This window comes from Ceratotherium simum, chromosome 1 (genome assembly GCF_057802395.1).
Source record: "Ceratotherium simum simum isolate JZ-2026a chromosome 1, ASM5780239v1, whole genome shotgun sequence".
Classification (NCBI taxonomy): domain Eukaryota; kingdom Metazoa; phylum Chordata; class Mammalia; order Perissodactyla; family Rhinocerotidae; genus Ceratotherium; species Ceratotherium simum.
In genome coordinates, this window is record NC_141900.1 from 56708084 (window position 1) to 56780172 (window position 72089).

The 72089-nt window shown below is 39.8% G+C and overlaps 1 long non-coding RNA gene across 1 annotated transcript; it reads left to right on the plus strand.

Annotated features, from left to right (window-relative positions):
- Positions 1-6077: 6077 nt before the first annotated feature.
- On the plus strand, positions 6078-32609 carry LOC147918212 (uncharacterized). The gene is made up of 3 exons (XR_015553191.1): positions 6078-6214; positions 8941-9100; positions 32359-32609. It is a non-coding gene; the product is annotated as an uncharacterized LOC147918212 (long non-coding RNA).
- The last annotated feature ends 39480 nt before the right edge of the window (positions 32610-72089 follow it).

Genomic DNA, 72089 nt, shown 5'->3' on the forward strand with positions numbered 1-72089 from the left:
GTTTATTGCTAGGTATTTTATTCTTTTGTTGCAATTGTAAATGGGATGGTATTCTTAATTTCTCTTTCTGCTACTTCGTTGTTAGTGTACAGAAATGCAACTGATTTTTGTATGTTGATTTTGTATCCTGCAACTTTCCCATATTCGTTTATTACTTCTAAAAGTTTTCTGGTGGATTCTTTAGGGTTTTCTATATATAAAATCATGTCATCTGCAAATAGTGACAGTTTCACTTCTTCCTTTCCAATTTGGATCCCTTTTATTTCTTTCTCTTGCCTGATTGCTCTGGCTAGGACTTCCAATACTATGTTAAATAGGAGTGGTGACAGTGGGCATCCTTGTCTGGTTCCTGTTCTTAGAGGGATAGCTTTCAGTTTTTCACCATTGAGGATGATATTAGCTGTGGGTTTCTCATATATGGTCTTTATTATGTTGAGGTACTTTCCTTCTATACCCATTTTATTCAGAGTTTTTATCATAAATGGATGCTGGATCTTGTCAAATGCTTTCTCTGCATCTATTGAGATGATCATGTGATTTTTGTTCTTCATTTTATTAATGTGGTGTATTACATTGATTGATTTGCGAATGTTAAACCATCCCTGCATACCTGGAATAAATCCCACTTGATCATGGTGTATAATCTTTTAACGTATTGTTGTATGCGATTTGCTAGTATTTTGTTGAGGATTTTCGCATCGATGTTCATCAGTGATATTGGCCTGTAATTTTCTTTTTTTGTGTTGTCCTTGTCTGGTTTTGGTATCAGGGTAATGTCAGCTTCGTAGAATGAGTTAGGGAGCTTCCCCCTCCTCAATTTTTGGAAGAGTTTGAGAAGGATAGGTATTAAGTCTTCTTTGAATGTTTGGTAGAATTCACCAGGAAGCCGTCTGGTCCTGGACTTTTATTTTTGGGGAGGTTTTTGATTACTGTTTCGATCTCCTTACTGGTAATTGGTCTATTCAAATTCTCTACTTCTTCTTGATCCAGTTTTGGAAGGTTGTATGATTCTAAGAATTTATCCATTTCTTCCAGATTGTCGAATTGGTTGGCATATAGTTTTTCATAGTATTCTCTTATAATCTTTTGTATTTCTGAGGTGTCTGTTGTAACCACTCCTCTTTCATTTCTGATTTTACTTATTTGTGCCTTCTCTCTTTTTTCTTGGTGAGTCTAGCTAAAGGTTTGTCTATTTTGTTGATCTTTTCAAAGAACCAGCTCTTGGTTTTATTAATTTTTCTATTGTTTTTTGGTCTCTATTTCATTTATTTCTGCTCTGATTTTTATTATTTCCCTTCTTCTACTGATTTTGGGCTTTGTTTGTTCTTCTTTTTCCAGTTCCTTTAGGTGCATTGTTAGATTGTTTATTTGAGATTTTTCTTGTTTGTTGAGATAGGCCTGTATTGCTATAAACTTCCCTCTTAGAACCGCTTTTGCTGTATCCCATAAATTCTGGCATGTCGTATTTTCATTTTCATTTGTCTCCAGGTATTTTTGATTTCTTCTTTGATTTCTTCATTAACCCAGTCGTTGTTCAGTAGCATTTTGTTTAATCTCCATGTATTTGTGGCTTTTCTGATTTTCTTCCTATAGTTGATTTCTAGTTTCATACCGTTGTGGTCAGAAAAGATGCTTGGTATTATTTCAATCTTCTTAAATTTATGGAGACTTGTTTTGTGGCCTAATATGTGATCAATCCTGGAGAACGTTCCATGTGCATTTGAAAAGAACGTGTATTCTTCGGTTTTTGGATGGAATGCTCTGTATATATCTACTAGGTCCATCTGTTCTAGTGTGTCGTTTAAGGCCAATGTTTCCTTATTGATCTTCTGTTTGGATGATCTGTCCGTTGGTGTAAGTGGAGTGTTAAAGTCCCCTACTATTATTGTGTTACTGTCTATTTCTGTTTTTATGTCTGTTAATAATTGCTTTATATATTTAGGTGCACCTACATTGGGTGCGTAGATATTTACAAGTGTTATATCCTCTTGTTGGATTGTTCCCTTGATCATTATGTAATGCCCTTCTTTATCTCGTTTTACAGTTTTTGTTTTAAAGTCTATTTTGTCTGATATGAGTACTGCTACCCCAGCTTTCTTTTCATTGCCATTTGCGTGGAGTATCTTTTTCCATCCCTTCACTTTCAGTTTGTGAGTGTCTTTAGGTCTGAAGTGTGTCTCTTGTATGCAGCATATATATGGGTCTTGTTTTTTTATCCAGTCAGCCACCCTATGCCTTTTAATTGGAGCATTTAGTCCATTGACGTTTAAAGTAGCTATTGATAAGTATGTACTTACTGCCATTTTTTAACTTTTTTTTTTTTTCTCAGTGTTTTAGTAGTCCTTCTCTGTTCCTTACTTCTTCTATACAGAATTGATGGTCACTTTAGTTTGACCTCTGTCTGAAAGCTGTACTCTTTAACTACCCTCCTCCCTCCTTTTATGTTTTTGATATCATATCCAACCTCTTTTTGTGCATTTGTATCCATTACGTTCTAATCGTGGAAATAGATAATTTTTCCTATTTGTGGTCTTCTCTTTTCCCCTTAAATCAGTCCCTTTAACATTTCTTGTAACACTGGTTTCTTGGTGACAAACTCCTTTAATTTTTGCTTATCTGGGAAAATTTTGATCTCTCCTTCCATTTTGAACGATAACCTTGCTGGGTAGAGTATTCTTGGCTGTAAGTTTTTCCTTTTAGCACTTTAAATATATCATGCCATTCTCTTCTAGCCTGTAAGGTTTCTGCTGAGAAGTCAGCTGATAGCCTTATGGGGTTTCCTTTGTATGTAACTTGACATTCTCTTGCGGCTTTTAGGATTCTCTCTTTATCTTTAATTCTGGACATTTTGATTATGATGTGTCTTGGTGTGGGCCTCTTTGGGTTTATCTTGTTTGGGGCTCTCTGTGCCTCCTGTAGCTGGATGTCTGTTTCCTTCCTTAGGTTAGGGAAGTTTTCATCTATTATTTCTTGAAATAGATTCTCTGCCCCCTTGTCTCGCTCTTCTCCTTCCGGGACACCTATAACACGGATGTTAGTGCGCTTGATGTTGTCCCAGAGGTCCCTTAGACTGTCCTCACTCTTGTTAATTCTTTTCTCTTTTACCTGTTCACCTTGGGTAATTTCTTCTAGTCTTTCTTCCAGCTCACAGATCCGTTCTTCTGTATCCTCTACTCTGCTTTTGAGTCCCTCTAATGAGTTTTTCATTTCCAGTATTGTATTCTTCATTTCTGATTGGTTCTTTTTATATCTTCCATTTCTTTGTTGACATTCTCACTGAGTCCATCTATTCTTCTCCCCAGATCAGTGAGCATCCTTAACACTCTTAGTTTGAACTCTCTGTCAGGTAGGTTGCTCATTTCTGTTTCACTAAGTTCCTTTTCTGGGGTTTTGTCCTGTTCCCTTACTTGGAATGTATTCTTTTGCCTCTTCATTTTGCCTCTTTCCCTGTGCTTGTGTCTACGTATTAGGTAGGTCAGCTACGTCTCCTGCTCTTGGATAGGTGACCTTATGTAAGTGATGGCTTAGGAGGCTTCCAGTGTGCTTCCCTCAGTTCTCAATATTCCAGGGTGACCCCTATGTGGGCTACGTGTATCCTTCTGCTGTGGCCTGTTTGCTCTCCCTGTAGGCGCCCAGGAGGCTGAGTTATGCTCCTGGCCAGCTGTTGTAATGCTCAGCTGCTTGTAGTTGTTGTGGGCCCTTCAGTCTCTTTATCAGGTGTGGGGAGCCCCAGCACAGTTGGCTGCAAGTTCTAATACCACATTTGTGTTGCAGTATTTCTTTTAAGTGAGTAGGCCCCCACCGTGGCAGGTTGTTAGGCTCAGGGCCTTACAATTGCTGTAAGCCTCTAGCCTATTAGGTCTCTTGTCAGCTCTCTGAGGATTACAGCTGGGTGGGGCTGGCCTCAGGCACAGGAGCACCCAATTGTTTCAGGTTTTGGAAGGTGGAGCAAACCTCCTATGTGGGTCTTTGAGAAGCACAAGTCTTCTGCGGCTGAGAAGCCCTGCCGCCCACAGGTCCACACACACAGTCAACACAGTCCTGCCCCGTGTGAGCGCCCCGACCTCCCCAAGTGGACCCAGTCTCTCCAGGGCGGGAGCCCCACACACTCTGCCACCGCCCGACACTCTCCACCCGCTCCTTGTGCACACCCTGCCCCGCTCAAGTCAGCTCAGTTGCCAGGCTGCAGAGAATCCAGTCACCAATCTATGCAGGCCCACACGTTGCCTGAGGGCTTGTTGTTGGGTGGGGCTAGTCTCTAGGGTGGGCTGCCTGCCCTGGCTGAGCTGGATTAAATCGGTGCTCTAGCGGGTGGAGCAGACCCTGGGCTAGCAGGCCTCAGGGAGAACTCCAATGGCGTCTGTGTCAGCAGGCTCACACCAGGCCACAACAATGGCCGCCGCCAATGTCCCAGTCCCTGGAGAGGTCTCACCCCTCACCGAGATGCACTCAGGGCCTATTAGGTGAGTCTCTTGTCACCGAAGCACTGTGCACCTTTCTTTCTGGTGATTTTAGGATGCTTTCTGGAACGGGTGAGTTTGTGCGCGGGCCCTTTAAGAGCCAGTTTTAGTTTCTTTGTGAACCGGGTTTTCTGGGGGTGCTCCCCAATGCTTTAGTAGCAGGCAAAGTCAGATATTATGCTGCTGGTCTCAATTGTGCTGGGTCCACAAAATGCCCACAGCGGGGGCGCTCCCCGGCTCAGGGCCCCGCGCCTCCAGGGAGGCTGCGTACCTGTGAGCTGCTCCCGGCGGCCGTGAAGCTGGCGGCTTGTGAAGGTGGCGTTTTTCCTCTCCAGAAGGGAGTCTCTGCCTCTTCTACCCCAGTTAGGATTGTCCGTTGTTGCAGGAGTTCCTCTTATCCAGTTTTCAGTTCTGTCTCAGGGGTAATTTTTCCACGAGTAGTTGTAAATTGGCTGTGTCCACGGGAGGAGGTGAGTTCAGAGTCTGCCTACGCCGCCATCTTGACTCAGCTATCGATAAAAGGTTTTAAATTGTCTTATATTTGAAAGCAGTTTCTGTATGACTCTTTGCCTTTATTTTTAAAAAAATTGTTGCAATGTTATTCATCCTGACTAGACTCGTCCCAAATCCCCATTAAACATCTACAAAAACACGTGCTTGATCTAATTATTTAATTCATTGAAATCTGTGTTCCTATGAACTGCAAAGCCCTATGCCAGTTTTTAGAGATGCAGATATTTAATACCGTCCCTTCCTTCAAGTTGCTCCTGATCTAATCTGTGATTTGTCTCGAAATTAAGGTTGAGAATTGACCATATTCCATTATCCAGGAGGAATTTTTGCTATTTTCTTTGATGGTGGGACTGGGTTAAGAAACTTCAGCCATACTATCTCTGGCATGGCTGCTTCTATACTAAAGCAGATTACCATGGATCATTCAGAGGTGACCACTCCTGGTCATCCTCATGAAAGCTCTAGAAACTAGAAAGTCAGGTTTAGAGGTGACTGGAATGTGTCTCTGTACCATATAGCCTTTTAGCTGAACACTTAGTAATTATCTACTACTAATTAGGCACTCTACTAGGTATTGAGTCTCAACCTCTAGAGACAGCCTAGTAGAGGAGACATATTTAAACTAGTAAATAGAGTAGAAGTATGTACATGGAAAGAGGCAGTACAGATTAGTTCTGTTTGAATGAAAGGTTAGCTAGGAAAGTCTTAACAGAGGAGGGGAACACTGAGCAGAAGTTTGGAGAATAATCTAGAGTTTTCTAGATGGCTCATGTATGAAAGGGCAGTCCAGCCAGCACATAATGCATGTGTAAAAACACGGAGTCATAAAACAGGAAGGTATGATGTCTGTACTATAAGTAGCAGCTCTTCATTTCAGGCTACGGTTTCCAGATGTAATGTGGCTGGAGATGGAGGGTGATGGAAATGAAGCATCACATCCTTTAGACATGAAGCTCCAGAGGCACACGTTGAGAACTCTCAAGAGTGGGGATGTTAAAAGATATAACTCCTCCTTTCATCGCTTTTCTCATTAAAGAGGACTGGACCACAAATGGCTTCAGTTTCCCTAGGAACCGCATTTTTTTCTCTCATGACTAGGGAAATGATGGAGGTGGTCTGCTGTTCAGTTTGGTGAAGGCCCCTGGTTGACTGACCTATTTGGACTGGGCTCAGAGCTGTGCACATCAACTTGCTCGTGGTGTTATATTTGATGGATGATTCTTCTGGCTGCAGAGGAGATAGTAAGTAAATTATGGAGAGCACACCTGCATAGTCTGTTCTTCACTATGGGGCTTGGATGGGTCTTCCTGGTTAATAAATAAATAAAAAACTAAAAGAGCAGCCCATACAACATCAAAGAAGGGAGGCAATGTTTTAAAGACAGAAGAAAAACATGAAACATAAGTGAGATTTACTATAAGAATTAGAAGAAAATTTTACAAGATATTTGTTTGATGGTTTTTATTTACGAATATTATGAATTTTATTTTATGAATATTTATGAATATTATATTTATGAATATACTCTTGTATATTTGATGAACAAATTCATCAGTAGGGAAAATTGAATAAGTACTTTATAACAGCAGTTTTAAATGTTCTTAAAAAGCTGTCCATCTCTTTCTTTAATGAAAGCATATAAACTCTCACCACGTAAAGGTGATGAAGGAGTTTCTGGTTGAAGTGCAGGTAGGGTCGTAGAGCCCCATCTACTATACTTTCATCCTTGACCCAAACAGTGGATCCTAAAAGGGTTCTCTAGAACTTCCGCTGAAGTTTCTCTAGAACACTAAAAACCACTGAGGTAGAGGATAAAATTGAGAAGGTACTCCTGGAATACATAATTAAAAGTTGAAAATGATGAGAGATGGAAGATATGGGAGAATGACCACAAAGATCTAGCCCATGAATAATAGATATTCCTGGAGGAGACTGCATGATTAATTAAGGTAGAATTAATTTGTAATGCAAGTTGTAATAGAAGAAAATTCCTTATATAAAAAACAAACAAGTCTGCATCTAAAGATTCAGAAATTTCTTGCATTCCAGGCAAGATTAAGAGATCTATGATTGGATATATCTTGATGAAATTTATGAATTTCAAGGGTAAGCAAAATTATTGATCATTTATTATGTGCTATACACTAAACATTATCATTCTCTACAAGAATGGTATAAGACATAAGTATACCTTTATTCAGCAACGAGATGATGAAACTGGGGCTCTGAGAAGTTACATAACCTTATCCGCATCATACCGCTGTAACACTAAGTAGTACAGTTTAGATTTAAACCCAGGCATGCAAAAAGATAAAACAAGTTACCTAAGAAGGGAACAATTTCAGGTCGTTCTTAGACTTTTTGGCAATCCAGGACACCAGAATAATTGGAGGAATGCCTATGACAATGCTTTTTAACACTGTGTTCTCATCAGAATCATTTTTGGGGATTTTTAAAAATCACAGATGAGTAATCCTCATCCTAGACAGATCAAACCTGGAAGTAGAATCACTTAGTTTTGATGTCTGCTGTTATACAGAATTTGTCAGGAAAAAAAGATCGCAACACAAAAATTCTAAGCCTGCCCCAATTTTTAGGTGAAAGCAATAGAATGTCATTCCCATATCTTTAAGATTTTTAGAAAATGTACCATATAGGTATTCTTTCTGAAAAAATATATTTGTAATCATCCATCAGTTCAATGAGAGATGAACCCATATTAAATTGTGAGGAGTGCTAATAGAAAAAAAGATGTAGTGGGGAGAATTGGCAATTACTAAATATGCAGAAATAAGTGTGATAACTGGTGTGAAAATGGTTGCAAGGTTGAATGTAACAATTTTAAAGAATCATAAAAGACCATGTTAAAGAGAACAATGATGATGGGGTTTAAAACCCCAAATTAAGTTAATGAAGATCTGAAAATTGTAAAGAACACAAAGTAAAAGTTCTCAATTCCTTGCCTTCTATATAGTAGGGAACAAAAGTTGTTTGACTTTTGATCTTTAATAGCTAGATAAATACAGGTTTAGGAATGTTTTTGAAGAGTGTAAAAGAAATCACTAATAGAATTTAAGTCTCGCTATGTTTATGTCAGTAGAGAAAACCAAAATTGAAGTGAGTTGAGGAAATAATGGAATGAGAAGAAGTGAAGACAAGTACAGACAACTTTTTCAAGGATTTCTACTGTGAAAATTAGCAGAAGACCAGGGCAATAGTTGGAGGAGGGTGTAGGGTCAAGGGAGGACTTTTTTTTGTTGTTAAAGATGGAAGCAGTAGGCATATTTGTATGCCAACAGGCAACATGCAATAGGAAAGAAGAAACTGATGAAGTAAAAGAAAGAATACAGAGGCTGAGTAAAGTCCTTGAGGAGATGAGAAGTGATGAGATCCAGGATATAGGTACAGGGATCACCTTAGATGGGAGCGCAGACAGTTTATCCATTAGTACAGGAGGAGAGATAGAATATGTGACTATTAACAATTATTAACTATGTGCCGTCAGGTTTTTACTCAAATTTTGTGTGCCTTAATTTTAGCTCTGTAAAATGGAGAAAGTGATAACTACCTCACGGGGTAGGGTTTGTGAGCATTAAATGAGTTCATGCATTTAAATTATTCAGAGCAGTGCTTGGCAAATAGCAAATAGTCAATAAAAGTTAGATACTATTATTTCCTTTAAAAAAATAAATGCAGATGAAAAAGTTCTGGAGATGGATAGTGGTGATGGTTGCATAACAATGTGAATCTACTTAATACCACTGAACTGTACACTTAAAAATGGTTAAAATGGTAAATTTTATGTTATGTATATTTTACTACAATAAAAAATGAATGCAGGAAAGTTTATGGAGTTTCAAGTGGCAAGATGAGGTAGGTTTGGTCTGACTGCATCTGTTTTTTCTGTCTTGTTCTAATTTTCGGGGACACTATAACTCAACTGTACTGATTTCGACGTACTTATAAGGAATTGATGTCCTTAAGTTTTCCAAGAGGAGGCAGCTGCTTGCAAAGTGGGTTGAAGAATTTTTACTTCACAGAAGACTGAAGAAGTGACTAGAGTCAAGAAACCAGTGTTCAAAAGTCATGCGTCTCATTATTGGCAAATCTGTCATGTCTCATAGGAGGTAAGAAAAAGAGCTGCAAAGTTATAGTCCCTGGGAATCTGGCTCATGGATTATTTATTCTAGCTTTATTGAGATATAATTGACATATAACATTGTGTAAGTTCAAGGTGTACAACATAATGATTTGATATACATATATACTGTGAGATAAATACAACAATAAGGTTAGTTAACATATTCATTACTTCACAATTTTTTTGTGAGAACTTTTAAGATCTATTCTCTTAGCAACTTTCAAATATACAGTATGGTGTTGTTAGCTATAGTCACCATGCTGTACATTATATCCCCAGAACTTATTCAATTTATAACTGGAAGTTTGTACCCTTTGACCACCTTCACCCATTTCTCCCACTCACCCCGTCCCCTTACTTGTCCCCCGCCCCTGGCAACTACCAATCTGCTCTCTGTCTATATGAGTTTGATTTTTTTAGATTCCACATATAAGTGAGATCATATCGTATCTGTCTTTCTCTGTCTGACTTATTTCACTTAGCATAATACCCTCAAGGTTCATCCATGTTGTTGCAGATGGCGGAATTTCTTTCTTTTTGTGGCTGAATAATGTTCCATTCCACATATTCTTTATCTATTCATCTGTTGATGGACACCTAGGTTGTTTCCATGACTCGATTGTTGTAAACAGTGCTGCAATTAACATGGGGGTGCAAATATCTCTTCAAGATAGGGATTTCATTTCCTTCAGGTATATACCCAGATGTGGAATTGCAGGATCATATAGTAGTTCAATTTTTAATTTTTTAAGGAAACTCTATACTGTTTTCCATAGAGGCTGTACCAACTTGCATTCCCACCAACACTGTACAAGGGCTCCCTTTTCTCCACAACCTGGCCAGCACTTGTTTTCTCTTTTTTATAATAGACATCCTAACAGGTGTGAGGTGATATCTTGTGGTTTTGATTTGCATTTCTTTGATGATTAGTGATATTGAGCACCTTTTCATGTACCTGTTGGCCATTTGAATATCTTCTTTGGAAAAATTTCTATTCAAGTCCTTTGCCCATTTTTTAATTGGATTATTAGTATATTTGATATTGAGTTGTATGAGTTCTTTATATATTTTGGATATTAACCCCTTATCAGATATGTGGTTTGCAAATATTTTCTCCCATTTGGTAGGTTGCCTTTTCATTTTGTTGAAAATTTCTTTTGCTGTGCAGAAGCTTTTTAGTTTTATGTAGTTTCACTTATTTTTGCTTTTGTTGCTTGTGCTTTTGGTGTTATATCCAAAAAATCATTGCCCAGACCCATGTCAAAGAGCTTTTTCCTTTGCTTCCTTCTAGAAGTTTTATGATTTCAGGTGTCACATTGAAGTCTTTAATCCATTTTGAGTAATTTTGGTTGGTGGTGTGAGATAGGGGTCCAGTTTCATTCTTTTGCATGTGAATAAATGGTGTTTTTCCAACACCATTTTTTGAAGAGACCATCTTTTCCCCATTGAGTCTTCTTGCCTCTCTTGTCAAATATTAATTGATTGCATATGCATGGGTTTATTTCTGGGCTCTCAATTTAGTTCCATTATTCTATGTGTCTGTTTCTATGCCAGTACCATACTGTTTTACTTTCTATAGCTTTGTAATATAGTTTGAAATCAGGAAGTGTGATATCTCCAGCTTTGTGCTTCTTTCTCAAGATTGCTTTGCCTATTTGGGGTCTTTTATGGTTCCTTACAAATTTTAGGATTTTTTTTCTACTTCTGTAAAAAGTGCCGTTTGAATCTTGATAGAGATTTTATTGAATCTATAGATGCCTTTGGGTAGTATGGACATTTTAACAATATTAATTCTTCCAATCCATGAACATAGGATATCTTTCCATTTATTTGTTTCCTCTTTCAATCTCTTTCATCAGTGTCTTATAGTTTTCAGTGTATAAAACTTTCACCACCTTGGTTAAATTTATTGGTAAGTATTTTATTGTTTTTGATGCTATTGTAAATGGGATTTTAAAAAAATTTCTCTTTCAATTTTGTTGTTAGTGTATAGAAATTCAACTGATTTCTGTATGTTGATTTTGTATCCTGCAACTTTACTGAATTTGTTCATTAGTTCTAACAGTTTTTCAGTGGAGTCTTTAGGATTTTCTACATACAAGATCACATTATCTACAAAAAGAGATAATTTACTTTTTCCTTTCCAATTTGGCTGCCTTTTTTTTCATTTTATTCCCTTATTTCTCTGGCTAGGACTTCCAGTACTATGTTGAATAGGAGTGATGAGAGTGGGAACCCTTGTCTTGTTCCTGATCTTAGAGGAAAAGTTTTCAACCTTTCACCATTGAGTATGATATTAGCTGTGGAATTGTCATATATGGCCTTTATTATGCTGAGGTCTATTCCTTGCAGTTTGTTGAATGTTTTCATTATGAATGGATGTTGAAATTTTGAATGCTTTTTCTGCATCTTTTGAGATGATCATATGAATTTTATTTTTCATTCTATTAATGTGGTGTACCTATGTTGAACAATCCTTGTTTCCATGGGTGAATCCTACTTGAGAATTTTTGCATCTATATTCATCAGGGATACTGGTCTGTGGTTTTCTTGTAGTGTCCTTATCTGGCTTTGGTATCAAAATAATGCTGGCCTTGTAAAATGAGTTTGGGAGTGTTCTCTTCTCTTTAATTTTTTGGAAGAATTTGAGAAGGATTGGCATTAATTCTTCTTTAAATGTTTGGTGGAATTCACCAGTGAAACCATCTGGTCCTGAGCTTTTCTTTCTTGGGAGGTTTTTGATTACTGATTCAATATCCTTACTCATTATTGATCTGTTCAGATTTTCTATTTCTTCCTGATCAGTCTTGGTAGGTTGTATGTTTCTAGGAATTTATCTATTTCTTCCAGATTGTCCAGTTTGTTGGTATACTGTTGTTCATAGTAGTCTTTTATGATCCTTTGTATTTCTGTATTATCACTTGTAATATTCTTTCATTTATAATTTTATTTATTTGGTTCCTTTCTCTTTTTTCTTGGTTAGTCTAGCTAAAGGTTTGTCAATTTTATTTATGTTTTCAAAGAACCAACTCTTAGTTTTTAAAATCTTTTCTGTTTTTTTCCTATTCCCTATTTCATTTATTTCTGTTCTAATGTTTATTAATTCCTTCCTTCTGCTAACATGGGCTTAGTTTGTTCATCTTTTTCTAGTTCCCTGCTATATAAAGTTAGGTTGTTTATTTGATATCTTTCTTTTTTCTTCATGTATCCACTTATCACTATATAATTTCCTCTTAGAACTGCTTTTGCTGCATCCCATAAGTTTTGGTATGTTGTGTTTCTATTTTCATTTGTCTCAAGATATTTTTATTTTCTTTTTTGATTTCTTCCTTGATCCATTGGTTGTTCAGGGATGTGTTGTTTAGTTTCCACATATTTGTGAATTTTCCAGCTTTCCTTCTGTCATTGATTTCTATTTTCACACCATTGTGGTCAGAAATGATACTTGATATAATTTCTATCTTCTTGAATTTGTTGAGACTTGTTTTGTGGCCTAATATATGATCTATCCTAGAAAATGTTCCATGCACAATGGAGAACAATGTATATTCTGCTGCTGTTGAATGCAATATGCTGTATATGACTGTTAGGTCCATTTGGTTTATAGTGTTGTTCAAATCCACTGTTTCTTTATTGATTATCTGTCTGGATGATCTATCCATTGTTGACAGTGGGGTATTAAAGTCCCCAACTATTGTTGTATTTCTGTTTATTTTAGTTCTGTTAGTATTTGCTTTATATATTTAGGTGCTCTGATGTTGGTGCATAAATATTTACAATTGTTATATCTTCTTAATGGATTTACCACTTTATCATTATATAATGATCTTATTTGTTTCTTTTGACCATTTTTAGCTTAAAGTCTATTTTGTCTGATGTAAGTATAGCTACTCTTGCTTTCTCTTAGTTACCTTTTGCTTGAAATATCTTTTTCCATCCCTTATTCTCAGTCTATGTGTGTCCTTAAAGCTAAAATGAGTCTCTTGTAGACAGCATATTATTGGGTCTTGTTTTTTTTTTTAATTCATTCAACCATTCTGTGTCTTTTGATTGGAAAATTTAATCCATTTATGTTTAAATTAATTATTGATAGGTATGAACTTACTACTACCATTTTGTTAATTGTTTTCTGACTATTTTGTAGATTATTTTTTCCTTGCTTCATCTCTTGCTGTTTTCCTTTGTGACTTGATGACTTTTTATGGTGGTATGCTTTGACTCCTTTATCATAAACTTTTGTGTATCTACTACAGGTTTTTCCTTTTTGATCACCATGATGCTTATATAAAATAGGTTTATAGCATCCTATATTAAGCTGAGAACAACTTTACTTCTCAATAGCATACAGAAAGTTTATACTTCTACTTCTACCCCACTCACATATTAAGTTATTTACAATTTGCATATTTTTATATTGTGTATCCAATAACAAATTATTGCAGTTATGGTTATTTTTAGTACATTTTTATGTGTGTGTGTGAGGGAGGTTAGCCCTGAGCTAACATCTGTTGCCAATCCTCCTCTTTTTGCTGAGTAAGATTGGCCCTGAGCTAACATCTGTGCCCATCTTTCTCTGCTTTATATGGGACGCCAACACAGCATGGCTTGACAAGTGATGCATTGGTCCACACCAGGGATCCGAACCTGTGAACCCCGGGCCTCTGATGCAGAGCACATGAACTTAACAGCTATGCCACCAGGCTGGCCCCAGTACATTTGCTTTTTAACTTTAAACTAGAGTTGTCAATGCATTATGCACTACTATTTCAATATTAGAGAATCTGACTTTGACTATATATATTTGTCATTATCAATAAGTTTTACACATTCATATGTTTTTACTGTGTTAATTAGCTTCCTTCTATTTCTGTTTAAAAAATACTCTTTAGCATTTCTTCTAAGGCAGGTCTAGTGATGATGAATTCCCTCAGTTTTTGTTTGTTTGGGAAAGTCTTTATCTCTCCTTCATTTCTGAAGGACAGCTTTGCTGGGTATAGTATTCTTGGTTCACATTTTTTTCCTTTCAATATTTTGAATATATAATCCCACATTTTACTGGCCTGCAAAGTTTCTGTTGAGAAGTTTGCCTAGTTTAATGGGGCTCCTTCATATGTGACAAGTCACTTTTCTCTTGCTGCTTTCAGAATCCTCTCTTTGTCTTTGACTTTTGAAAATTTAATTATAATGTGTCTTGGTGTAGCCCTTTTTGGGTTCAAGCTATTTGGGAACTTTTGGGCCTCATGAATCTGAATGTCCATTTCTCTTCCCACATTTGGGAAATTTTCAGCCATTATTGGTTTAAATAGGCTTTCTGTCCCTTTTTCTTTCTTTTCTCCTTCTGGGGGTCATATAATGCATATATTGTTTCTTTTGATGGTACCCCATAAATCCCATAGGCTTTCTTCACTCTTTTTCATTCATTTTTCTTTTTGCTCCTCTGACTGGGTAATTTCAAATGACCCATCTTCTAGTTCACTGATTCTTTCTTCTGCTTAGTTGATTCTACTGTTAAAACTCTCTATTGAATTCTTCAGTGCAGTCATTGTATTCTTCAGCTCTAGGATTTGTTTATTTTTGTTTTTGATGGTTTCTGTTTCTTTGTTGAAGTCTTCATTTTGTTCATACTCTGTTTTTCTAATTTTGTTTAGTTGTATGTCTCTGTGTTCTTGTAGTTCATTGAATTTTTTAAAGAGAATTATTTTGAATTCTTTGTCAGGCAGTTCACAGATCTCCATTTCTTTAGGGTCAGTTATTAGAGCTTTATTAGTTGCCTTTGGTGATGTTGTGTTTACCTTATTCTTCATGATCCTTGATTTCTTGTGTCAGTATCTGCACATTTGAGTAAGTAGTTTCCTCTTCTGGACTTTACAGGTTTGCTTCAGCAGAGAAAGTCCATCACCAGTCAGCTCAGCTTGGAGTATTGGATAGGTTGGCTACTATCGAGGTCTCTCTTTGGGTGTGACCACTGCCCATACTTTGAAGACAGGGTGGTGTTGTTCATTGAGCTCTGTGGTTGGGTGGGCCTGCTGACTGGGATCCATGTTCAAGTGAGGCTACTGGACGGCCTCCCTGATTAGGTGAGGCTGCTGACTGTGCTCTGTAGTTAGGCAGGGCCATTAAGTGGTTTCTGCAATGACTTCTGGTTGGGTGAGGTCATAGGCTGTGTTCCCCAGTAGGGTGGTGCCACTGGTTGGACTCCATGATCAGGCAGGGCTATGAGTTGGGCTCTGTAATCACTCCTGGTCAAGTTGGGTCTCAGGCTGTGATCCCCAACCAGATGGTGCTGCTGGTTGGACTACATGTTCAGTTGGGGCTGCAGGCATGACTTTGTGGTTGAACAGAGCCTCAGGCTATGCTCTGTGATCGGGGGGGCTACAAGATATGCCCCAAAGTTGGCAGGGTTGCATGCTGGGCTTCACAAAACCATAGGCTACTGGCTGTGCCCTGCTGCTAGGCAAGACCACTGTCTTGGTTCTGTTGTTGGGAGGGGCCTCCAGCTGTATCTTGTAGTTGGGTGGGGCTAGAGACTATGTTCCAGGGTTGTTGTCTGGGCTCCCTTCTTGGCTATGCTCTGCAATTAGGAAGATTGGGCTTCCTGCCTGGGTGAGGCTGCAGACTGTGTTCAGCAATTTGACAGGGCTGTAGCCTGGGCTTTGTGGCTGGGTGGTACCATGGCTCGGCTCCAAGTCTGCCCAGGGTCATTATTCATGCTCCCTGGTTATGTGGGGCCAGAGGCTATACTTAACAGTTGGGCAGAGATGCTGGCTTGGCTCCCTGACCAAGTGGGGCTGTAGGATGGACTCCACAGCTACCCAGGTTCTCTGGCCAGGCATCCTGGTTGGGTGGGACTGTTCTCTGGCCAGGCATCCTAGTTGGATGGGACTGGAAGCTATACTCAGCAGGTGTACAGGGCTGTAAATTTGCTTCCCTGCCTAGGCAGGGCCATAGAACAAGCTCCTTGGCCAGTATAGCTTGTTGGCTGTTGACCCATATAGGGCAGAATTGCCAACCAAGCTCCCTGACCAATGAGGCCCCCAGCTCAGCTCTGCAGATGAGCAGGGCCATTGGCTGGGATCTCTGCTCAGGTGTTGCAGCAGGAATGTAGTCTGTCAAGATCTGAGCACTGACTGTTGTAAGGCCCACCCCCTTCTTCATCTGTATCTGATTTCCAGTTGTCAAGCCCTGAAGATTTTCCCAGTGATCCCCATGAGATGAGACTCAAGCTGGCCTCCCTGGAAGCATCCTGCAATGCTGAGGGAGCTAGAAGTCCACCTGGGGCTCTCTTTTTCCCACAGGAGAAACCATAGGCACAGGGGGCCCTTCTTGGTGCACAGCTGTGCCAGCCTGGGGGAGAGGTGATGTAGTCAGAATGTGGTCACTCTTCTTACCCTTCTAATGTGGTCCTTCTTGGTCTCTGTGGTCCCGGGGGGTACTTCAGCTTCACCCTTGGGTTCTGGGATTTTCACAATGGTGTCTTGTCTACGGATGGTGGCTACTTGGCCTTCTCGTGAGGAGGACTGTAGTTGGGAATGACCTATGACACCATCTTGATGATGTCACTCCCTGGCTCATGGAGTAGACTTGGGACAAACATCACTTTTTTCAGCTATATTTATTCACACATTTTTATAGCTAGCTGGATTCCTTTCCACTCAGCATCACAAAATGCATCTGTATCTATGGCCTCTAAAGTCCTTGGGGAAAAAAATAAGAAAATGGGAGGCTTACATTGGTTGGCAGACTCTTAACCATTTTTATTGGCTTCATGGTCAACCTCAAGCCCTAGGAATCAAGCAGTATGCTGGGCCAAGCCTGCCTCAGAGACAAAGCTTTTGCAAAGATCTAGTGACTTTCAGCAATAAGACACTTCCCAATCCCCTACCTACATATTTTATACCTCTCCAACATATCATCATAATCACTCATGTCCATGTGAGAGACATGAAGAGAGGGGAAGGTGACACACTCCATGATGTTGCCTCCTTTAATTTGCCTTCAGTCCAGAAGATCACAAATGTAAGGGATTATAAATGCTATAAAATAGCACAGATATCCTAGGTTATGACCCTGCTAAGAAGTGCTTGATTTCCAGCTTAGCAGATCTGACCATATCTGACATAAAGTGAGACTCTAATAGTTTATATGGATCTTTGGGAACCACATGTTCATCAGAAAGAAAGAGAGGTAGAAGAGGGAAGACCAGACTATGATTGGGAGGCAATATCATGTAGTGGTTGATAGAGATTTGGAGTCAAAGTGACCTTAGATTTGGAGTCAAAATGACCTGGATTTGAGTTCCAGCTTTTCCATTTTCTATTTATGTGCCTTTGAGCAAACTATTTAACCTCTCTGAAACTTGGTTTCTCTATCTATAAGATGGGGCCCATAATGCCTATTTTAGAGGGCGTTATAAGAATTAAGTAAATTAATGTATATAAAGTACTTAGTTCAGTGTCTTGAATATAAGCATATGATAAGAGTTCAATAATTAGCAATTTTTTTTCAGTTTCATGGTAAATATCAGTCTTTCAAAGTTAAATACATTTTCTCCCAAATTGGAGTTGAGCATACTATGTTTACTGCTTCTCAGCTCTTAGCCAGTCAGCACCAGATGTCTGCTCAGTCCTGAGGTAGAGTGCGTAGCTCAGGCAGAAATGGAATGCATTAACCTTGCCTCAGCAGCAGCCTGGGGAAAGCCCGGTCATGAGGCTCTTGCAGCTTTGGGAAACAGCAGTACAAAGAAGGCCATCCTCCATGCTAAGGGTGGGTCAAATTTGAATGTTTCCATTATAAAATGAATGATCTATTGCCAGGTTTGTTTGTTTGTTTGTTTTGTTTTGTTTTTTTGGTGAGGAAGATTCGCCCTGAGCTAACATCTGTTGCCAATCTTCTTCTTTTTTGCTTGAGGAAGATTGGCCCTGAGCTAACATCTGTGCCAATCTTCCTCTATTTTGTATATGGGTTGCCACCACAGCATGGCCACCAATGAGTGATGTAGGTCTGCGCCCAGGGACCGACCCTGGGCTGCCAAAGCGGAGTGCACCGAACTTAACCACTAGGCCACGGGGCTGGCCCCCTGCTAGTTGTATTTTTTGAGCACTTGGTCCAAGTTGAATGAGTCATCGTTCAGTTCGTAAGGAATTTAAGATCTAGCTGGGGAGATAAGACTAGTACACATGAAAAAGAAATTTGATAATATGTCAGAATGTGAAATGTGCCAAGAGAGTGATGGAGTGACAGATGACGAAGACTAAGATCCCTGTGTTTCAGTGTGGCCAAGCGTCTTGCCTGGCCTTGGATTCTGGGTTGGATTCAGATGGAAGAATAGAAGTAGGGGCATTCTAGGCAGTAGGAGGTAAGGAGTATAGGAAAGCATAAAGGAGTCTGAGTAGCCTGGTTTTGTTATAGTAATGGGGCAAGTGAAAAATAAGGATTTGCAGATAGATTGCAATCTGACTTTGAAGAACATTGAAGTACTAGGGTAAGGAGTTTGGAGTTTATCCCATGGCTAATGGGAAACCATTGAAGGTTTTCAAGACAAAGGACTGATTGAAGAAAGGATGTTTTTGAAAGATGTGTAAGATAGGTAAGAGCAAGTAAATAACTTAGCAGGTGACTGCAGTCATCTAATTGTGATGTGATACAAGGTGAAATATGCATACACACACACTCACATACACAGAGGGATGATGACTTTAGCAAGTGTGAATCTGGAAGAATTTATGGCATCATCATTTACAACCTGTGCCAGATTTGGGACACTCAGTGCCAAAGTTTAAATCTAATAATGGGAACAGCAATCCTCTAGAGATTATTCTTAGAAAAATGGAACCACAACTCTCTGACTACTTCTTTTAACAATTAGATGAGACTTTACAATGAGATAGATAGAAGTACTTAAGCAAGATTACGTGAGGAAATTATAGTCCCCATAGTTAGGTGCAACACAGGAACAAGGACAAATGAGGAGGGCCTATGGGATTAGGTTCACCAGTTCAGATATTAGTGACACATCAAGGTGATTCATAATTAGATGCTAAGTAAATAGTAGAGTGGCTTATCCAGCCAAATTACATTTAGAGAAATTATTCCTCAAGAAAGAATATCTAACTTTAAAGTCTGTAAAAGGATTTATGAGACAAAGAGTTTGCCATTTATAGAAATAAATCCCATCTTTTAAAAAAAGCCTTTTTGTATGATGATAAATATAATGTTCACTCTTCGTAGCATACTTGATCTTTATAATTCCAGGGACCGAGGTTGTTTTAGCCCCAGTGTCCTTGTTAAGGAAATACAGTCCAATAATCAATAGAAATTTTAAAAATAACTAAAATATTTTGTTTCTCTCATGGAAAAGCAAAGGTGTGTGTGATCACTTCCCAACTGCCCACTCCCTCCAATTCTCTGCTAACACACAGATTTATGTCTCTCTCCCTTTTGTTCCCATCTTCTCCTTATGTACAGTGACTCAACTGCGCATAAAATTCTCTTTTTGAGGATGGAGAGAAAGGCGCTGAGTGAGAAAGGGATGGTGGTGATGGTGGGGGGCTGTGAATATTAATGTTAAATTTTATCCTGATATCCTTAGAAGCTGGTCCATAATCTCAGCATTCAGGAATAGGATTTCTTTGGTATTCCTTTAGAGTCTGTAGTTTGGTCAACGTGGACTACTTTTAGATTTCCTCGTGTCATAGCCACTCTTGCTCTCGGGCTTTAGTTTTGTCTGTGTTAAGCCCTGACATTTGCAGCTTTGTCTGCCTGGGACCCTTTATCCCCCACCTCCCTTTAGCTGACTCTTTTCCTTTAGATTTAGGAATAATACCACTTCCTCCCAAATACCTTCCCTGGTCCCAAACACTGGTTAGACACCTTCCTATGTACACTCATATGTCCTCTGATTCAACTTCTCAAGCATTTGTGACACTGCATTATAATTGTCTGTTTACTTGTCTGTATTCAGAGACTCTTTCCCCGAACAGTTGTGTTTCTAAAACGTGGCAGAATCTCTGATGCATAGTGGATATTCAATAAATATTTCCTGAAGATATAAATGAGCTATATGCATATTGTTTTCCATGGTTGAAGTCATGGTGCACATACATTTTTAACTTAATATTATATTCTAAATATTTTCTCATGTCATGAAAATTTCTCTAACAAACACAATTTTAAATGGCTGCAATATTGTCTTATATGGATATACCATAATTTAAGTAAGGGGCTGGCAAACGTTTTCTATAAAGGGCCTGATAGTAAATATTTTTGGCTTTGTGGGCCATATGGTCTCTATTGATACTACTCAACTCTGCTCAACTCTTTCTTTTAGCTTGAAAGAAGCCATAGACAATATGTAAACAAATGGGCATGGGTGTATTCCAATAAAACTTTATTTACAAAAACAGACAGTGGATTGGATTTGGTCCATGGGCTGTCATGGTTTGCCAATTTCTGAGTTAAGTAATGGTTCTTTTATTTTTGAATTTTGATTGTTTCCCACTTTTACTATTATAAATGATGTTCCAGTAAATATATTGACTACATTTTTCCTTTGATTACATTTTTCTTCTTAAGGATAGATTTCCTCAAAATGTAATTAGTGCGCTAAATAAACAGTATCAGTACTTTTGAAGCTTTTAATAAATATTACCACATTGCTTCCCAATATACGTTCCCATCAGCACAACATGAAAGTCTGTTTTGTAGCATTCTTGCCGATAATACAATAATAGTTATTTTCATTTAAAAAATTAGGAAATATTTGAAACATATAGAAAAATACAGAAAATGATACCGAAAATACTTTTGTACCAAAATATCTATCTTTTGTTTTTTGTGAGGAAGATCAGCCCTGAGCCAGCATCTGCCAATCCTCCTCTTTTTGCTGAGAAAGACTGGCCCTGGGCTAACATCCATGCCCATCTTCCGCTACTTTATATGGGACGCCTCCACATTGCAGTGTGTTGGTGCACGCACAGGATCCGAACCGGCGAACCCCGGGCGGCCACAGCGGAGCGTGTGCACTTAATCACTTGTGCCACCGGGCCGACCCCCCAAAATGTCTATCTTTAAGGCTATGGACCTTGCTTAGTAAAGCTAGGAGAAAGAAATGTCCCTAGTTTCATCTGGGATCCAAGCCCAATAATCTCACCTACTATATTCATGCTCTGATACATATGCCCTAGAATTTACCCACTTCACCAAGTCTAACAACTAACGTCAGGCCTCCCAGATTGATCACACTTAAGACTTTTCCAGACAGAGATCTTTACAATATTTAGCATGTTTACTTTGAGCGTGGCCACATGTGATTTTTATTTTGTCAGTAATCTCTCTATCTTGATTGTGTTTTTCCTCCCTATTATATAGTTATTTTAATGTGTGTGTGTGTGTGAATGTGTGCATGTTTTTTTTTTTTTTTGAGTGCCTACTCTGTCAAAATAGCTGGTGAGGATGGGCACAGTGTAGATGGAATTGATATTAGTTGTTAACAATCCATTAGTGGGAGTCCACTCAAGTCACCCAAGGTCATCCCAGCCTTTTCAGCTCCCAAATTTCTGTGATCCAACCATGAAAACAGGGAGGTTAAAGGTCAATGCCAACAGGATCCAGAAAGAAAGGTATATTTTGTAATTTCAGTTTTATTTTCCTTGCACCAATAGCTATATAGACAGTGTTTGAAAATAATTTTTGAACATGTTGGGACTCCTTTTTGTTTCTTTTTTAGACTCTTAAAAATTAATTTATAGTATTCTTTCATTGTGGCTAGAAAAGACATTTTCTGGTTTTTTGGTATTTATAGAAAGCTCTTTGGTACTCAATATTTGATACATGTTTATAAATGTTTCATTTACTCTTAACCATATGGTTTATTCTTCGTAGGGTAAAGTTTAATGCATATCTATTGAGTAATTCTAATTATTTGAATCCCCTATGCATTTTTTTATCATTTATTTGATTTGTGGAAGATCAGAATAGTGGGTTAAACTTTCCCATTGCAATTGTATTTGTCTAGTTCCCCCTGCCTGCTCATATATTTACAGATTTTTTTTCTTTTTAAGTTTCAGTCTAACATTACCGTAAAAATGTTCTCTTTCAAAAAGTATTTTTTATATTTACTTCAGTTATGTAATCATATTTACAGAAATTTAGGTGTAACTGTGTTAAATCTGTTTCCATCTTTACAAGAAAAGTAATACTAGGTTAAAAAAAACTCCTTGAATTCTTAATTTTGATTCAGCTGAGCTACATCTTTGAGAAATATTTTCCTTGGCTCTATCTACTTCTCTTCATCTCCCCTTCTGTTACCCTAGTCCGTTGAGTTGGACCAGCAGTATCAGCATCACCTGAAACCTTGTTTAAAATGCAAATTCTTGGGCCCCATCTCAGATCTCCTGAATCAGAAACTCTGAGGGCTGACCCAGCAATCTGTGTTTTAATAGCCCTCCAAGTGACGCATGTTCACATTGGAGATCCAGTGCGGGCAAGCCACCATCTGCTCTTGCTTTAATTATCACAAGCACCTTCAACATGGTTCCTCACTTTTTCTCTTGTCCCCTGTCATGGACATGGTTGGCTGTCTACTAAGAAGTCATTTTACTCTCTCTCTCTCTCTTTTTTTAAAGACTCTCCAATTTTGTTTAGATGTCTGAGTACCCACGTATTCTATGACCCAACGGATGAGTATTGATGAGTCTATCCATGGCAATTTGGTTTTCCTTGCTAGTGACTTGTGTAGAGTGGGCACATGCAGCAACACTAGCCAATGAGACATGGCAGGGAGAAACATGGGGAGCTTCTGGGAAAGGTTCCCTAGCTCTTAAAGAGGAACACAAGTATTGTGATGGTTTTCTTGTCACTGGACTGGGAAAATAAGAGACTTGAAGCAAACTCAAATTACAGCCCTGACATCCCTGTGCTGCTGAATTAACCAACCTAGAAACACTGCCTCCAGACTTTGTGCTATGTGAGATGATAAATTCTGGCATTAGCCACTTGAGTTTGGAATGCTGTTACTTGTACCTGAAAGGATCTTAATTCATTCACATTCCTATAATCCATTAGCCATCCAACATCTGTATCTTTATATATATATATTTTTTAAAGATTTTTATTTATTTATTTTTCCCCCAAAGCCCCAGTAGATTGTTGTCTGTCATAGCTGCACATCCTTCCAGTTGCTGCATGTGGGATGCGGCCCCAGCACGGCCGGAGAAGCCGTGCGTCGGTGCACGCCCAGGATCTGAACCAGGGCCGCCAGCAGCGGAGTGCGCGCACCCAACCGCCAAGCCACGGGGCCGGCCCCATCTGTATCTTTATAAAATGCAAATCAGAGGAGTAAGATGGGAGAGTAAGAAGCACCAGGAATCTGTCTCCCCACCTAGACAACAATTGCACTGGCAGAATCTGTCTAATGTAACTATTTTGGAACTCTGGATTCTATTGAAAACTTGCAACTTCCAGGGGAAAGCCTTGACAGTAAATTGTGGTAAATTTCAGCTCTTAGATCAGTAGTGGCTTCCTATCCCTCATCCCGCAGCCCTGTGATAGGCAGCTGTGCACATGTTCCTGGAGAAGTTGCATGCATCTCGTGGGAGCCAGGATAGGCAGAAAGGACCCATCCTCCAAATATTGGGGATCTATGCTCTGATCACTGATTGCTTCTTCTGATCACATAAGGGCAGACAAAGAGGCAGCATCCATTGTTGTTGCACCTCCTCCCATTTTTGTAAGCCCCTCCTCTTTGGCTAAAGTGACTTTCAGAGGATTTAAAGGGCTGGTACCTTTCCCTCAACTTTATTTTTTTCTTTTTCCCCTTTTGGGAGTCAGACATTAAAGATTAGTACATTCAAAAGCAACTGCATATATGAGAGAACTTAGAAAGTCATCCTGTATTCCCCGAGAAAGGTGCAGGCTCAGAAATGACCTGAGAAGACCTTAACTTTATACCACAGGCTGATCCTTGGCATAGATGCAGCCTACAACAATAAAAACAAAACACAAAAAACCAGTAAATCCTGAGGGAGGGGGAGAATCTGATTTCTACAGTTACTACGTTATTAGATTCAAATATGCAGTTTTCAACAAAAACATCACAAGGCTTACAAAGTAACAGGAAAGTATGGCCCATTTAAAGGAAAAAATAAATCAATAGAAATTGTCTCTGAAAAAGACCTGATGGTGGATCTGCTAGACAAAGGCTTTAAAATAGCTGTCTTAAAGATGGTTAGCGATGGGGCCAGCCCAGTGGTGTAGTGGTTAAGTTCACGAGTTCTGCTTTGGCAGCCTGGGGTTCACAGGTTCAGATCCTGGGCGCAGACTGATGCACGGCTTATCAAGCCATGCTATGGTGCCGTCCCATATAAAGTAGAGGAAGATGGGCACGGATGTTAGCCCAAGGCCAATCTTCCTCAGAAAAAAAAGAGGAGGATTGGCAATGTATGTTAGCTCAAGGCTAATATTCCTCACACACAAAAAAAATAATAAAATGAAAAAGATGCTCAGAGAACTAAAGGAAGATATGGAGAAAGTAAAAAAACTGATATGTGAACAAAATGTAACTATCATAAAGATATAGAAAACCCAAAAGGAAACCAAAAAGAAATTCTGAGCTGAAAAGTATAATAACTGAAATGGAAAATTCACTAGAGGGATTCAAAGGCAGATTTGGACAGGCAGAAGAAAGAATCAGCTAGCTTGAAGGTAGGGTAATAGAAATCATAAAGTCTGAGGAACAGAAACAAAAAATATTGAAGAAAAGTGAACAGAACCTAACCACCTTGTGGGATACCATCAAGCAGACCAACATACGCATTGTGGGGGTCCTGGAAGGAAAGAGAAAGAGAAAGGGGCAAAGAGAATATTAGAAGAAATAATGGCTGAAAACTTCCCAAACTTGAGAAAAACATGAATATAAATATCCAAGAAGCTCAACAAATTCCAAGTAGGATGAACTCAAAGAGACCCACACCAAGACACATTATAATCAAAACTGTCAAAAGGCAAGGACAAACAGAGAACCTTGAAAGCAGCAAGAGAGAAGCGAGTCATTATGTACAAGGAATTTTCAATATGCTCATCAGGAACTTTGGAGGCCAAAATGCAGTGGGCTGATATAAAAAAACTGTGTTAAAAAAACTGAACAACTCAAATTTGTCATCCAAAAATACTATGTCAGGAAAAACTATCTTTTAAAAATGAGAGAAAAATTAAGACATTTCCAGATAAACAAAAGCTGAGAGGATTCGTTACTGCTAGACCTGTCCTACAAGAAATGCTAAAGGGAGTCCTACAGGTTGAAGTGAAAGGACACTGTACAGTAACTCAAAGCCATACGAAGAAATAAAGCTCTCAGTAAAAGTAAATACGTGGGCAATTATAAAAGGTAGTATTATTGTAACAGCAGTTTGTAACTCTACTTTTTGTTTTCTACATGATTTAAGAGCCTAGTACATTTTTTAAAAAACAACTATTAGTCTAAAAGCTAGTAGTATTGTAACTTTGATGTGTAACTCTAAATTTTGTTTTCTACATAATTTAAGAGACTAATGCATTAAAGAATTATTAGTTTATGTTTTTGGACACACAGTGTATAACAATGTAATTTTGTGACATCAGTAACTGAGAGGGGTAGGGATGGAGCTATAAAGGAGTAGAGTTTTTGTATGTTTTTGAAATTAAATTGGCATAAATTCAAATTAGAGTGTTATAACTTTAGGATGTTAAATGTAATCCCCATAGTAACCACAAAGAAAATAGCTATAGAACATACACAAGAGGAAATGAGAAAGAAATTTAAACATTTCACTACAAAAAATCAACTAAACACAAAAGAAGACAGTATTGAAGGAAATAAGGGACAAAAAAGGTATACATCATTTAAAAAATAAATAGTAAAATGACAGAAATATATATACAGTAGAATATTATTCAGCCTCAAAAAGGAAGGAAATTCTGACATATCTTATGACATGGGTGAAACTTGAGGACATTATGCTAAGTGAAATAAGCCTGTCACAAAAATACAAATACTATACAATTCCACTTGTGTGAGGTACTTACAGTACTCAAATCATAGAGACAGAAAGTAGAATGGTGGTTTCCAGGGGCAGGGAGGTAGAGGGGAATGGAGAGTTATTATTTAATGGGTATAGAATTTCAGTTCTGCAAGATAAAAAGACTTCTGGAGATGGATAGTGGTGATGGTTGCACAACAATATGACTGTATTAAATACCACTTAACTGTACACTGAAAAATGGTTAAGATTGTAAATTTTATGATATGTATATTTACCACAATAAAAAAATTGGGGAAAAATGCAAAGTGGAGAAGCTTGCCCATTTCTTAAAATCCTTCAACAGCTTTCCCCTATACTTAGAGTATAAGCTAAACGGGATACCACGGCCCCTGGAGCCCTTCATGATCTGGCAGCTCCTTCAGCTACCTCATCTCATACCATCTGACCCTCACTCTCTGGCCTTCTTCTCTGTTTTCTAACATATCAGGCTCATTTCCAAGGCTCAGGGCCTTGGTGCTTGCTGTTTCTACTGCCTGGAATGCTCTGTATTTGGGTTTTCACTTGTTTTGATCCTTCTTGTCGTTTGAATCAAATGTGAGCACCTCCTCATGGAGGCCTTTCTTCATAGAAGTTACCTGAAATTATCTTATGCATTCATTTGCTTTCCTGCTTATATCTGGATCCCTACAATAGAGTGTAAAGTCTACAAAAGCAAGTGCCTCATCCTCTTATTCACACTGATTTCCTGGCACTAGAACATTGTTGGTATTTAACATTTGTTGAATGCATAAATATTTTCATATAATTGCATTTATAAGAATGTCTTTCCTTTGGCTTCAAATCTGAACAACCATGTGACTAGGTCTGTTTTTTCCATTAAAAACTGGGGCTCTGAAGCTCTGTGAGGCTCTAAACATGGATTTGAGCATTGCGGTAAGGGGCGTCTGAACTTTTTGAGATAGTTATGACAGAGTATTGCATAAGTATGTGTTTATTTTCTTGTTAGAGTGTCTATAGCTTTCATTATTTACTTGATGGGACCTATGTCTAAATAGTTAGAAATCACTGTTATTTTTCTGTCATTTTCTAACATTTGGAATTGCAGAACAGAAGGTTTATTTCCTTTGTAGGTAACCAGATTATCAGACTTGGTGTTTTCCAAAAAAGAGGCTAAGAGTGGCTTGCTTTCATTGTCTCAGTGCTGGTACGATCTTCCTCCCAGTACTTAGAGTCTGCAATATGGATATGTGCCAAGGCCCTACCTGACCCTGCTCCTACATAGAGTGCATCATGGGTAGAGAACCTATCTCCTAGAATACAAGAGGTCTCCACTCCCCCTTTCCTCTCCTCTGTTACCTTCTGAGTAATGTAGTCTCAGTCTCTAAATGGATATAGACAGAAAGGTGCCACTGAGGGTGTAAACGCAAGACCCAAACTCTACTTGCCTCCAAGAGCATTCTGTAGAGCCTGGGGATGGCTGTTTTCTGACACTCTGCATCTCCAAGCCAGGGGCAGTCAGGAGGGGAAGGAGGGCAAAATCTCTTCTCAGGCTACCTTTGCAGAAAAGAGTTAGCACAGCAGAACTAAACCGCTATCCTTGAAAAGGCCTGCTTGCAACGTTCGTCCTTGGCTGGCATCTGGAAACTTAGATTTCTGGAGGGTTTACACCATGAACTGATAAGAGTAGCTCACTGTACCTAAATGCTTTGTATACTAACAATACGGTTTATGCTGAACATCTGTTTTCCTTCTGTAAGTCTGCAATTTGAGAATGTGCCAGGCAGGGGGTTGCCTATGGGAACATCCTCCAATAACAATCCTGAGTGCTCAGTCTCTAATAAGCTTTCCTGGTTGGCAACACTTCACACATGTTGTGACACCTTGTTGCTGAGGGACTTAAGCACATCCTCTGTGACTCCACTGGGAGAGGTCCTTTGGAAGCTTGTGCCTAATTTCCCCCTGACTTCACATTGTGTGCCTTTTCCCTTTGTTGATTGTGCTTGATATCCTTTTGCTGTAATAAATCACAGCTGTGAGTATGACTATGGGCTGAGTCTTGAGAATTCTCCTAGTGAATCATCAAACCTGGGAGTGGTCTTGGGGCCTCCTGACACACTGCCACTTCCAGATGAGCAGGGTTCTTGGTTTCAGAGGACAGTGTCTGTAAACCACTGATTAATTTTCTCAAACAAGCTCTATAGGCCTTGAGGTTGGTGGGCATTCTCCAAGGTGCTGGCAAAAGGTTGCTAACTTGTTTTCAGTCTCTGTGATTAAGTGATTTATTTTTATTTTTTTCTGATGTCTCCATATGTATTTTGGCAGAAAGGAAAGGTTGTATTAGGGGTTCATAGTATTAACACTATTAAAATCATAATTTTGGGTACCTCATATTTTGAAATTTTGATAGATGAGAGAATCTAGTTCATGTTTGCTATTTTATTTTTATGTCTTGTAGTGGGTTGAATAGTGGCCCACAAAAGATATGTCCAAGTCCTAACCCCCAGTATCTGTGAATGTGACATTATTTGGTAATAGGGTCTTTGCAGATGTAGTTAAGGATCTCAAGATGCAATCATCCTGGATTTAGGGTGGGCCATAAATCCAACGACAGAATGTCTTTATAAGAGACAGAAAAGGAGAAGACATAGGGACACACAGAGGAGAAGGCCGTGTGAAGACAGAGGCAGATATTGGAGTAATGTATCTACAAGCCAAGGAATGGCAAGAATTGTCAGCAGCCACCAGAAACTAGGAGAGAAGTATGGAAAGCACTCTCTCTCAGATCCTCCAGAAGGAACCAAACCTGCCAAGACTTTAATTTTGGACTCCTGACCTCCAGAACTGTGAGCGAATAGTTTTCTATTGTTTTAAGCCACCTAGTTTGTGGTAATTTGTCATGGCAGCCCTAGGAAACTAATACAGTTCTTAATGTTTGGAATAATCCCTGTGAGAGGGAAGAGAAAGGGAGTCCCTGGCTTGAAGGAAAGGAGATTTTAGCAAAGTTTGGGAGGGTGTAAACCACTTTCTAAGACAGTAAGAATGAGCCCCATATGGTGACTAGACCCCTCAAGTTCTGGCCTCCACCTGGTTCTAAACCTCATAATCTTGAATGCTAGATGTTCTGGGTACCATAGACTTCTTCTTTATCATTTCCTTTTGTTTGGGTTCAGAGACCCTATAATTCTGGTATTCTTGGGATATCTGACTTTGAATTCAACCTATGTTCTCAGAACCTCAGAGAACTCCAGGGCAGGGCATAGCTGCTTGAGCAATAGGAAGAGCTTATTCTAACCCCTCATTAGCTGGCCCCACCTCGCATCCCAGCCAGGCTACTCAGGTATGCACTCTTCACATCCACACTCTTAAGGCAGAAGTTCATCTGTTGGAGCATGCTGGGTAGCCAGGGAGTAGGGGAAGACCCTCCTTGTTCCATGACTCATGGGCTCTTACTTCTCAATGGAGCTCTATAGCCTTGAGGGTCACTCAGTGCAGAAAACACTGGGTGCAATGGCAGGTGCCTGTCTCAGAGTCATCCTAGATTCCAGGCCCTTACATAGTCTCTGAAAGTTGCCATCTTAGAGAAGACATGAAACTGCAGGGTCAGGACAGCTTGCCATCTCCCAACTGGTTGAGAGATGCCTCACTTGGCATGGAGACTTCATGGTTCTACTCTGTTTCTTGATGTTGTGGACAGTTAAGAGTCAGCAAAGGCAAGGTGTCCATAAGCAATTGATCAGTGACTCCTTTATTCCTTATTAGAAATCGTCTGACCCTCAAACTCTGGAATTCCTTTATCCTTTCTTATATTTGCCCAGAGACATTCCTTGCCTTTTTTTGGTGTTTGTTCCACAAAGGCCTTTGGGTATCCTGGCCCCCGTGTCGTACTTACTTCCCTGACTGGGACTCTTTGACCCTGTGGCAGAGACTTTTAGTTCTCTCCCCAATATCCATTCTCTTCACATTCCTTACCAGAATCCCAGTTTTTTGGAAAGGCAGCAATGTACTTAGCTAAAACGTTTATATTTCCCAGTTTTCCTTGCCATCAGGTATGACCAACGAAATATAAGCAGAAGTTATTGGTTGGAATTTCTGAGGAAGCCCTGTAAAGAGGACTGACTTGACTGGGAAGTGTGCCATTTTAGCCTTGCCTGCCATCCTCTTTCTTCTCGCTTAGAACACGGAAGTGTACTGCAGCCATCTTGGACCATGAAATCGTCTTTGAGGACGCACTAAGGATGCCCTAAGTGCACTTAGCCATACACCAGGGATGATGGCATAGAGAGTTGAAGGAGGCTGGGTCCCTGATGACCCTGGGGCTTCATTTCCAGCCCTAGACTACCAATCCCTAAATTTCTTTTACTTTTTTAAACATTGTTATTTGAATTTTCTGATATATGTTCAATACAATACATAATCCTAATTGTATAGCCTTCTTATCTGTCCGGGATGGGATATTTTGATTATATTTGTTTTTTCCCCATTTATGTTGCCCGGCACAGGAAAGTCCATTTCATAATCACACAATAGGTAATTAACATTCCACTAATATTATGAAGTGTGTAATTGCATCTAAAGTATCCCACAATCCCAGTTAATAACTATGTACCAATAAAAGGACTCAAATTAAATAAGCAGCAAGGCACATTGCATATGTGATTCATAAGAAAATTGTATCCCATTACATTTAGTTTTTAAGTTTCTCTTTTGAAAATTGAATTTAATTAAGAAGATTTATGATGTTGGAATGCTACCTACGTCACTCATCTGGCTCCCTGTAGCTGCCTGTCAGTACTAAAAGCTCAAAAGTGTAGCCACATGGACCATTTCTAAAATAAGTCTTTGCCTTTTAGACAGAATTGTGGCTCATCTTTGAGGCTCTTCCTGGGATTATGCCTGCTGAATGTATTTTTGAGGCTCACAGGACAAAGGATCAATTACTACCTAGAAATTTTTCTCTATGAAGTATATAAATAAAAGATTGTCATTGCTAAATGTATCTGGTCTTTATGACTTCCAAATTGAGATGGAAAGAACTGGGGACCAGAACCTGAAAGATGGATTCATTGAATAAAAACTCTTTATGCTTCTTTTTTTAAACCTTAGTTTTAAAGGAACTCTTGTATTAGTTAACTGGAAAATAAAAACTGAAAGTGGAGATTTATTTCTTTTCAATTTTTTCCCCATCACCATTCTCTAACTGATTATTCTCTTTAGTGAGTCACAGCATCCAAAAGCCCCCATCCACAATGTACAATACTTTTTTGCAGAGTGATTTCCATCACATCAGTACAAATTCTTGTACTCTTCAACAGTTGCTTATCCACAAGAGGGATTGTGTTTTTGTTGTTGTTTGCTCTTAAGTGAAGCATTAAAAGATAAAGGAAAATCACCGAAAAAATACTACAGGAAAAAAAGATGACAGTCTGTTTAGTTTTCCTAAATTGGAAGATTTTTAAAATAAATTACCTTGTACTACAATTATAACTCAATAAAAATTAAACCACAAATATGCCCCTAAATATAAAGAAAACGTGGAGGGAAAATGTTTGCTATGAATCAGTTTCAAGGTAGCATCATTTTTAGATTTCCCTCTTGAGACAAGTTGGCAGCTGTTGGAAAGAGCATGTCTGTATGGCTGGTCCCCATATGAGCCCGTCAACGTACTAAGCAGACACTGATGATTCCAGCACTTCTCTTTTTTGTTTGACACAGAGATCCACACAGATGGTGAGTAGAAATTAGGTAGGAAGGAGAAATAGAAGGTCCATAATTTGAGATGCATTTTCCCCACAAAATAATGGACAATCACCCATGGTATGTTTCTTTGCTTCTCTTGAATGGGACAGGTTTCAAAGTGACACTATTATCTTGGTGAGGATGCGATGCCTCTGTGGTTCACATAATATGCTTCTTTTCTAGGGGGCCATTATGCTTGTGTGTCTCTGAGGCCCCACCACACTTCCACCATGCTCCATCTGTTCAGCCCGAGTGTCTGCAAACCCTCCAGCAATCGCTGTATTCTGGGCGTCCATCTTGTTGCTGGTGTGTCATCAGATTTAGAGATCTTAGCAATTCATCGTGGTTCCTCCAGCTGGGCAGATTGCATTAAGGGCTCAAGCCCCAGGCATGATCTGTCTGTCTCTGTAGTGCCCTGGTTATGGATGTTGTGTTCCTCTAAACAAGTTTCAACAAAGATGCATATGTTTCTTTTTGCTTTTTTCGTGCACAGCTGGCTGCTTTCAAAGGCCTTCTTCAGGAATCTGCATCCTCACACCATGCCTGGATTCTACAGCTGGGTGCCTGAGCCGAGCTTTGAAAACTGGGGAATAGCTGCTCCCGGTCCTGACCTTTGAGAATTACTGGTGGTAGCATAAAGGCCTTGGCACCCCATGAAGCAACTGAACTTTCCTTTGTGTTTTGAAGGTGACTCACCCGATGTAGCTGTTGGGTTAAATTTCAAGATGGCGTGTGAAGTTTAAAGTGCCCTCTCCTGTGGGATGAGCAGGCTGATCCCTGAATAGTTGTGCTTATGTAGTCAGGGAAAGGAAGGAAATTGTTTCTCTTCTGAGCCTAGGCTTGGGTCTCTTCAATCAGTCTCTGCCTCTAGGGAGGAGATCAAAGAAGCCCACAGGAATGGAATGTGTTAGAAATCACCAGCAAAATTGTTGGAGATGCAAAATAGACTCAGATGAAGCAATTTGGAAGGAAGTAACAAATGCCGAAAGATAAGCATTAAATGTAGAAGAATCAACTTCTAAGCACGGACGGTGGTAGCAGGGAAAAGTATAGAGGAATTGGAGCTTGAAAAGCAAGAGAAGATGTGGGGTAGTATTTATGGAGTGGAGAATAGCATGAGCCAATTTCAGAGGCAAGGGAAAGAATCATGCCATGAGTGTGACCTGGGGATTGTCAGCATGAGGCAGCATTGCATGGATTATGGTGGGACATAACAAGGGGATGTTCCACGGAGGTCAGATGACTTTGGGAAGAGAGTACTTCTCTAGGCAGCAGAGGAAATGTCATAAGAGAGAAGAGAGCAAAAGAACAGCACAAAGGGGAAAAGATGGTTATTGCAGTGAACAGAAATAACTCCCCTTCGTTCCCCAAGCCCAGCAGGTGTTTAGGCCTGTGATCTGAGGGTATCACAGTTAAGAGGCAGGGGCACTGAGCTGACGGGGTAGCATTCCAAGAAAGGCACGAAGCAGGGCGCTCAACAGCAGTCCTCAGGATCAGAGCTCGGGAGGTGCTTAATAGCACTGAGGAGGCCTCATTGGAGACAGTTCCCCTCCCGTCTCCCACACAGGCACACTTCAGGCCTCATAAGAAGTGAAATCACACATGCTGCCAGCTTCATAAGTCTGCTACTGAATTAATGTTGTATTAGGTTAATTCAACTTATCACTATAAATGTGTGTAGGAGTTCCCATCTAATATTTCATATATTCTCAGGAGTCTAGGTAGGGAGAATTGTTAAAAAAAATTAAATCTGAGGAAATTACATAACTATGGTCACTCAACTAATAAATGAGAGGTTAAGGCTGGAGCCCCATCTTTGTGACTCTAAATCCAGTGACCCAGGTGGCCTGGTAAACAGGATAGCTTTGAGGCAGGCGAGTGAGTCTGGAGGCTTTTTGTGTGTGTGTGTGTGTGTGTGAGGAAGATTGGCCCTGAGCTAACATTTGTGCCCATCTTCCTCTATTTTGTACGTGGGAAGCTGCCAAGCATGGCTTGGTGAGTGGTGTAGTCTGCACCCGGGATCCGAACCTGCAAACTCCAGGCCGCCGAAGGGGAATGTGCTGAACTTAACCACTGTGCCGCCAGGCCAGCCCCAGTCTGGAGGCTTTTTCAACAAGTGTGGTAGATATTAGTTCTGTTTGCCAAGTGTTTCCAGTTCTCCCCTTACCAGGCACATGACAGGATTCCACTTCCTGGCTCCATTATAGTTGGGGAGGCCATGTGAATGTTTCTGGCCAATGTGTTGTGAGCAGATGTGTCTCACCTCTAGGTGAAAGCGATTGCCTGCTAGCTTGAGATCCTCCTGAGCCTCTTTCCCTCTGTTCCAGGGACTGTAATGTTCTGGATGCTGGCTGCGCCATCAACTTTGGGTCCTGGAGTGAGGAGACATGGAACAGAACTCTCAACCAACCCATAATGGACATGTAACATGAGGAAGAAATAAATCTTTGCCATTATATGCCACTAGGATTTTGTATTGTTTATGCCCAGCAGAACATAGCCTCACCTGGCTGATAGGCCAAATGTAAGGTACTGGCAGTCCAAGCAAAAAATGGAGGCAGATCAAATGGGAAGCAGGAGAGTAAGTCTAAAGGAAACTGTGAAGGAGGAACCTCCAGGACTTCGTAATTGATAGAATATGGTTGCGAAGGGGAGGGAGGCTTTAAAGATATCGCCAATGTTTAAAGCTCAGATATGCAGAGTGGAGGTCACTTTGAAGATAATAGTTTAGTATTTTTTTTCCTTAGAAAAAATAAAATAGCTCCTGACCAGATTTTAAAAGCAATATGTACTGATTATAAAGATTCAAGTAATGAAGAAAATTATAAAGAAAAATTAGAAGTTAGTGTGATTCTAACACATATTGATAATGATTGTTTACATTTTTGTTCACACATACACAGACATGAACATACTTGCTTGTGTGTGTTTACAAACATATTTAGAAAAATCATTAACTATTGGACATGTTGGATATGAAATAGAGGTACATTTGAGGCATTCACTTGTTTAAAAAATATTTAGTACCTACCACCTAGCAGACAATAGATTAGGTGCTGGAGTACCAATGTTAATGAATAAATTACTGCTTTCCTCAGGAGGCTTATAGAGCGATAGAAAAACTTCTCATCTAGAAGGGGGCAATTGGAAATATGGAATTGGAGTTCAGTGTGGTGCAGATTTGGGAGTTATAGGCAAGAAACAGCAGTTATGGCCTGAGAATGACTGACTTTCCAAGAGAGAAAGAAAGAGATGAGGACTGAAATTAGGGAAGGTCCAAGTGGTGAGAGGGGAGAGAAGGGCCTGTGGGGAGGGAGAGAAGAAATAGTCAAAAGAAGTGCATATGATTACTTAAAGTTACGTTAATATATCAGACAGAAAATGATTTTTGGAATAGAGAAAGTGGTGTACATTTGGGAAATGGAAGGGAGAAGCCCTTGGAGGGAAATTAATGACGTCAGTGAGGGCAGGTGTAAAGTGGGAGATGGCTCCCTCAGGAATTAGTCCATCCGGGAGGTTGTATCTCCTGTCATCTGCCTGGACTTGATGCCAGGGTTCCATTTGGAACTTAAGGTGCTTAATCTCTCTGTCCTACTCATCTTTGTTGTGCTTAGTCACTGCCTAAAATGTAAGCCCCTCATTCCCTTCCGTCTCCTGTGCTCTTGTCCTCGCCTTCCCATCTCTTTGCCTCTTCAGTGAAAGTTTCTGCCTCTTTTGGGACCTTAACTGAAACCACCTCCCACCCGTAAAGATGCTTTCTTCTCCTATATCTCACAGGTCGTGGGACAGGAAGGATGGGATGACATCCTTCTTCCAATCCATCATTTTTCACCTTCCTATAAAGCAGGGAGTTCAGACCAGTGGCCACTGGGTCAAAGGTGCTTTGCTAACATTTTGGGCCATACAATATTTTATAAATTTTAGTTAAATTTCATATAAAAATGAGGATTTTTGGCTTTCACTGGAAAAACCAGGAGTTTTGATGATACAGGGCTTATGTTCCTGCAGGGCAATGGCTGACTCAAAGTGAGCTGAAGCGGCCCCCTTTAGCTCACCACAGCTTCCACTGCTCACCCAACACACTCGTATGCATTCCCCCTCGCCTGTCTAGCTGTTTATGTTACTTGTCCAGTCTTTGTGGCGTTGCTTGCCTGCTCCTTTGAAGTCCCTGCTCTCTTGTGACATCACTGTCATATCCTGAGCTGCCTGACTGGCTCATGCTCTTAAATTCACGAAAACTTTGAAATCTTGTGCATTATTAGTATTAAAACAGTACTTATTATGTCCTAGGCAGTGTCCTAAGGGCTTTACAAATAATAACTCATTTAAGCCTCATAATAACTCTATGGGGTAGGTACTAACATTACCCTGATTTTCTAGACAGGGAAACTGAGGCATAGATGTTAAATTAGTAGCCAAGTCATACAGCTAGTATGATAATTTTTAACTTCAACTTCTTCTAGGAACCTGAGGTACTTCAGTGTCTACAGAGATGCCCCATCTCACAGCTCAGCCTCACTTTCTCATCTCTAGTGAACTTCTCTGTTCCATCTCAGTCACTCATATCTGGACACATTGGACCTTGTTAAAATCAATAATAAGCATACCTCTGATATTTGAACTCTGAATCCCACTCTGTGACCACAGTCCCCTATCTTTCTAAGTCTTTAATCCAATCTTTAACCTCACAGAGCTTTCCATACTCTAAAATACTCCATTTTTACCTGGTCTATCTGTTCCTTTTGTGGTTGCATCTTTTTTCACTTACCAGGACTGGTTTCCATGGTGATCCCATGAACCACTTTATCACTAACAATCACAACTCTTATACACTCCCCTTTTCCCTTGTTCAGCAAAACTTTAATTAATTCTACAATTCCACCTTCTCTGCGTCCATAAACTGATGAAAAACATGAGGCTATAAATTTGAGGTTTCCAGTTTCAGTTGAGGTCAAGCACCTCATTCATTTGCTCATTCAACAAATATTTATCAAGTACCTACCATGCGTCAGGCACTGAGCTATGTGCTAGGATACATTAGTGAACAAACCAGACAAAAATTCCTGCCTGTGTGGAGCTAATATTCTAGAAGGGACAGATATACAATAAACAAACAAGTAAAATATATAGTATATAAGATAGTGAATGTGATGTGGAGAAAAATAGGATGGGGAAGGGGTACAGGGAGGGCTAGGGAATAGACAGACATTTAAAGAAGACTGAGAATTAGTTGTTTGAGTGAAGAATTGAAAAGGTAAGTATACCATATAAGTAATCTGGAGGAACAGAAATCCATGCAAGGGGAACATCAAGTGCAAAGATCCTGATGCAGAAGAATGCCTGAAATATTCAAAGAATAGCTATTTTGGCTGGAGTGGAATGAGGGAGGTGGCTAAGAGAAGTAGATGAGGTCAGAGAGTAGCGAGGCTCATTTTTGTGTAGGACCTCGTCAGCCATTGTAAGGAACTTTGGTTCTACTCTGAGATGCAAAGTCATTTGAAGGGTTTTGAGCAGAGGTATGATATGATCTGACTTATTTTTTAAAAAGATTGTTTGGGCTGCTGTGTTGAAACTAGTCTTAGGGGATAGGAGCAAAGGTTTGAAATGGGGAGACCAGTTAGGGCGTCATTGCAATAATCCAAGATGATGCTCTGGTCTAGGATGAGTGGGGTGAAGATAGTGAGAAATTTCCAGTTGTGGATATGTTTTCGAGGTAGAGCCAGGAGAATTTTTTTATGTGGATGTATGAAAGAAAGAGGAATCTAGGATGAAGCCAAGGATTTGGGCCTGAGCCCTAGGAAGGGTAGAGTTACATTAACCGAGATGGGAAAGACTGAGGAAAAACAGGGTTTGGTGGAGACTTCAGGAGTTGCGTTTTAGATCTGAAGAGTTTGATGATTTTAGACATTCAAGTGAACATCTTGAGAAAGTTTCAAGTCTGGAGTTGAGGAAGAGGTTCTCATGAGAAATATGAGTTTGGGGATTGTCAGCATGTAGATGTAATTTAAAATCACAAGACTAGATGTGATTCCTAAGGGAATGAAAGTAGATAAAGGAGAAAAGAGAAGACATCTAAGGACTGAGCTTATGGGCACTTGAACATTTAGAAATCAGGAATTTAAGAGGGAACTGGCAAAAGACACCCAGGAAGAGTGACCAGTGAAGTAGAAGGAAAACCAGGAGAATGTGGGGTCCTGGAAACGAAGTGAAGAAAGTATTTCACAGAGGGAGATCACTCGTGTCAAATACTGCTGACAGATTGAGTAAGATGATGACTGGGACTTAGTCATTAGATTTTGCAGCAAGAAGGAGACTGATCATAGCAGTTTTGGTGGAGGCAAACGCCTGATTGGAGTAGTCTCAAAAAAGAGACTGGGAAATGAAGTAGTGACACCTGCTACAACATGGATGAGCCTCGAAAACATTATGCTACGTGAAAGAAGCCAGACACAAAAGGCCACGTATTGTATGATTCTGTTTATATGAAATGTCCAGAATACACAAATCCATAGAGACAGAAGGTAGATTAGTGCTTGCCAAAGTCTGGGAGGAGGAGGAAATGAGGAGTGATTGCTAATGGGTATGGATTCTTTTTTTTGTTGTTGGATTGTGAAAATGTTTTGGAGTTAGATAATGTGATAGTTGTACAACCTTGTGAATATACTACCACTGAATTGTACACTTCAAAATGATGAATTTTATGGTATGTGATTGTATCACAATTAAAAAAGATAACGGAACAAGAGGAATTGGAGATAATGTGTATAGACAACTCCTTTTAAGAGTTAGGTTGAAAAGGGGAACAGAGAAGCAGAAGTATGGAGAATGAAGGGTATATGGAGTCAAGATTGAAAGAAATCAGATATGACACCTAAAGCACAAACAGCAAAATAAAAAATAAACAAGTGGACTATATCAAACTAAAAAGCTCCTGCACAGCAAAGGAAACCATCAATAAAGTGAAAAGGCTACCTATGGAATGGGAAAAAAATATTTGCAAACCATATATCTGATAAGGAGTTAATATCCAAAGTATATAAAGAACTCGTACAACTCAATAGCCAAAAAACAAATAACCCAACTGACAAGAGAGCAAAGGACCTAAAGAGACGTTTCTCCAAAGAAGATATTCGAAAGGCCAACAGGTACAGAAAAAGATGCTCAACATCACTAGTCATTAGGGAGATCAAATGAAAACCACAGTGAGGGGCCCGCCCCATGGCTTAGCGGTTAAGTGCATGCACTCAGCTGCTGGTGGCACGGGTTTGGATCCTGGGCGTTCACCGAGGCACCGTTTGTCAGGCCATGCTGTGGCGGCATCCCACATAAAGTGGAGGAAGATAGGTATGGATGTTAGCTCAGGGCCAGTCTTCCTCAGCAAAAAGAGGAGGATTGGCAGGGACGTTAGCTCAGGGCTGATCTTCCTCACACACACACAAAAAAAACGACAAAAAAACAAAACCACAGTGAGAAATCACCTCACACCTGTTAGAATGGCCATCATCAAAAAGGCAAGAGATAAGTGCTGATGTGGATGTGGAGAAAAGGGAGCCCTTGTTTACTGTTGGTGGGATTGCAAATTATTACAGCCACTATGGAAAACGGTATGGAGGAGCCTCAAAAAATTAAAAATAGAACTACCATATGATCCAGCAGTTCCATTTCTGGGAACATATCCAAAGGAAATGAAAACACTAACTCAAAAAGATATCTGAACCCTCCTCATCCATAGCAGCATTATTTAGAATAGCCACGACATGGAAACAATCTAAGTGCCCATTGATGAATGAATGAATAAAGAAGTTGTGGTATATATATACAATGGAATATTATTCAGCCATAAAAAATGAGAAAATCCTTCCATTTGCAATAACATGGATGGACCTCGAAGGCATTATGCTAAGTGAAATAGTAGACAGAGAGAGACGAATACCATATGCTCTCACCGATACGTGGAAACTAAAAAAAAAAAAAAAAAAAAACCGCATAGAAAGAGATCAGACTTGTGGTTACCAGAGGCAGAAGGTAGGAGGAGGGAAATTGGAGGAAGGTGGTCAAAAGGTATGAACTTCCAGTTATAAGATAAATAATTACTAAGGATGTATTGTACGACATGATGACTATAGCTAACACTGCTGTATGATATATAGGAAAGTTAAGAGAGTAAATCATATGAGTTCTCATCACAAGGAGAAAATTTTTTTCCTTTTTTCTTTCTTTTCTTTTTGTTGTATCTATATAAGAAGATGGAGGTTGGCTGAACCTGTTGTGGTAATCATTGCACAATATATGTAAATCAAACCATCATGCTGTTTGCCTTAAACTTATACAGTGATGTATGTCGGTTGTTTCTCAATAAAACTGGAAAAAAAAAAACAAGAAAAAAAGATTTAAAGAAATTATACTAAGCATCCTTTTGGAATGATGCAACAGAGAGGGGAAAATTGGTGATGCAGCAGAAAGGAGGTAGTTACTTTGATAATGTCCTTGAGTAAGCAAGAGCGGGTAGGGTCCAGGGAATAAGTGGAGGAATTGACCTTAGATAGTAGCAGGAGAAATTCATCTGGAAACAAAAGGGAAGGTGTAATAGGTGATGCAGATATTGGTATCTGAGTAGATATGGTGGTGAGGGGTCATGGAAGTTCTCTTTAGCTGGCTCTAATTAGTGAAATAGGAACAAAGTTATCAACTGAGAGTAAGGATGGGAAGAAATACTAGAGATTTGAGAAGAGAGGAGAAGGTATAAAATATTCATCTAGGAGATTGGGAGATTGAATGAACCCAATAAGTATCATAGGATTGTTGGGCAATACTGAAGATCTACTTAAGGTTTGTAGTCACAAATTATAGACTAGTCAGCATGATCATGTAGTTTTCTCCATCAAGGTTTAGTTTGCTTGGATGCAGGCATAAAGTGAGTGGAAATTTGGATTTAACCAGGGTAAGGAATTTTTCCAGATGTGTTCCAGAAAGTTGAAGGTGTATGTGAGGAAGTGATTGTAATGATGGACTAAGGAAGTTAAGCTGGGTGTCTTAGTCCATTTGGGCTGCTATAATAAAATACCAGAGACTGGGTGGATTATAAACAACAGACATTTATTTCTTATAGTTCTGGAGGCTCGAAGTCTGAGATCAGAGTGCCACCATGATTGGGTGAGGACCCTCTTCTGGATCCCGGGCTTCTCACCATATCCTCACATGGGGAAAGGGAGCTCTCTGGAGTCTCTTTTATAAAAGAACACTAATTCCATTCATGAGGGCACCACCCTCATGATTTAAGCACCTCCCAAAGGCCTCACCTCCTACTACCATTACATTGGGTGTTAAGATTTCAACATATGAATTTTGAGGAGGACACAAATGTTCAGATCATAGCACTGGGTAAGGAGGGAAGAAAAGAAATGAGGATACAGAGAGTAAGAACAATGCATGGTCCAATGGGATTGAAGCATTGTTGGAATTGGGTTACCTAGTGAGCAGTAAAAGTAGGGGGTGATAGTCAGAGAGGGGGATTGTTGAGGCTGAGATAATGAAGAGGTTTCTGTTATTGGTATTGACAAGGCCCAGGTAATGAGCATGGGAGCAGGTGACTAATGTTGGGGAGAACAGAGAAGGTTATTGAGGAGATGAGATAGCAAAGCACGAGGTGTTAGAACATCATCCATGTGGATAATGAAAATAAAATAAATTGCAGTAAGATTGTGTTGGAGGGAGTGCGAGTGAGCTTGGAACTAAAATCTTAAAAGACTGAGAAAGAATGATCTCGAAGTTGTAGCTGATAGCAGTAAGGAGGGGATGGTAGGTGATAGTCTGCTAACATGAGATCAACAGATCAAAAGCTGTTTTTTTGTTTTTGTATGTTTTAGGAAAGAGAGAGGAGAATGATCTTACAGGAGCAATAGTAGAAAAGAGGACTCTACCCTATCTCCATGCCCCGTGTGGAGGGCAGGGGAGTTAGGAAGCAGTCACCACCTGAGAGGGCTGCAAAGGAAGCAGGTCTTCAGGGGAGACCCAGTTTTAGTAAAGCAAGCAATGAATGAAACGATCGAAAAAGGAATTTTGATGATGAATGAACATGAGTGAAGTGTCAGTGAAGGCAGAGTGAAGGATGTTAGGAGTTGGGGAGGGCTAGGAGATGGGGTCAGAACAGGGGCTGTTGAGAGTTATATGGAGTTGGGGAGGGCTAGGAGATGGGGTCAGAACAGGGGCTGTTGAGAGTTATATGGAGCATGAGAGTTTAGAGCATGAGGGATGACTTGGGTGTCCTGGCTGGACTTTTGTGGTACCTGGTGCAATCATGCACAGAGGGGACAACTGCCAGTCAGGGGTGTGTGTTGGTGGGCCTGGTCTTACCTGGAGCTCTGTAATTTTTGACAATTCTCTGTTTCTACTCATGCTGCTTTCTCTTTCTAATCTACCTGTCATAACTTCTTCACTTGGCCAGCTTCTGTTCATTCTTCAGCTACAGAAAGTCTGTACCTCTTCAGTTCTCCTGTAACATCTTGTCAATAGCTCTATTAAAACTCTTACCACTTTAATTGCTATTATGTATGTATATATTTCTCCATAAACAGACTGTACGCTTCCTGGTGTTGGGGCTGGTTATATTTATCTTTGTGTCCTCTGTGCTTAGCACAGTGCCTAGGACATGGTATGTGAAAGATACCTGTTTGTTGAACTGCACTCTGCATCTTAGGGAAGAAGTCTGGTTTAGAGAGGAGGAAGGAAGAAGAGGGGAGAGAGAATGAGGTGGAGATGTGCTGAGGAAAAGATGAAAATCAATGAGGGACCGTGGGCCAGATGATGGATCACTTTAATATTCTCACTAAAGCAGGAGACAAGCCCATCCGTTTGGAATCTAATAGGGGGCACTGGGAGAAAGGAGCAAGTCCGAAGTAGCCACTGTGGAGAGTTGGCTTGGGGGTTAGAAAAAACGAATAACAGTTGGACCAGATCTGCATAGATGGAATTCTGTGGCCTGAAAGACAAGCAGAGAGATCTTTGCCTCGAGATGGGGATAGGAGTTGTAGACATAGCCAGAATCGTGAAACATAGTATGACCAGAGAATCCTAGAATCAAGTTAAACATTGTTAGCGCTGTTAAAAGATAGAGGTCCTTCTAATTCAATTGCATAGCTGAGGCAACTGAGGCTCTGAGGCGTGTGGCCCAGGGTCGCACAGCTAGCTGGTAGTAAACCAGGGACTAACGATGATGGTATGTTAGAATTTGGTTGTGAGCAACAGAAATGGACTCTGGCTTGCTTAAGGAAAAGGGAACAAACTGGATGTGGGGAACTCTTAGAATCAAAGGGAAAGCTGAAGAACCAGGCTCAGAAACGTGGGGACCAGGTTGCTCTGAAGATCCATGTTGTAGGAACAAATACAGTCCCTTCAGGGTCTTGCTGTGAGACAAATCATCCAACTATGTCCCCATCTTTATTTGCCTCCACTCAAGATTCAAATTCTTGGGAGATAAGAGCAGATTGACCAAGTTTTAAAGGACAACTTGATAGGTGGAATCACCAAGACTACACACAGGGTGGGAGAGGCAATTTTCTCCAAAATGCTGCTATGACCATAAGGTGGATGGATGTAGAGATGTGAAAATAGCGGATATCCTATCCACTACAGTGACAGCAACATAATACAGTATAGTAGCTAAGATCAGGGACCCTGGAGCCAGACTCCATGTTCTTCCCTAAAGATCTTGGGCAATGTACCTAAAAGCTCTCCATGCCTCAGTTTCTCCATCTATAAAATGGGTATAATAGAATCCTCATAGGGTTGTTGAGATGATTAAATGAGTTAATATATGTGAAGTTAATATAGATAGAGTCTACCAGTGAGTGCTGAGAGTTAGCTATTACAGCCATTTTTAACTGAATGCATGCTCTCCCCTCTCCACCATGCAGTTGCCATAGTGGGCAGATTGTGGAGGCTGCTTCTACTGCCATTGCCCTTTCCAGCTGCTTGTTCTCATGTTGTTTTTTATCAATCATCTACCTCCCTTCCTCCTCTCTGCCATCTGCAAGATGGCTGGTGCAGGTTAAAGCCCAACCTTTGGCTAATGATAATATCTACATTCTTCAACCTTGTAGCAAAGGACATCTCTTAGGCAGCTGCAGTTTAGAGGTGTGATGGAAAAACATAGATCTTAGAGTCTAAAGGTCTAGGTTCTAATCCTGGCCCTGGCACTTGTTTATTCATTAACTTGGGCAAATTGCTGAGCTTCAGTTTCCTCCTCTGTAAAATGGGGATAATGCTGTTCTCTTTACAAGCTTGTTGTAAGTTTAAATTTGATAATGCATAAGAGACGCACGTAAACTGTAAAACATTATACAAATGACAGATGCCCTGATCCTGGCTGTAATAGACACTCTTGGGCTGAAAACTATCCTTCCATAATGAGGTTGTTCTTACAGGAGAAGGCAGTTCTTAACAGGCATAGTAGACTGCAGATGGTTGGCGCATACCCATTGGTACATCCCAGGAGGATGGTATTTTTAATGGCCTCTGTAGAGGAGAAAAGGAGAACGGTCCTGGTGGTCAGAATGTGCTCACCACCAGCGTCATTAAGCCCAATTAATAGGCTGCAGTCTGGAATTGTCCATGGGCTAGAGAAATGAAACCAATTGATGGTGACAGTGCCCAGGTCCCTGATTGCTTTCCATGCACTGGGATATTACATAAGAATTACATTAGGATGTCATTGTGCCATTTCACAAGAATGTCATATAAGGTGTTTGAATCAGGACTATAAGCACTTTGGTTTATGATAAAATTCTGTATTTGGATGGAAGGTAGCTTTGATACATTTCCTTACATGTTAAATAAAGGGAATGGATGGGGATTGTAAGATCTTGGGGGCCGGCCTGGTGGCATAGTGGTTAAGTTAAGCGCATTCTGCTTTGGCAGCCCCAGGTGGTGGGTTCGGATCCTGGGCACTGAGGTACACTGCTCCTCAAGCCATGCTGTGGTGGCATCCCACATACAAAAAAATAGAGGAAGATTGGCACAGATGTTAGCTCAGGGCCAATCTTCCTCACCAAAAAAAAAAAAAAGAAAAAAAGAAAGAAAAAAGAAAAAGCAAAAAAAAGACCCTGGGCAAGCCGCTTCACTGCTAGAACTCTGTTTCCTTATCTGCAGAGTAGAGGGGAGGAGCCGAATGATCTGTAAACTACTTCTGATTTCTGAACCCCTTCCTTGTTCCTTTTGAAGCATTTATCATAACTTGTGATTATTTTATTTGCTTGCTTCCTTTATTTAAATTTTGGATTATTGTACTCACTTGAATGTAAGTTCTGTGGAGGTAGAGACCATGACTGTTTTGTCCACTGTTCTGTCTAGCTAATGCTTAGCACTAGTAGATGCTCAATGTACGGCTTTTTGGTCCAGTGAAGAGGAGCTATAATTTTTCTGGAGGTTGGTGGGTTTAGACAATATTTTATGTGCATGGCCTTGATATTTTCTGGGACACATGGTACTGCTTAGTAGTGATAATAACTTGATATTTAAAAAAAATACCCAGTCCTGAGTTCATAAAGACACACCATGATTCTGTGGTACATTTGTATAAGGTCTGTTTTAAAGATCAGGAAGTTGAACTGTACATGGCCTGGCCTGGGCCCACTTCATTGAGCACACCTGTGTCAGAGCACTTGCCCTCTGCACCTGCCCGCAACCACTGATACTCAAGGATGTTACTTATGTTCTGTTTTTGTATTTGCCGTTTGATATGTGTGTGAGCACTCCAGCTTGCGCTGTTGTTGGGCCTGTAAAAGGGAAAAGGAAACATAAATGCATTGACTTTGACCTTATCATCAATTTAGCCTAAACAGGGTTACAAAGAAGCTTTTAGTTTCTTAAAGATATTAAGATTGCTTAATGCACTAAAACAGCAGAGGCCCAGACCAATTATATCTCATTTTATGAGCCCTGGCAAGGATGTATATTTGATTCTTGTTGTTTGTCCTCACAGAGTCCTTCTTTTCTCATAAATTAAGACCAATCAGTCATAGGAACATGAAATTCCATTTATATTCTCAAATGACTAATGGCTTGGCTTTTGGTCTTTTAGTTCAAGTTCTGATGAAATAGAATAGTAGCTATGTATAATTAGCAAATGGACCCTGTCAGGTCTGGTCACGTGCATGTCCATAGGGGCTAAACTTGAACCCCAGCCACCAATTTATTTTTTAAAGGAGCTAATAATAAGCATGGCCATGACAAGGGAGAGACTGAAAGGCTGCCTCTGACTTCCTAAGATCCACCTCCAAACCAGCAGCGTAAGAGTCTGTGAATCAGAGCGACCGCTGTGGGACTTTGCTAGCCTATAGTTTGTAGGAGATGCTTTTTCCAGAGGAGGAAAAATATCTATTGATGCTCTGTCTGATGTCTTGAAATGTATATCCTTCTTTTCAATACCCTCTTATTCCAATGTCAACATTTGCATAATGAGTTCCTTAATCTAATTGCGTAGGTTGATTCCAAACCTGGAATATTCCAGATATACCTTTTGAGCACAGAGTGGAAAAACAGGAAATACGAGGCAAGATGGAAGGACAAGTGGGGTGGAGGGCCATGTAATGTTAACATTAGAAAATAATCTTCTAGGAGTAAACCCATACTTCTTTGTGGCTGAGTGTTCAAGGCAATAGAATTGTATTTTTTGGTTAAACACACAGTAATAACAGCTTTCTAAACTGTCACAGTCTAGGAACCTCCAATCCCAACTCTATTTCTTCTGCTCTCTCTCAGCAGGAAACTTCCTTTAGGATGGGAATAGAAAGCCCTGGCTCACAGGGCTGCAAACTGACTAAACAGAGCTGGCCCGTGACAAGTGGTAGGAAAAGAGATTTAAAACATTCTTTCCTGGACGTTATAACCCAGGACCTACAACTTTTTAAATTCTAGATATTCTCTTTCCACTTGTTTGTGAGAGATAGGTCAAGCTAATTCATCATATTTATTGAACGCTTTCTAGGCAAAAAACAGTTTGTGGGAGAGGGAGATGACACAAGGAGCCAGCTCTAGAAATGATCATATTGTTGAGCAAAACCAATATCTAAGCCTATTAGCAGTGGACAGCCAGCGAGGGTTTTCCAACAGCAGAGTACGTGATTAGATCTGCATTTCACAAAGGTCATCCTGAAATAGAGGTAGCTCAGAACCATGAAGAGTACGTTGGAGGCAAGAACTAATGGTGATTTGGATTTATGCAGCAGCAGAAGGGGTGGACGGTGAGGCAGCCTGATGAGACATGTTGGGGATAGACTCAAATCACAGATGTGGTGATCTGCTGACAGTGAAGGTAAAAGAGATGGGGAGTCACTTGAGCTTTCTAGCTATGGAGCCATACTCCAAGACGATGAGCACAGAGATACAGTAGAGCCAGTTTAGGAGGCGGGATTTTGATTTTTTTTTTTTGTGCACTAATGTTGATAGCATCTTTATTTGTAATAGCCCAAAACCGCAAACACCACAAATATCCATCAACAGGTGAATGGATAAACAGATGATGGTATATTCATACAATGGAATAGTATTCATCAGTAAAAACAAATGAACAATTTTTCTATTGAAGTATAATTGACATATAATATCCTATTAATTTCAGGTGTACATCATAGTGATTCGATATTTATATACATAACAAAATGATCACCACGATGAGTCTAATTATCTGCCACCATACAAGGGGGGATTTTGATTTTGATATGACTGTGGGACATCTAGGCAATGCCCAATAGGCGGATGGAAATAACCATCTAGAGCACAGAGAAAGTTGAGGATGAGAGAGAAAGATTTAGGAGTTACCAGGGTAAAAATGGATCAATGAAATAACCATATTCAAAACTGTTGTTACCGGAATGTCTTCCCAAAATGGTGGCAATGCTCATAAATTTTTTCTCTCCAGTCACCAGCTATAGAGATCCCGAAAAAGAGGAAACAGAGAAATAAGCCAAAACAATCAACAGAAGAAGCTGAGGGTATGATTATTTACCTGTGCATGATGGCAACAGAACTCGTGATTCAACCAGCATACTCCCTGGCCAGTGAGGACATTGTAAAGTGCACATTACATTGGAATCTATTCTGGATTAAGGCCACATCTGTGGAATAATTGTCTTGTGAAAATGCTGCTTTGGCCAGAGTGTCCATTCTTGGAGAAGGCTAAGCCATTGGGAGCTCAGCTGGTGAGAGCTGCTTCCCTCCTTCTGCTTTTGGGCTGTATTTTTCGTTTTACGCATGCAAATAGGTGCTGAGATTCAACGATAATGTGCTCGTGGGGCATTTGGGCATTGTGTGTTAAAGCATTGCTACGTGCATCAACTTCTGGAGACGACAATGGCATCAAATTTTAAACAACCTACAAAGCTGGACCACAGTTGAAAGTGAAAATCCTCTCCTAAGTACCAGTGGCAAACAACTGCATTCTTCCCTTTCCATCTTGGAATTGACATGCACTCAGTGTGTTTCCAAAGAAAATAAAAGACTGCTTCAGGGTCTGTTAAGAGTTTGAGGTCAGCAAACCTGTTTCCTGTAATTCATACCGTGAGAGGTTATCTTAAAGTAGACTTGACAGGGGCTGGCCTGGTGGCGCAAGCAGTTCAGTGCACATGCTCTGCTGCTGCAGCCAGGGGTTCGCCGGTTCGGATCCTGGGTGCATGCACCAATGCACTGCTTGGCAAGCCATGCTGTGGCAGCGTCCCATATAAAGTGGAGGAAGATGGGCATGGATGTTAGCCCAGGGCCAGTCGTCCTCAGCAAAAAGAGGAAGATTAGCAGATGGTGGCTCAGGGCTGAGCCTCCTCACACACACACACACACACACACACACACACACACACACAAAAGCAGACTTGACAAATCATCCCTGACAGCCTGACAATACACAGTGCTCTGACGCTTGCTGTGCAAAGATTTCTCGCTGCTGCTGTTCCATTTGAGAAAGACCTTAGATGGATGTATAGGGTTAAGGACCATGCCTCTATCAAGATCAAAAGTACTGTTTGGGATTTAAATTGCTACACTAAAGGATTCATTGATGCCATGTAGACTGCCACCCAAAGTTCATGAGGTGGTCCTTCAACGGTACTAAATGAGATATTTAGGAAGGCCTCCCAAATGACACTGCTCTACTCAACAAAATGGCATCTCTATGTATGTATTGTAGAAATTCATGAGGCACTTCTAATGCAAAGACTGTCCACTGTATGCAGGTTACAAAGTCGGAGAACATGGGAAATGGTGCTGCGGATCAGGTTATGTGGAGCACACTTGGTAGATTATTAGAGCTGTCTCTTAAGGCTGTGGGTGAAGCTGACTTCGTTCTAGGGAAGTGAGTCTGAAGAACAAATTTCAGGGCTATTTCTTCTGAAGGACCCAGGCAGGGCTGCCTTGAGGGTGGCCTTTTGAGACCACAAACAGTAAAGAATTTGTGTGACTACCAACCCCTGGAAGCTATGGAGCTCTCCTGAAAGGTTAAGGAGGAAACAGGAGACCTGGATCAATCTTTATAGAACAGAGAGTGTCTGATTTTGAAGGGACATCAGAGATCACCTTGCCCTAACCTTTTCATTAACCAGAGAGATGAAGTGACTTGTTTGACACTGTCTAGACAGTGGCAGACCTGGGACTGGAAACATAGATGGCTCCTTTGTAAGCCCGAGGCTGCCCTGCTCTTCTAAATGTGGTTATGGCAGGAGGGTAGAAAGGAGCAAGCATAGAATTAAAATCAGGAAACTGGCATTAGGTTCTAACTCAGTCACTCCTAGCTAGACCTTTGGAATGAAGGTAGGACCTGTTCAACTTTCTGAATTAGTACCTCCTAGATTCACCAAATGGGGACAAGGAGCTTATTTCCAGGGCGCCATTTGCTGAATCTCCCTCAAATCACTTCTTAGCCTCGGCATTATAACTAGATGTTACAAATAAGACTAAATTGTGGTGGTCAAACTGTCTGCTGCTAAGGGCCAGAGTGTGATTGCATAAACAGCTTCCCAGAGGGTGGTGTTGGGCCGGGGATGGGGCAATAGGATCTGTGTGGAGTCTTCTGTCTGATGTGTGCTGCTCTCGCTGGGAGAACAAAACAACCAAATGATTGTTCTGAGTCAGTCAGTCATGACACTGTTTTTTAGTAATTAACTCTAGGAAACGCTCAGAAAGATTCAGGAAAAAAAAACCCAAATGTTTTCCTCTTTCACATTGAGTTTATTTGGAATAGCTGGAGAGAGTGCATAATTATAAAAATCAGAGCATTTTAACATGCTGTGTCTTTTGAGGACCCTCCAGAATACCCTTGAACATTGTATCGTGGTTTTCTGTTTCCTATGACTCCAAATGATCTGCTTTTACTCTCCAAGCAGGCTTTGTGTTAAGCTGCCCTTTGTTGCAGGGGCTGAGTGCTTTTTTCTAAATGATACCTTTTCTCCTCATCATATCTGAGCTGATCATTGCTATGCTTGCATGAATACACCTGTGCCAAGTTCAAAGATACTACCTACTAACCTACTTATGAAAGCCCATCAGTTATCTCCATGGATGCAGCACAGATGCAGAATCCTTTAAAAGCCTAGAGTTTTTTGCTCCACTTGCCATGAGACAGCTGTCCAGATTTGTGGTGTGGGTGCTAACAGTTGTGAGTCAGTTGTACCATTCCACAGCAGGAGAGAGGTTGGCTGTCAGGACACACGGCCCTTGCGTTGAATTGTACCTGGACTTTTATGAATTCACATTACTGGAATCTGTTAAGTAGTTTTACCTATGTTCTAAAAGTCATGTTTTCATTCTGCCCTAATATTGACAAGCCCTCAATTACCTTTATTTTTTAGCTTTGGGGTGTTTCATTAGCTTTATTTGGAATTTTTTTCTGTTAGGAAGGTCAGCCCTGAGCTAACATCCATGCTAATCCTCCTCTTTTTGCTGAGGAAGACCGGCTCTGAGCTAACATCTATTGCCAATCCTCCTCTTTTTTTTTCCCCAAAGCCCCAGTAGATAGTTGCATGTCATAGTTGCACATCCTTCTAGTTGCTGTATGTGGGACATGGCCTCAGCATGGCTGGAGAAGCAGTGCATCAGTGCGCGCCCGGGATCCAAACCCGGGCCGCCAGTAGTGGAGCACGTGCATTTAACCGCTAAGCCACGGGGCTGGCCCTATATTTTGAATTTATAGCAGCAAAGAAGTGAGGAAACTGCCAATCATCGAGTGTCTGCCATTTGCTAGTTGGTAAATACAGGGCATTCTTCCTACAACTTTCTTTATTTTGCCCTTGGCAGACATTGCTAATCAATCATAGCACTTGTTCACTGAATGTGGATAAGACCTCATAATCCTTCTCAGTATAGTGCTCCAGGAAACCACTATCAATTGGTCTGAATTGGACATGAGATGAAACACTTCTGTTACTCCAGTGCTATGCATTTAGTATTTATTTCATTTTATCCTTGCAACAAAGACTCAAACAGTCCATATTATTTCATATAGTTGCGCAAATTGAAGCTAAAATTATTTAAATAAGTTGCCCAACCACATTCAGCTAGTCTAAATCCAAGTTTCTTAGACATGAATTCCAGGCTGTTTGTACTACCCTGTACAGATTCTCATCTAAAGACAGGGTTTATGTGACTCCTAGATCAAAACACATTATCAAATACAGACATCTCCTAACTTTTGAAGAGATTTTGTTCCAAAAGTTCAGATAAAATAGTAATGATAATAATCAACATCTGCATAGCATTTGGTATCTGTTCTCCTTGGGACTTTGGGAATAGGCAATTGCAGAAGAAATCAAACACAGCACAGTCTCTTGTTCCTTAGCTTGTCTATTTGTTCATTCCACAAATATTTACTGAGTACTTAGCATTGTGAAGCTAAGGCATTAGGTTAGGCATAAGGTAGACAGCGCTCAATTAAATAGACATCATCTATACTTTCACAGAATTTATGGGCTAGTGGGACAGACTGACATTAAACAAATAAACTCAGATAAATATATAGTTACAAACTGTGATACGTTCCAAGAAGGAAAAGAACACAGACCTCTGATAGACCATAACAAAGAGAAACGTAAATTTCATGGACTGATTGATGAATGCATCTCTGAGGCAAAGGCATTTAAGCTGATCACCAAAGGATAAGTAGGAATTATCAAGGAGAAACATTGCAGACAAGCTTATAGGAAGAGGGAACAGCATGTGGGAAGACCCTGAGTTGACAAAGAGTCAAGAGGATCTTGTTTGTTTCTCTAGGAATCTTGTCCTCAGCTCGCTAGTCGTTGATAGGGGAGAAAGTGATAAATCTACTCAGGGATATTTTCATAGACATTGGCAAATAACAGAAAAAGTGGCCATGTTTAAAAAACACATGTGACTTTACAAAGCATAACACTAGTAGCCTGCAGGGCTATTCTATTTCATGGATAGAATGAAATGACTTCTCTGGGGCCGGCCTGGTGGCGCAAGCTGTCAAGTGCCTGCGTTCCGCTATGGCGGCCGGGGTTCGCTGGATCCTGGGCGTGCACCGACGCACCGCTTGTCAAGCCATGCTGTGGTGGCGTCCCATATAAAGTAGAGGAAGATGGGCATGGATGTTAGTCCAGGGCCAGCCTTCCTCAGCAAAAAAAAAAAAAAAAGAGGATTGTCAGATGTTAGCTCAGGGCTGATCTTCCTCACAAAAAAAAAAAAAAAAAAGAAATGACTTCTCAATAATATGGTTAGGTAACCCCAAAGTAGGGAAGACATCCTGAACCAGACTGCATTCCCCACTTTGCTCCTTTGCAAATGACAGGGCACTCCCCTCCAAATTTGCGGAGCTGATCCTGTACAGTGGTTAAACAGCAGCAGAGAGAAAAAGTAAGTAACCTTGACTGTCCACAGCCTCAGCTCTCTGTTCACTCTACTTAGTGTACCGAATTGATCAAGCAAGCAAACCCTCTCTAGCCCTCCAGCTCAAAGGCCAACAGGGCTGAATGGTGCCCAGATTAACAGAGAGGAAAGCCAGACGGTCAACCAATGCCATTTTAGGGGGAAGGTGCTAATAATACATCTGTTCTTGAGCAAATCTAAGTTAAAAAAGGGCATACGTAGGAAATATGCTAGACATTTGCAAAAAGGTAGATGACAGCATGATTGTGAAGAAGACTCATGCCATTAAACAGAATGAAATCACAGGAAGCAACTAGGAGGCATCCCATAGGCAATGAAATAAGGCAATGAAATAAAAGACAAATTAACAAAATAATAAATAATTTTAATTAAGTAATTAGATTACAGATAAAGAATGACTGGCAAAACCAGAGATTTAGACACAAAGGGAGCTTTCAGAACTAAGAAAGTAATTTAAGGAAGCAATGCCATTGGTAGAATTTAAAATGGCAACAGAAGCAATAAAAAAAGCAAAATGACCTTCTAGAAAACTAAATCCTGATATAATGGTTGTACTGTCTAAGTTTATGCCCAGGGACACATTTATCACCCAGAAGCTGTCAATTAAGGATTGGTGCTTGGGACAGTCTGTGGAGGTGGGAATGAGGGAGAGATAACCTTCTCTAATGATGGAAACATCCATAGCCTCAGAGAATCTGGGCTCAGAAAGTGAAGGATCGTCCCACCTATGTGTGTTAGCAAGCATCACACAAAAAATGTCATGTAAATAACCATGTAGGTAATGTAGTTCTATTTCATTGAAATTTTTGCTTATGAACATGAGGACATGATGTAATCCACGCAGAAATAGAAGTATAACGATGTACACCTGAAATTTATACAATGCTATAAACCAATGTTACCACAATAAACCAAAAATAAATAAATAAATAAATAAACTTGATGCCATTAAAAAATTAAAAAAAAAAACAGGAAATTTTTACTTAGATGATCCATATGCAATTGTAAGAAATAATATGGAAAGACTTTGTGTGCCCAGTTTCTCCCACTGATAACATCTTGTAAAACTATGGTACAATATCACAACCGGATATTGACATTGATACAATCCACTGATCTTATTCTCCAATTTTACCTGTAATAGTGTGGATTTAAATGCACTAGGACCAACACATGAAAACAAGGCTCACTTACTTCCACTGGTTCCAGATGTAACTACCTCCACTAAGTTGATCATCAAACAATCCTGTCAATATATCGATCATGATTGTGAAAGTGCTTAGGAAATTGCTGCCTTGGAGAAGGCACTTCACGAATGTCAGCTCAATCTCCATCTGAAACTCCCCCTTGGGCAGGCATGACAAACATGCTTGATAAACAGTGGTCAGCATGGTTGCCCCGAGCTTCACAGCTGTACACATTGTCCAAAACACCATGAAATCAGTGTGTTCTATTTAAGATTCAAAGCATAACATGGGATGGAAAATAGTGGGCAGCATAATTTTTTCTTTCCTCAGAGTAGTAAATGGCTGTTTCCTGTGGCCCAAAGCAGGATGTAAACACCAATCTAAGAATAATTACCCTCATCTTTGGGTGGCATTAAATTATTGTAATCAAAGGACACAACAAGAACAGAGTAGTCAGCTGCTTAGTTATAGTATATAAATATGATTAAGTGGCAACTTGAAAAAAAATGTGTAGGAATCAGGAGACAAGCTCTTTACAACGTTCTGCTATAGACAGCCAAGAAGAGACATGGAAATTTAATGTTTGCAAATGTTCTTTATTCAAGTACCCAGTATGATTCATTCTGAACATTGAAAGGAAGGGAACATTGAAAATAAATTTCCAGTACAGGAAATCACAAATATACTGGGGAACTCATGGACTCTGAATACAGGGGGGCATTGCTGGTAATCAAGCCCTTGATTCAAGTTCTTGTGGGTTGATTCATGAGTTTCCAAGGTGTATCTCTGTTTGGTTTGAGGTGCCACTCTTGAGTATTGTGCATATTGAGTATGGGCTCTTTTTCGCAGTTTTGGATCTTTGGTCAAAAACCTAACCAAATTAAATAGAAAACCTTTTAAGGAATAGTTTATTTCATCTCTCTAAAGCAATGTTTCTCAACCCTTTTAATTCATGTTCCCTGTAATAATCATAAAAACCTCACTTCCTCCTGCATCCAGCTAAATCTGACAAGAACTACCTCCCTTTTTCCACCTTTCCCCACCAGTCAAGAAGATTCTGATTGTTGTTTGTAGTATAAAGAGTAGATTTTTTTCATTTTTTACAACAAAAATTACTTTGTAATACTGCATGTGCTTACTTGACCCAGTTCCAAAGATTCTGGTTTAGGCCCTCAACTTTTGAGTTTTGTTGTAGCCTATGTGAACACAAGCACTAGCAGACCACTCCAATGAAAACTTAAGTAAGACGCTTCCACTTTCCTTGTTTGGCTGAGCCAAAAGGTAATATTTTAACTTACATCATCTCAGTGCTTTTCCCAGGAGTCACTCTCTGATCAATGGGCAGCATCCTGACGTCAAAGTTTAATACAGTATCTCACTGTGGCTATTACTCTGATGTCAAGGAAAATATGACAAAAACACAACCTACCACTGTGTTTATTCATCTCCATAAATGTTCTGTCTGGGTGGCACTAACACAAAACAAAAACTGTAATGTCAGCTCCAGTTCTATAGTCCATGTGGGAGGACTCAGAGAGGATTAGAGTTGGAAGGAGCCTTAGAAATCATCTAGTTGAGTTTCCACATCTGACTGATAGGAAACCAAGGCAAAAATAAAATTAGAACCCACGTTTTCCTGATTGTCAGTCTAATAATATTTCCAATATATCAAGGACTTTCATGTATATTTTTGATGCTTCATTTTGTTTAATAAACAGACAGGATTTAAATAGATATATAAATTTTCAAAACATACCCATAAATTTGCTTTCATAAGACCTCTGTGAGGTAGATACTATCATTATTCTTATTTTAGAGATGACAAAATGAGGCTTGCATAATTTATGCGACTTGTCTAAGATTCGGCTCTCCAAGTGGCAAAGCTGAGACTGAATTCAGGTTTTTGACTCCAAAACCCATACTATTTCTACTGTGCTGTACAGTTATAGAAAAATCAAGCAGATTGTTTCAGGCGTCTTTGAATACAGTGAATGTTTTCGTTTATAAACCAGTTGTATTTGTGAAAGAAGTAAGCAACTCTTCAACACGGCTTTGTATGAAGTTCCATTTCATATTGTTGCAACAAACTGCAAAGTTGTGATAAAATCTGTGCTGTTCAGTGGTCTGAAATCCCGCACTGCCACTTACTAGCTCTGTAATTTTGGGCAAATTCTTTAACCCTCAGTTTCCTCATTTGACAAAGTAGAACATTAACATTTGTCTATTGCACGGGGTGGTTATAAGGATAAATGAGATGACAAATTTAAACGCTTAGCACAGTGCCCGCCATGTAGTGAGCTCAACAAATGGGACTTATTTCTGGTGTCTACGGGGTAGGGGGGGGAAGGGGAGTGAGGCGGCTCATGACAGGGCAATGATTCTGAAGATTATGGGTGGATCATGCTTTGGGGTAAATTTTTCTTGAGGCTATGAATTCTTGCTAATTCTACTGGTAAAAGACCCCAGGGCAACCACCATAAGAATGTAAATAGGATTTGTAACCATGGAATCAGCAGAAGAAAAATTGGTCTATCCACTAAAAGACAAGAAAGAAAGTATAGTAAATGGAAACCATGACATAAGATGGGAGAAATAAGTCATAGTAGAATGGTAGTTAAAATTAAGTACAAATGGGTTAAACTCACTGCAGTAGGCTGAAGAATAGTCGCCAAGAAGCTATCTACATCCTAATCCCTGGAACCTGTGAATGTTACTTCCATATAAGGAAGAAAAAAGATTTTTGCAGATGTGATTAAGTTAAGGATTTTCAGATGGGGAGATTATCCTGGATTATCTGGGTGGGCTCTAAATGCAATCATAATTGCCCTTATAAGAGAGAGGTAGAGGAAGATTTGATGCAGAAGGAAGGGGAGAAGGCAATGTGACCAGGAGGCAGAGATTGGAGTGGTATGGTTACAAGCCAAGCAATGCCAGCAGCCACCAGATGCTGGAAGAGGCAAGAAACAGATTCTGCCCTAGAGCCTCCAGAGAGAGTGCAGTCCTGAAACACCTTGATTTTGGTTCAATGAAACTGATTTCAGACTTTTAGCCTCCTGAACCGTGAGAAAATAAATTACTGTTGTGTTAAGCCACCAAGTTTTGATAATTTGTTCTAGCAACCATGTGAAACTAAAACACTCATGAATTAGAAGAAAGAGTATCTCACCAAAAAATTTTGAAATATTTTTACAAAAAATTTTTAAATATTGAGAGTATACTAGGCCTAATAAAATCTAAAGAATGAATATTATGCAGTCTATGTTTATTGATCATATTACAATAAGAATAGAAACTAGTAACACAAATATGGCTAAAAATATTTCCTTTATCTGGAAAAATAACCCATGACCAAATAACTCTTGAGTTAAAAAGGAATTATAAGAAAAATTACAGAATAATTAGAACTGAATGACAATCAAAATACTACGTATCAGTATTTGTAGAACATGGCTATGGGGTACTTACAGAGAAATCTATAGTTCTAAATACTTTTATCAGGATCAAAAACATTAAGCAAATCTAAACCAATAATTCAATTAAATTTTCTTTTTCTTTTTTTTTTTAAAGAGTGAAATCCTGGGGCCAGCCCAGTGACATAGTGGTTAAGTGCATGCGCTCCGCTTCAGCGGCCTGGGGTTCACAGGTTTGGATCCCGGGCATGGATGTATGCACTGCTTATCAAGCCATGCTGTAGCAGGCATCCCACATATAAAGTAGAGGAAGATGGGCACAGATGTTAGCCCAGGGCCAATCTTCCTCAGCAAACTCACACAACTGAACAACAAAAAAACAAACAACCTGGTCAAAAAGTGGGCAGAGGAAATGAACAGACACTTCTCCAAAGAAGATATACAGATGGCCAATAGGCACATGAAAAGATGTTCAACATCACTAATCATCAGGGAAATGCAAATCAAAACAACACAAAGATATAACCTCACTCCCGTTAGAATGGCTATAATCACCAGGACAACAAACAACAAATGTTGGAGAGGATGTGGAGAAACGGGAACCCTCATACACACCTGGTGGGAATGCAAACTGGTGCAGCCTCTATGGAAACGGTATGGAGATTCCTCAAAAGATTAAAAATAGGAATACTCTAATATCCAGCTATGCCACTACTAGGAATCTATCCAACGAACCTGAAATCCAAAGAGGCTTATGCACCCCTGTGTTCATCGCAGCATTATTCACTATAGCCAGGAAGTGGAAGCAACCCAAGTGTCCCTCGACTGATGATTGGATCAAGAAGATGTGGTATATATATATACAATGGAATACTACTCAGCCATAAAAAAGATAAAATCATCCCATTTGCAACAACATGGATGGACTGGAGGGTATTATGTTAAGTGAAATAAGCCAGAAGGAAAGACAAACACTGTATGGTCTCACTCATATGTGGAATATAAACCAACACATGGACAGAGAAAACTGTATTGTGGTTACCAGGGGCAATGGGGGTAGGGAGTGGGCACAAGGGGTGAAGGGAGACATGTGTATGGTGATTGACAAACAAAAATGTGCAACCACAAATTTCACAATGTTATAAACTATTAAAATATCAATTGAAAAAAAAAAGAGGAGGATTGGCAACAGATGTTAGCGCAGGGCTAATCTTCGTCACCAAAACAAACAAACAAACAAACAAAAAATGTGAAACCCAAAAACAAGGAGGAAACAAAGGTAAAAAACAATGAACAAGAGATGGGAGAAGTCAAGATGCCGGCATAAGCAGACTCTGAACTCACCTCCTCCTGCAGACACAGCCAATTTACAACTACTCGTGGAAAAATTACCCCTGAGACAGAACTGAAAACTGGATAAGAGGAACTCCTGCAACAAGGGACAATCCTAATTGAGGTGGAAGAGGCAGAAAATCCCTTCTGGAGAGAAAAAATGCCACCTTCACAAGCCGCCAGCTTCACGATCGCCCGGGAGCAGCCCGCAGGTACGCAGCCCTCCCTGGAGGAGCGGGGCCCTGAGCCGGGGAGCACCCCCACTGTGGGCATTTTGTGGACCCAGCACAATTGAGATGAGTGGCATAATATCAGACTTTGCCTGCTGCTAAAACATTGGGGAGTACCGCCAGGAAAGCTGGTTCACAAAGAAATTAAAACCGGCTCTTAAAGGGCCCATGCGCAAACACACCCATTTCAGAAAGCAACCTAAAATCACCAGAAAGAAAGGTGCATAGTGCTTTGGTGAAAAGAGACTCACCTGATAGGCCCTGAGTGCATCTTGGTGAGAGGTGAGACCTCTCCAGGGACTGGGACATTGGCAGCGGCCATTGTTGTGGCCTGGTGTGGGTGTGCTAACACAGACGCCATTGGAGTTCTCCCTGGGGCCTGCTAGCCCAGGTCTGCCCCACCCACTAGAGCACCGATTTAATCCAGCTCAGCCAGGGCAGGCAGCCCACCCTAGGGACTGGCCCCACCCAACAACAAGCCCTTAGACAACTTGTGGGCCTGCATAGATTGGTGACTGGATTTTCTGCAGCCTGGCAACTGAGCCAACTTCAGTGGGGCAGAGCGTGCACAAGGAGCAGGTGGAGAGTGTGGGGCGGTGGCGGAGTGTGTGGGGCTCCTGCCGTGGAGAGACTGAGTCCACCTCAGGAGGTCGGGGTGCGCACACGGGGCAGGACTGTGTTGACTGTGTGTGTGGACCTGTGGGAGGCAGGGCTTGTCAGCTGCAGGAGACTTGAGCTTCTCAAAGACCCACATAGGGGGTTTGCCACACCTTCCAAAGCCTGAAACAATTGGGTGCTCCCATGCCTGAGGCCAGCCACACCCAGCTGCAATCCTCAGAGAGCTGACAAGAGACCTAAAGGCTGGAGGCTTATAGCAATTGTAAGCCCCTGAGGCTAACAACATGCCATGCTGGGGGCCTACTCACTTAAAAGAAATACTGCAACACAAATGTGGTATTAGAACTTGCAGCCAACTGTGCTGGGGCTCCCCACACCTGATAAAGAGACTGAAGGGCCCACAACAACTACAAACAGCTGAGCATTACAACAGCTGACCAGGAACATAACTTGGCCCACCTGGGCACATAAGGGAGTGCAAACAGGCCACAACAGAAGGACACACATAGCCCACATAAGGGTCACGCCTGGAACAATGAGAACTGAGGGAAGCACACTGCAGGCCTCCTAAGCCATCACTTATATAAGGTCACCTATCCAAGAGCAGGATACCTAGCTGACCTACCTAATAGGTAGACACAACCACAGGGAAAGATGCAAAATGAGGAGGCAAAGGAATACATTCAAATAAGGGAACAGGACAAAACCCCAGAAAAGGAACTAAGTGAAACAGAAATGAGCAACCTACCTGACAGAGAGTTCAAACTAAGAGTGTTAAGCATGCTCACTGATCTGGGGAGAAGAATAGATGAACTCAGTGAGAATGTCAACAAAGAAATGGAAGATATAAAAAAGAACCAATCAGAAATGAAGAATACAATACTGGAAATGAAAAATTCACTAGAGGGACTCAAAAGCAGAGTAGAGGATACAGAAGAACAGATCTGCGAGCTGGACGAAAGACTAGAAGAAATTACCCGAGGTGAACAGGTAAAAGAGAAAAGAATTAAAAAGAGTGAGGACAGTCTAAGGGACCTCTGGGACAACATCAAGTGCACTAACATCCATGTTATAGGTGTCCCGGAAGGAGAAGAGTGAGACAAAGAGACAGAGAATCTATTTCAAGAAATGATAGATGAAAACTTCCCTAACCTAAGGAAGGAAACAGACATCCAGGTACAGGAAGCACAGAGAGCCCCAAACAAGATAAACCCAAAAAGGCCCACACCAAGACACATCATAATCAAAATGTGCAGAATTAAAGATAAAGAGAGAATCATAAAAGCCGCAAGAGAAAGACAAGTTACATACAAAGGAAACCCCATAAGGCTATCAGCTGACTTCTCAGCGGAAACCTTGCAGCTAGAAGAGAGTGGCACGATATATTTAAAGTGCTAAAAGGAAAAAAATTACAACCAAGAATACTCTACCCAGCAAGGTTAACATTCAAAATGGAAGGAGAGATCAAAAATTTCCCAGACAAGCAAAAATTTAAGGAGTTTGTCAGCAAGAAACCAGTGCTACACGAAATGTTAAAGGGACTGATCTAAGGGGAAAAGAGAAGACCACAAATAGGGAAAATTATCTATTTCCATAATAAGAGGGTAATGGATACAAATGCACAAAAAAGAGGTTAGATATGATATCAAAAACATAAAAGGAGGGAGGAGGGGAGTTAAAGAGTAGAGCTTTCAGACAGAGGTCACACTAAAGTGACCATCAATTCTGTATAGAAGAAGAAAGGAACTGAGAAGGACTACTAAAACACTGAGAAAAAAAAGTTAAAAAATGGCAGTAAATACATACTTATACTTATCAATAGTTACTTTAAACGTCAATGGACTAAATGCTCCAATTAAAAAGCATAGGGTGGCTGATTGGATAAAACACAACAAGACCCATATATATGCTGCATACAAGAGACACACTTCAGACCTAAAGACACTCACAAACTGAAAGTGAAGGGATGGAAAAAGATACTCCACACAAATGGCAATGAAAAGAAAGCTGGGGTAGCAATACTCATATCAGACAAAATAGACTTTAAAACAAAAAATGTAAAAAGAGACAAAGAAGGGCATTACATAATGATCAAGGGAAAAATCCAATAAGAGGATATAACACTTGTAAATATCTATGCACCCAATGTAGGTGCCCCTAAATATATAAAGCAATTATTAACAAACACAAAAAGAGAAATAGACAGTAACACCATAATAGTAGGGGACTTTAACACTCCACTTACACTAATGGATAGATCATCCAAACAGAAGATCAATAAGGAAACGTTGGCCTTAAATGATACACTAGAACAGATGGACCTAGTAGATAGATACAGAGCATTCCATCCAAAAACCGAAGAATACACGTTCTTTTCAAATGCACATGGAACATTCTCCAGGATTGATCACATATTAGGCCACAAAACAAGTCTCCATAAATTTAAGAAGATTGAAATAATACCAAGCATCTTTCTGACCACAACGGTATGAAACTGGAAGTCAACTATAGGAAGAAAATCAGAAATCCACATATACGTGGAGATTAAACAAAATGCTACTGAACAACGATTGGGTCAATGAAGAAATCAAAGAAGAATTCAAAAAATACCTGGAGACAAATGAAAATGAAAATATGACATGCCACAATTTATGGGATACAGCAAAAGAGGTTCTAAGAGGGAAGTTTATAGCAATACAGGCCTATCTCAACAAACAAGAAAAATCTCAAATAAACAATCTAACAATGCACCTAAAGGAACTGGAAAAAGAAGAACAAACAAAGCCCAAAATCAGTAGAAGAAGGGACATAATAAAAATCAGAGCAGAAATAAATGAAATAGAGACTAAAAGAACAATAGAAAAAATTAATAAAACCAAGAGCTGGTTCTTTGAAAAGATAAACAAAATTGACAAACCTTTAGCTAGACTCAACCAAGAAAAAAAGAGAGGAGGCACAAATAAGTAAAATCAGAAATGAAAGAGGAGAAATTACAACAGACACCTCAGAAATACAAAAGATTATAAGAGAATACTATGAAAAGCTATATGCCACCTAATTCCACAATCTGGAAAAAATGGATAAATTCTTAGAATCATACAACCTTCCAAAACTGGAGCAAGAAGAAGTAGAGAATTTGAATAGATAAACCACCAGTAAGGAGATCGAAACTGTAATCACAAACCTCCCCCAAAATAAAAGTCCAGGACCAGACGGCTTCCCTGGTGAATTCTACCAAACATTCAAAGAAGACTTAATACCTATCCTTCTCAAACTCTTCCAAAAAATTGAGGAGTGGGGGAAGCTCCCTAACTCGTTCTATGAAGCCAACATTACCCTGATACCAAAACCAGACAAGGACAACACAAAAAAAGAAAATTACAGGCCAATATCACTGATGAACATCGATGCAAAAATCCTCAACAAAATACTATCAAATCGCATACAACAATATGTTAAAAAGATTATACACCATGATCAAGTGGGATTTCTTCCAGGTCTGCAGGGATGGTTCAACATTCGCAAATCCATCAACGTAATACACCACATTAATAAAATGAAGAATAAAAATCACATGATCATCTCAATAGATGCAGAGAAAGAATTTGACAAGATACAGCATCCATTTATGATAAAAACTCTGAATAAAATGGGTATAGAAGGAAAGTACCTCAACATAATAAAGGCCATATATGAGAAACCCACAGCTAGTATCATCCTCAATGGTGAAAGACTGAAAGCTATCCCTCTAAGAACAGGAACCAGACAAGGATGCCCACTGTCACCACTCCTATTTAACATAGTACTGGAAGTCCTAGCCAGAGCAATCAAGCAAGAAAAAGAAATACAAGGGATCCAAATTGGAAAGGAACAGGTGACACTGTCACTATTTGCAGATGACATGATTTTATATATAGAAAACCCTAAAGAATCCACCAGAAAACTGTTAGAAGTAATAAATGAATATGGTAAAGTTGCAGGATAGAAAATCAACATACAAAAATCAGTTGCATTTCTAAACACTAACAACGATGTAGCAGAAAGAGAAATTAAGAAGACAATCCCATTTACTATTGCAACAAAAAGAATAAAATACCTAGGAATAAACTTAACCAAATAGGTGAAAGATCTGTACACCGAAAACTATAAAACATTGCTGAAAGATATTGAAGAAGACACAAAGAAATGGAAAGATATTCCATGCTCTTGGATTGGAAGAATTAACATAGTTAAGATATCCATGCTTCCTAAAGCAATCTATAGATTCAATGCTATCCCTATCAAAGTTCCAACAACATTGTTCACAGAAATAGAACAAAGAATCCTAAAATTTATATGGAGCAACAAAAGACCCCGAATAGCTAAAGGAATCCTGAGAAAAAAGAACAAAGCTGGGGGTATCACACTCCCTGACTTCAAAATATACTACAAAGCTATAGTAACCAAAACAGCATGGTACTGGCACAAAAACAGACACACAGATCAATGGAATAGAATCGAAAGCCCAGAAATAAACCCACACATCTGTGGACAGCTAATCCTCGACAAAGGAGCCAAGAACATACAATGGAGAAAAGAAAGTCTCTTCAACAAATGGTGTTGGGAAAACTGGACAGCCACATTCAAAAAAATGAAAGTAGACCCTTACCTTACACCATATACAAAAATTAACTCCAAATGGATTAAAGACTTGAATGTAAGACCTGAAACTATGAAACTTCTAGAAGAAAACATAGGCAGTACTCTCTTCGACATATTTTCAAGCACCATGTCTGACCGGGCAAGAGAAACAATTGAAAAAATAAAGAAATGGGACTACATCAAACTAAAAAGCTTCTGCACAGCAAAGAAAACCATCAACAAAACTAAAAGACAACCTAACAATTGGGAGAAGATATTTGCAAACCATACATCGGATAAGGGGCTAATCTCCAAAATATATAAAGAACTCATGCATCTCAACAACAAAAAAACTAACAACCCAATTAAAAAATGGGCAAAAGACCTGAACAGACATTTCTCTATGAAGATATAGAGATGGCCAACAGACACATGAAAAGATGTTCAAAATCATTAACTATCAGGGAAATGCAAATCAAAACTACAATGAGATATCACCTCACGCCCGTCAGAATGGCTATAATTAACAAGACAGGAAACAACATGTGTTGGAGAGAATGTGGAGAGAAAGGAACTCTCATACACTGCTGGTGGGAGTGCAAACTGGTGCAGCCACTATGGAAAACAGTATGGAGATTCCTCAAAAAATCAAGGATAGAACTACCATATGATCCAGCTATTCCACTGTTGGGTATTTATCCAAAGAACTTTAAAACACCAATGCGTAAAGGTACATGCACCCCTGTGTTCATTGCAGCGTTATTCACAATAGCCAAGACTTGGAAGCAACCTAAGTGCCCGTCAAGGGACAAATGGATAAAGAAGCTGTGGTATATATACACAATGGAATACTACTCAGCCATAAGAAACGATGAAATCCAGGTATTTGTGACAACATGGATGGACATTGAGGGTATTGTGCAAAGTGAAATAAGTCAGAGGGAGAAGGTCAAATACCATATGATTTCCTTCATTAAGTAGTAGATAATAATAACAATAAACAATAAACAAACACAGAGATTGGATTGGTGGTTACCAGAGGGGAAGGGAGGAGGGAGGAGGGCGAAAGGGATAATTCGGCACATGTGTGTGGTGATGGTTTGTAATTAGTATTTGAGTGGTGAACATGATGTAATCTATGCAGAAATAGAAGTATAATGATGTATACCTGATATTTATACAATGCTATAAACCAATGTTACTGCAATAAACAAAAAATTAAAAAAAAAACAATGAACAAGAGAAAAACAACAAGAATAAAAGTAGAGAAGACTAACAAAATCAAAAGCCCTTTCTTTGAAAGAATTAGTCAATAAATGAATGCAGTAACTTTGATCAAAGAAAACAGAAAGCAAATAACGTTGAGACACAGAATGTATAAGGAAAAATAACTGTAGACAGAACAGGCAGTAGAAAATAATAAAAGGGAATTATGGATAACAAAATCAATAGGGAGAGGATGGATTGGTAAATAAATCATGTTAGGAAACTTGACTTAGTGTATGGAAAAAATAAAACTGGATCTCTACTAACACTATCCATTTGGACTCCATATTTCTCTAATTTCATATAAAGGTAAAACTGTGAAGGTAATATGGATTATATTTTTATAACCTAAGGAGGGGAGAAGAACTTCTTAAACCCCCAGAAGGTAATCCATAAGGCAAAAACCCCATAGATTTGATTATGTTAAAAAATAAATATTTCTGTTCTAAGGAGGAAACCGTGAACAATGTTAACAAATGACAGATTTAGAGAAGATATTTTCGATGTCCAAAATGGACAAAAAACTAATATCTGAAATACAATTTTGTAGATTAATAAGGAAAAACAGTAACCTCAGTGGAAAAAATGGGCAATGGTTATAAACATACAATTCGTAGAAGATGAACTGCAAATGGCTGAAACGTTTACAAGGAGATGATCAAACTTATTAGTATTTAGGGAAATGCAAATGAAAATACAGTGAAGTACTGCTTTACTTGTATCAGATTGGCAACAACTAGAAAGTTGGATAATGTTAAACATGGGTAGGACTGTGGAGCTATAGGAACCCTTGTATACTGCAGGTGATTGTATAAACCTGTAGAGCTGTTCTGGAGTGCAATCTGGCAGAAATCGGCCAAGTTAAGTACTTGTATCCTCTATGACCCAGCAGTGTTGTTTCTGGTTAGATATCACCCTAGAGAAAATCTCACACAGGTCCGTAAGAGGATGAAGATGCTCATTGCAACATTGTTTATAGTAGCAGGAAATGACAGGTAATCTAGGTGTCTCTCACTAGGGTAACGGGCAAGTAAAGTGTGGTTGATGCACAGTATCCGTACCATGCACAGAGCAGACGTATGCTCAGAAACATGGGTAGGCCTTCTGTCTAAAATGCTCTTCACTATTATTTTTGTCGCTGGCTACTTCTCGCGGTTCAGATTTCACTGTATTACCTCCTCAGAGAGGCCTCCTATGGTAGATTAAAAATGGCCACAAATTCTTTGCTTCTCCTTCCACTGAGAGGGGGAGTCTAATCCCCTCTTTTTGAGTCTGGACTGGCCTTTGTGACATGCTTAATTAATAGATTGTGGTTAAAGTGATGCTGTGACAGTCTGGGTCTAGCCTTTAAGAGGACTGGCAGATTCTGCCTGGTCATCTTGGAGCCCTGAGCTGCCATGTAAGTAGTCCAGCTGCTCTGGGACACCATGCTGTGAGGAAGCCCAAACCACATGGAGGGACAGGAAAAGTGCTCTAGTCCACACCTCAGATGGGCTCCCAGCCAACAGCCCACAGGCCTTTTATTGTCTACTGGAGGACAGAACCTTGAGGACAGACTCCAGGTTTCCTTTCTTTTCACATTTCCCAGAGGATCAGCTACCCCAGTCAGCATAGTGGGTACTCTACAGATATTTGTGGATTTGAAAGCTGTACTTCTAACTTTTCATCTCTTAATGTCCTTCATAACTATGAACGGGGGTAACGGGCATGGTTTTGTTTGTTTGTTTTATTTTTTTTAATGAGAGTTTTGAAAAGAGAGAGTTATGGAGGCATTTCTGGTATGTAAGAGAAGCTGATGGGAGAGGAAAGGGAATTTCAAGCAGTATTGCTGAGGGCTGTGCATTATCTCCAATTAAAAACTCAGAATAAAAATAAAATTATTCCAAAATTACTCTTTTCTTATAGCAACTTTTCTCTTAACCCCTCTAAGATGAGTTAAGTTATAGTTTATAAATGTTACATAAAGTTTGCTAGAGTGGTGTGTGAAATGAATGAAGTGGTTTTGAGCGGGATCTGTAAGTCTGGTCTATGAATTAAGTCTTCATTGACTTTTTGACATCCGTAACAACTTCTAAAGAAAACTTATGTCCCACTGCTTGGTAGTTTTCTAGATAGGTTGCTGGATAAAGACTTACAGAAAAGTTATTGTACCATAATTTTCCATTGCTCCTGAAAGAAATTTCTGTTCTAGATAAGTGAGAGATTATTTTGGTATGGAACTACTGTCATAGCTCTCAGTGAATAATAGGACCTGCGCTGCTGTAGATATCAGTGGAAGGCTCTTTCTCCCCCCTACCCCCTTCTAATTGGGCCAATTACATGGTGTGGAGAGAATTAAAGTCCTGGAGTTAAGAGCTGAGTTTTACTCCTGTAATATAATACAAATGTTGTGTTTAGAGAATCACTATTTTTGCCCCTAGATGGTTTCTTTATCTGTATAAGGGATGGATGATACAGGAACCTTGTGATTATTATCAGAAGAACATATAATGTGTGTGTCTAAATTTCTCTTCATAAGATAATGACACCTGTCCTGATTAAGCACAGGCCTGACATTGTTTCCTGACTGGTTTGCCTCCTTCTCTGACTGTAACCATCTTGAGGGTAGGAACAGAGTTTTGTTCAAGATTATGTCCTCAGTGCTTAATGCCACACCTGGCAAATAATAGGCACTTAATAATTATTTGATGTATTGATGAAAGCTTTGAGGACATGATGTGATAATATATGAGAAAATTGCTTTGTGGATCTCAGATATTTTAATTAACATCCTTGTCAAGCTTCTCCTGTGAATTCTAGGTTTTGTTCTAAGTTGTTATAACTAAACTTTCCCAGCTTTGCCAGAATAATCAATGTCTCTTATAACAAGACTGTGTGTAAATTTCATATTCTGGAAATTTTGAGCTTTTTACCAGAGGCCTATGTTCTCTCAATGTTAAAAAAAAAATACAATTGAGATTAAAACACAGGTTCTTACTTAAGTTAACAGATGACTAGCCCTTGGGAAAGAGCCTTATTAATTAATTCTATAAACTTTTTTCTTTTTTTTGTGAGGAGCATCAGCCCTGAGCTAACATCCAGTGCCAATCCTCCTCTTTTGTTTTGCTGAGGAAGACTGGCCCTGGGCTAACATCCGTGCCCATCTTCCTCTACTTTATATGGGACGCTGCCACAGCATGGCTTAACAAGCGACGCATCGGTGTGCACCCGGGATCCGAACCGGTGAACCCTGGGCCGCCGCAGCGGAGCGTGTGCACTTAACTGCCTGCGCCATCGGGCTGGCCCCAAATTCTATAAACTTTAAGTCCTGCATTATGCTAAGCATTGAGACTACAACAACAAGTGAGACACATTCTTGACCTTAAGATGCTTAAGATCTGATGTTATGGGTTGAATTGTGTCACCCCCAAATTCATATGTTGAAATCCTAATCCTCAGTACCTCAGAATGTGGACTTCTTTGAAAATAGGGTCTTTACAGAGGTAATTAAGTTAAGATGAGCTCATTAGGATGGGCCCTAAGCCATATGACTAACGTCCTTACAAAAAGGGGAACTTGGTAGACAGATACACAAGGGAAGACCATGTGAAGACACAAGGAGAATAGAAGGTAGCCATTTATGCCAAGGAGAGAGGCCTGGAACAGATCCTTCCCTCACAGCCCTCAGAAGGAACCAACCCTGTTGATAGTCGATTTTAGACTTCTAACCTCCAGAGCTGTGAGACAATAAATTTCTGTTGTTTAAGCCACTCAGTTTGTGTTACTTTGTTACAGAAGCTCTAGGAAACTAATACCTCTGGAAAAGGGGTTGGTCCTGTAAAGAGAGAGTTTAAATCCTAGGAATCAAGACTCCAGGTGTCCCACTGTCAGAGAGAAGAGATTCTAGTGGGTGGACATAGACAATTAGCAACTAAAATTTAAGATGCCCTTTGTGATGAATTCATATAGGTTTAAAAACAAACAAACAAACAATATAACAGGGAAAGAAGGCTTTCTGAAACTTTAGACTGATGATTATTTTGAGGGAGAAGAGATAGGTGAATGGGTTGGTAGGGGAGACCATATACTTAGAGTTGATCCTTCTTGTTTGAAGATTTCATAATTGCAGATTTGCCCACTCACTACAATTTATTTGTAACACCAAAATAAATACTCACAGTGCTTTTGTGGTCATTTGCAGACATACTCAGTGTGGTGAAAAATTTGAGCTGCCAAATGTGCATGCATGCTCCCAGCTGAGGTTGAACAAAGTTTTGCTCTGTCTTCTTGTTTAAACTTTCATGCTGTAAACAAGTGTCATTTTCATGGTTTATTTAGTGCCATGTTTTTTGCATTTTTGTTCTTTTTGTTGGTGATTTTGCTGTTTAAACTGTCCCCCAAGTATCTGAAGTGCTGTCTAGTGTGTCTAAGCTCAAGGAGGCCTGATATGCCTTTTGGAGAAAATATGTGTGTTTTGGTCATCTTTGTTCAGACATGAGTTATAGTGCTGTTTGGCCATGAGTTCAACCTTAATAAAGAAACAATGTATATTAAATAAGAAATCTTTAAACAGGAACACACATAATACAAGGTTATTGACTGGTTGATGAAAATGTAACCAGAGGCTCACAGGAACCTAACCCCATATTTCCTCTAGGAGCAATGCTTCAGTATTTGCTAATTTGGTGTTTGTGGTGACTTTATAAAACATAATTACTACAAATAATGAGAATCAACTATAGATGTAAATTATTTTCAAGGAGTTCATAAATGCTTATTATACTACTGGAAAAAACTAATTAAATAAAATTGGATCATATATGGACCAATGATGAGGATGCATCATAAATCATGGTATGATTAATCTAATTTTGTGCACTTGAAAATATATAAGTACAGAAAAATTTTAAAAAGTAAACAAACATAAGATAATTTAATATAATCATAAGTGCCACTAGGGAAACAAAATAAGATAGTGGGATTAGAGGGAGACTGGCAGGTGGTGAGGGTAGGAGAGTGAGAGAAGGCGTCAGGTATAGATTTTCTGAAAAGTGGGCATTTGATCTGAGACTGGAATGATAAGGAACCCCTGTATGGAGATCTGTAGGGATAATGCTCCATGCATGGGAGCAATGAGTGCAAAGACCCTGGGCAGAGAGTGAGGTTGGCTTGTTGGAGGAGCAGAAGGAAGGCCAGTGTGGTTAGAGCACAGGGACCAGTGGGAAAGGGTATAAGATGCAACTGGACAGATAAGAAGGTCATGGTAAGGCTCTTACTAATAAATAAATATCCAGGATTTTCCTACGTATTTGTGACAAGTTCTTTTCTGCTACGTGTGAATGCATTTTATATGTGTATGAGAAAGTGATTCCTCTCTTGTTTCTTTGCTTTATTGGTTTTCATAGCTATTTTCCCTTACTTCTTTTGTTTGGATGATTTAATACTACAATCATGTCATGACGTGGTGGCTAAGCAGAGCTGTATGGAAATAATGCATGTGACTGTCAACTTCTGCAGAGTGGAACGAGTAGAAGGAAAGTCCTCAGCCGGCTGATGCACTCAGAGAAAGCAGAGTGTGCTGTGACATCACTCGGTCTGCATCATCAAGTCTTCAGATGTCTCTGCTGCCCTTATAACTTAATGTTCTGGGCAGCCCAGGTTCCAATTTATCAGCCAGAATGAGAAATTGCTAATGACTGCTGGCCTCTCCCTATTCTCAAGTTATCTGCTAATACAGAGACAGATTCATTCAATTTGGAAAATGTTAATAAGATGCCAAAAATGTGTTCAGGGGGAATAAAGGGAAAGCTTTTTCAAAAGGCTGTATCATTCTTTCCAAAATTGAATTCCAACTGTCCCTGTTTGTGCAGGTGAATTAAAAGACTATCAAAACCTTAAATGTTTCTATTAACCTAATTAAACGGAGTCTGAATAGAAGCGGTAAAGATGAAAGGTGTTCATGCTCTATCTCAAATAAACCTCCATGACAAGAGATAGTGAACACTTACTTGTTTTTTTTTCCCCAGAAAAATCAGTTCTAATGCTTTGAATATTTGGATAATACTGATTTTCTATGATTTTAGGAAGCTTCTTTAAGTAGGTTTAACTCATTTTTTACTTCACAGGGATTGATTTTAGTATTTGCAATGGCTACATTCCTAGTGTTGCTGCTATTTCTCTCACCACGCTACCCCTCAGTTTGTGACCCATGTCACTACTTACTGAGATCCTTCTACGAAGAAGTAGGGAAAACTGGATGGTAGGACTGAAATCGGTTCATTTTTGAAACCCATGAGCGTTTCACATTGTTGCAAAAACGATGCTTGATGTAATTTCCCAAACTGAAGTTTGGGTGTTATAAATATTCCAAAATTTGCTTTATGCACAAGTAGTAGTGACTATTCTTATAGACAAAGTCCCCCAGACATTGGATCCAAAAGAAGGATGTTGAAGATATTATGTTGTTTCATGGCCTTTGTAAGAGGACATATGAGGTAAATATCTTACAGAATTTTACACAAGGAAAATGTTCTTCCCTCCTGAGAAACTCGTATTATTTCTGTAAAGATTTACTTATGTATTTATTTAATGCTCTTTTTTGTATTAGGAAATGAGTCATTTGTAAACCGCCTTGTTCTCTTTTTGCCTTTGCTGCTAGTTTCATATGTAATGCTCGACAGAGTTGTTTAGCAATAG